This window comes from Podarcis erhardii (assembly GCF_964252035.2).
Source record: "Podarcis erhardii genome assembly, chromosome: 6".
Taxonomy (NCBI): Eukaryota; Metazoa; Chordata; class Lepidosauria; order Squamata; family Lacertidae; genus Podarcis; species Podarcis erhardii.
Window position 1 is genome coordinate 72,643,324 of NC_138510.1, and position 60,948 is coordinate 72,704,271.

Consider the following 60,948-nt stretch of genomic DNA (forward strand, 5'->3'; position numbering starts at 1 on the left):
AATGATTAAATTGGAATACAAAAAGGGGAGGTATGAGGAGGTCTAAGACACAAGATAATGAAATGAAGTTATTTTGAATCTTGTTTACTTTTTTCTCTTTTTTTCTTTTTTCTTTTTTCTGTTTTTGTTTGTTTATGCTTTAAATGTTTTTGTATCTTGAAAATTTGAATAAATATTGCTTTTAAAAAAAAAGAAAGTCAGTTGTGTGGCCACTCCTTAAGAAGCTCTCTTTGGAGAAGATTGTAATAACTGTCACCCAGTCACTAATATACCCTTTGGGGTCAAGGTGCTTAAGAGAGAGGGTAATTAAATTCAGGATAAAGCGAATTAGCTAGATCCAGTCCTGTCTGGGTTCAGACTGGATTGGCTCTGTAGAATGGGCGTTGGGGACACAGTGATATAGGGGTTCCATTCCTACCTGTAGAGTTAGGGTCAGGGTCAGGGAGAAGCATTGGGTTGGAGGTATCTGCTTATCTCCCTGGCGGTTGTGCTGTGGCATCCTGCAAGGCTCCTTCCAGTACAGTGGTACCTTGGGTTACATATGCTTCAGGTTACATACACTTCAGGTTACAGACTCCGCTAATCCAGAAATAGTGCTTCAGGTTAAGAACTTTGCTTCAGGATGAGAACAGAAATTGTGTTCCAGCAGTGCGGCAGCGGCAGGAGGCCCCATTAGCTAAAGTGGTGCTTCAGGTTAAGAACAGTTTCAGGTTAAGTACGGACCTCGGGAATGAATTAAATACTTAACCCAAGGTACCACTGTACCTCATGCTCCTTAATATCTACGTGAATCTGCAGGGTGAGGTCATCATCACAGTGTTTGGAATGAAGTTTGCTGAAGACACTCAGCTCTAGTCCTTCATACCATCAGAGTCAGGTGAAGCTGTGCACATGCATGGATTCAGTAATGGGCCAAGGGGTACGGGCCAAGGAGGCTAAATTCTAACAAGCACAGTGGGTAAGTGGCTCCATATCTGGGACTTATCATCCAGCATTGTCACAGGAGCCCCAGGTGGCCTCATTATTTATACTACCTTCAACTCATTTTCCTTCTATGGCTGTGCCTGGACAAGATAATGTTGCAGTAATCTTTGCTCCAGTAGCCTCTTAACTGGATACTGCAATGCATTGCATGTGGGCCTACCATTGAAGATGGAAATTTAGTAGAGAATATGGCCGTCAGAGAATTGTCCACAAAACACTACCAGAGATTAAATTATCCCTGTTGCATTGACCTTACAAGAGCAACAGCTTCTCATGCAACAAAATCACCAAAGCTATCCTCCTGAAATTTGGCAGGATTCATGCTCTCAGAAGAGATGAGCTTGCCTGCAAATTTCATCTGATGCCAACCAAAAATTATTATGTTTTGAGATCATTTTTTGCAGGTGTGGGTGGGTCATATTTTAGAGGTGTCCACCACAAAATCCCCTGGACCTGTTTGCCTGAAATATGATGACTTTTATCCGCTCTGGAGGGGTACCGTGCCTGTAAATTTGATGTACTTTGGTCAAAAGGAGGGAAAGGTGATAGCCATTTTTAAAAAAATTCCCAATAGTGAATGCAGGTGCAAGAAAACAAATTGCCTCAGACATTCAAGTTGAATTGGGCAGCCTTTGAATTCATCCAAGCAAAAAAAATACAAAGCACCAAAGTGGTCTTTGAACTAACTCTTGTAGTTGGTTCACACCCCTAGAATCTGCAAATCATTTGCCCGAAGTCAACTGCTATGTGGAAACATGCACAGCTCTTTGATGTGAATCCCTTACCCTTGATGAAACGTTCATAGATTTCTGTATAGCTATGTGACCCAGCCCTACCCACCGAAGTTGCTTGGCAAGTCCCCTCTCTTCCTGTGTCAATCACATCTCTTGATAGTTTCTTGCCACAGCAACAAACCGATGCAAGACCACATAGGTGCACAACAACACCTGCACACAAGTGCCAACATTACAAGCTGGGAAAGAACACTTGGGGAACGGATGAGCTTGTTCTGAACTGTTGCCAACAAAACTCATAAACAGTCATACCAAGCCAATCCTGAGTGAAGCTAAGGAAAGTTCACCCTTCACTAACAGTGGCACAACCCTGGCATATAAGAATGTTGGCAAGGCTCAGCTCCCAACTCAAAAGACAGGAGGTACCTGGAACAGAGGAGGCAACCAACCACCCCTTGGTGCTGAGATGCTGAAACTGAGTGCAATGGAAATTAGAGTCTTGTAGCAGTTTCATATGTATCTTTTCTCCCCACTCCACCCCCACTTTCTTCCCATACCTTCTGGCTTTATCTCTTCTGTCGGGGCTAGGTTGGGAGAAAGAAGCAGCCAATGGTTGAAAGATGCTTTTCTGTACAGGGAGGTAACCTGATTGCCATCCTTCATTGGCCAGCTACTTCCTTTTCCCAGCCACAACTGAGCAGTCAAAGGGGAAAATGGAAAGCTATTGTCTGTGGCCCCTCCAGTTGTTTCAACCCAAAGCAACTGAGGGGATTTGCACCACAGGCCTTGGAAGCAGAGAGACACAGAACATTGCCACACCTTCCTGAATCACAGTGACAACTATTCAGACCATGGCAAGCACCTGCACATCACCCTCTGCTTATGCAGATCTTGGAGGACATGCATGCAGAAAGCTTAAGTCATAAAGCGTGTTCTCCCTAAAATGAGAGCACGTGTTGCGGTGGGGTCTCCTGAGCCACCCCTGTTGCCAGGTCAGGGTTGCTAAGTTGACCTCTGGCAATGATTGGTTGACTGGGTTGCTATGGGAATTTCATGTTGCAGTTTTGTGGGTGGGATCTAACATGTTTAAATTCTGGGCACGCAGCTTGCTGCTTTCTCTTTTGCTGCGTGCACTGGATCACCCGCCCACCCACCCTCAGTTTAATGGTTTTCGTGTTGACCTTGCTATGCCTGTCATGGAGTCGTCTGCCTTTGGGGCCGGGGCTTCGTAGGAATTTTGTCCAGTTGGCTGATTGGCCGGGCCTGCGTAGCAAATTGTCACAACTTGTAAGGTTGTGGTTAGGCATTGGTTACCAAATTGGCTGGAGGAGGGGTAAGGATAGGCTGGGCCTGCCCCTCCAATGCTGCTGCGGAAGGGAATTCCATTAAAGGAATCCAGGGGCTTGCCACAATTTTTTTTTTTAAAAAAAATAAATATTAAGAGTTTTGTTGATACAGTAGAGAAAAGACAGAATAAACAGATAATAGACAGAAAAAAGAACAAACATAAAATTTAACATCTTGTAATACCCATCTTTTCTTCATCTTTTGGACTTCCTCACATCTCCCGCTCTTGCCACGATTTTGTCCAAATCCCTGGAATGGGGCTAGGGCCGGCAAGCCCTGGGGAGCATGCGGGTGAGTGATGAGGGACTGTGACTCAGCTCCGTTGCTCCCCAATATTGTTTTCCCTTACTGGCTTCCGAGGGAGATCAGAAGTCAGTTCTGTCCCCAGGTGGGGGGGGGGGGGACAGATAGTCTTAACCAGTGCCTAAACAACCACTCACAGTTATGTATTTTAATAAAGTTGTGGCCAAAATTATGCCAAAAACCTTAAACAAAAATTATGTGTGAGTTGTGAGTTATTTGGGGGTTGGCTTGGGGACCTCAACACGCAATGATTAGAGGAAAGCAGAGGTCATTCCCTTCCCACATTTCTGCAAATATTCCTGTATTGGGGTGGGGCATAGACCAGTAGATACTGCTAGATATCCAGGTGATTTGCAGGTCAGCAAGGTTTTCCAGTTCCCAGTTTCTTAACCACGGTGGCAACAAAATGATTCTTGGCAGCCCCCTGTCCTCGAAAAAAAAGCATACTTCTGAAATGAGGCAAGTTGGGTGACCCTGCTGCTGAAAAACTCACATTGCAGCTCTGCCCCACTGAGCAAGCTGCTTCTGGATGTTCTCATTGTTTTTACTAGTTTTACTGTTGGGTTTTATGAATTTATATTTGTACTTGGTTGAAAACCACTTTGAGGGGCAACTCTGCCTGAAATGTGGTCTGAAAGCTTTTAAAATAACCAAATAATATGACAAATAGTTGGCTGCGAATGAAATTCTGCTATGCCACAGATGTCCCTGTTTCTCCACCCCATTCCATCACATCGGTCTCATTTGTAAGGTGCTCTATCATTTAATCCTGAATATGAAGCGATTTTGGGGGGAGGCGTTGCCTGGCAGGTTCAGGGACCCAGGAGACAGGGCAACCAAGCTGGTTGTAATTTATAGATTCTAGACTCCTAACCCTTGTCATTAGTTGCTACTCTTAAAAAAAAAAAAAAAACAGATCAGAATTCTATTTCTTTACATTTCTAGAAGTAATGTACAAAAAATGCCTTAAATGTGAAAATACTGGTGGGGATGAATCTACCATCATTTTTCTTCCAATGTCTTTCTACATCAGTAAATACTCCAATTATTTTTTAACTAGATCTACATCTCTTCATATTTTATGTTGTTCCCAGTTATCAATGTCAGTAAGCCTTTCTTAAAGTGACACTACTAATGCGATTGGCAGTGTTCCAGGTCCTTGCAAGATTTTGTATCTTAAAGGGGTGAAAGAATATAAAAAAGTTATCTCATGTTTCAATTGTCTCCTCTACTTTTCCAGCTATAGAAATGCTTTGTAAAGAGGGTTTTACTATATGCTTCCTCTATATTCCTCCACAGTGGGAGTGAAGGAGGGTAGTATCATTAAACCAGCCAATGATCCAGGTTATTCTACTAGCAGAACAATATAGTTTGATGCAACTGTAAGGTTGCCATTCTTTGCCAGCTCCTGCACAGTATTTCATTTTATTCTGCCATTCTTTTTATTCTCAAACATGCTCATCCCCGTCTTTCACCATTTATCCAGTTTTCAGATATGATCTGGAATAATTTAGAATAAGTTAAATTCTTCCCTTAGTGATCCTTCTTAAAGCAGATAGCCTACTCAAAAAAGATAGGCGCAGGTCCTGCTTTGATACCTTCCTTGAACGTCTAGATTTATGGTTCAAAGGTATGTTGGCATAAGTCCTTAAAAAAAGAAAACCTACCTCTGTAGAAAGAATCTGATATTTTATTGAAATAGCTTCCCATGAATTCTTAAAGACTTTGACCCTGATCCAGCAGAAACGAAGCATCATGACGAAGGCAGAAAATCAGCTACCAAGTTTCCTAGGACTAAGGTCCTCTGAAGTCAATGGGACTTGCCATTTTTGAGTAGACTTGTACAGTGGAACCTCGACTTACGTACGGCTCTACTTATGTACGATTCCAGTTACGACCTTCAGTAGGTGCTTCGACTTATTAACTTTCTTCTAGATATGAACCAGAGGCCTTGCCAGCAGCCCAGAGCTCGCCCGGCTGGCTGCGGAGCAGTGCTGAGGCCTCTGCTGCTGGAGAGAGGGCCCCCAGCCCACCCCTGAAGCTGTGGAAGAGGTGCCACCTGCAAGAGGCACGCCAGGGCACACACTGCAGCCCCAAACCCTGCAGAGGAACTAACCTGAGGAAGTCCAGAGAAGAACCTGGCCTGGCAAGGAAAAAAAGTGACCCTGGCCGAAGTGAATCAGCTCTTTACTGACCCTTGCCCCACCCCCAGCTTGTAGCCAGGTAAGCTCACCCACCCTCAGTGCACATAAGAAAAAAAAATTTTATTTTTTTTTCACCTACAATACTGTCTTATTTTATAGTACAGTACATTGATTATTGCCTTCATTTTATGGATCTATGGTCTCGTTAGACAGTAAAATCCGTGTTAAATTACTGTTTTAGGGGGTGTTTTTCATTGTCTAGAACGGATCAATTCACTTTTCCATTACTTTCTATGGGAAAGTGTGCCTCCACTTATGTACGTTTCTAGTTATGACCGGACCTCTAGAACGGATTATGGTTGTAAATAGAGGTTGTAATCCCATGTATGCTGACTCAAGAATGACTCCCATTATTCTCACTAGAACCCACTTCAAAGTGGACGCACATCCACTGGCGATCACTCGTGGTTGAGTAAGATTGTCTTCCATGAACGCAGTCTAAGCGATGTGTTGAGGCCAGTTCTGGATCCACATATCCTTCCACAGGGGGGACATAGGTTTCCGGGTGGGAGTTGATCACGGTGAGGATTTGCCAACCATGCCTTCCTCTTAGCATGTTTCTTCCTTTCGTCCAGAATTTGTGCTTCTTCAAAATCCCTTACACCTTTGGTAGAGGCTACTCTCCAATTGGAGCACTTGCTGGCCAGTGTTTCCCAATTACTGGTTCTTATATTGCATTTTTTTAAAGATTTGCCTTGAGAGTGTCTTTAAGCCTCTTTTGTTGTCCACCAGTATTTCACTTTCCATTCTTAAGCTGGGAATAGAGTATGTGCTTTGGAAGGTGATGATCAGGCATCCAAACAACATGACCAGTCCAGCGAAGTTGATGTTGAAGAATCATTGCTTTGACAGTGGTGATCTTTGCTTCTTCCAGTACACTGAAGTTAGTTTGCCTGTCTTGCCAAGTGATATGTAAAAAATTGTGAAGACACCATTGATGGAATCTTGAACACACATAGGATGGGGCAGAACATCCCATTTAAAGTGTTAACCTAACTTAAGTCTCATTGATGGTGATTTGATGGACTCAAAACTGACTTGAGGTTCACATTTTCTGCATCCTCTTTCTTATTCAGTCCTATGGTTCTCCTTATGTGCTGATAACGATCCAAACTCTTACTTCACTTTCACAAATTCTGCAGTGTAAGATAATGGATTTGACAAAGATAAAACCACTGCCATCTGCATGAAAGCTTAATTTTTATTACCATTCCTTGCTTGTTATTCCTCAGATGTCTTATGGTTCTCCCTTATAAGGTGCCACAAATGGCTTCAACCAAAGGGCATGGAAAAGAGAGTGGGCATCTTCCAATGATACCAAGTTTTTATCTGCTGAGACTTTTGTTTTGAGTTATGATAATGAGGTGGAGGAGGATCACGTTAAGGGAAATCGCCACCGGAAAGAGAGAGTTCATAGCCAGAATGGGTCATATTCGGGTTAAAAGGCAAATTTGCAAGATGAATTACACACACCCAACAAAAAAAAATATGTCAGAAATACATCGAATCATTAAAATGGCTCAGTTAACCTTAATGTTGGTTAACATTAAGAGATCTGGGTAATATGAGATTTACTGCTGCAAAGTGGAGAATGCAAACAAAAAGAGAGTAAAGGCAAGCATGGAGCAGGCCGTATATCTAGTGTGGAATAATAAAGAATTAGCTAGGAATTGGATCTACTGTATGAAAAGAATATCTGTAACTGCAATATATGTGCAACTGTATATGGCAGAGCTGGAATTTTCGCCGACATCCTGCCGTTACAGTAAAATGCAATATAAAAAGCTGATAGGACATTACATGTAATACTATCCATAGGAAGCCCTGTTAGCCGAAAACTAGAACCTTATGCTCTATTAAACGTAGATCATCTCCCAAATGCTGCGAACAAATGTTATATCTCATATGAAATGGAGCAAGCATAAAATGCTCAGAGAAACAACAAAGAGAGATGATTGTAACCAATCTGTGACTAAACTTGTAGCTGGGAAGCATTTCTCCTGATTACACCATGTCTGCATAAATTATAATTCTTTTTAAGAATGTCAGGAGAGAAGCCTGTTCTCAAAACCTATCTTAGGTATACCATATGGCTGAGACAAACCTACCTGTCCCATTCTTTTCCAGAAGATCAAAAAGCATCTCTCAATTTCAGCAGGGTTTTGGGGGTCCTTGCAAACGCATTCATACTGCTGGCATGCCATTCTTCTGAATGGTGTTTCCCTTCTCCTGCTTTGCCCTTCCAGTCCCTGGCCTCATTTGCCCATGTCCCTGTTCAGTTGAATTTGCCATGGCAGCAGTGGGAGAACCTATGATCTTTCAGATGCTATTGGGCTACAACTCCCGGCATTCCAAGGCCATTTGCCATGAAATCTGAAAAGAAATGAGTGATGTCCAACCCAATCATACTGGGATTAGACCCATTTCAATCAATGCATTTAAATCCATTGATTTCAACCAATCGACTCGCAGTTTGACTAACACTGGAGATCACCAGTGCAGCCTGTTACATGGCAAAATACGTTGTAGATCAGCATTCTGCATAGATTAATGCACCTAAGTTTAAATACCATCCAACTGTGATTTATTTACGATCTCTATAATTTCAGGATTTTTTTAAAAAAATAAAAATAAACCAAAAGCAACACCTTTCCATATGGCCAATTAGGAGCACCATAAAAATGCAGCAAATATATGATGCTGTATTGAACATCTGTGTTGGTTATCCCATGGGAATTTTAATAAAGGACCAAATAGCATATTGATGTTAATTTTACGATACCGGGACTTTAAATAAAAAATCCCAAAATAAATAGCATCCATTAAACTGATCATACTGTTGTAACTCAAATTGTGTTTATTATGCTAATGGAACATGAAATTAAGAAAAAGACCTTTATGCCAGTGGAATTAATTAATGAGCTTTATGAAGGCATTGGGATGTAATTTATTTCTAGATAAGTAAGTCTAATTTGCAGTTCCATGGGTCTCTGCAATGCTGATTGTAATAGTTATTCCTGCAGATGTGCTGCTCACAGCATGCCTTTCCATTAGAACTGAACACCTCATTATATAAACTGTACCTAATTAAACATAATACAGTGGTGACTTGTTAAACTGGCCTTTTTAAGTCAGCAGCTGCTTAAGCCAATAACACTGTACACAAGATTTATATCATCCACCATATAATACTGATATTAAAATATACTGCCCAAGGGATTGATAAGTAATTTACTGCTATGCAACAGGTATCCTTCAGATTCACTGATAACAGATTAAGAGCCTGCAATTCTATAAAAATCAACATGAACTCGAGTCCCCTTGCTGCTCTTAATAATTATCAGTGCCTTTTTTAAGAGCCACATTGTATTTATTAACAGGCAGTTACAAGTTATTATAATATTGAAAGAATCTGTGACAATCTATTGATTGTATCACACTTTTTAACTTTAGTCAACAGTTTCCAGAAGATTTTGATTTAGAGCAGAACCAACCATTGGTGGAGGAAGAGGAGTGCAGGGGGAGCACACTGCCCCCGGTAGCACGATCCCAGTGGGGTGCCATCGCGGCTGCCCCCCCCTTGCTGGGCGCCGTGTCCCCGGGATGCACGCCAGCCCCGCCCCCGCCTGCTCTCCGCCCCCCCAGTGCCAGAGCATGAAGCTCTGCCACTGGAACCAACCATGGAGCTTTCTAGCTCAGATGTAACAGGCTGGATCCAGACTAAGTTTATTGCACTTCTGGCTTGTCTACACTTTGGGTTGTCCTACCACATTTCCCCTGGGAAAACCTCCTCTTTACCGCTGAATCAGAACAAAGTAACATCAGTCGGTTATTCCATGGATTGACATTTGCTCCAATTCAGCAGTAAAGAGTGGATTTTCCTGCACAAAGTAGTGGGGCAAATGGAAAACCACTTGGACCCATGCCTAGAAAACATGGGACAAGCGAAAACTGCTCAGACCTGAGCTTTCTAGGCACAGAAGAAGCAGAAGTATGGATAAGACCTTAGATTTCCATTGAAATCAATGAGACCCGTGTCATTGCTCATGATTCTATTGATTATAACAGAAGAGCTTTCGGGAACTTTTAGATATTGCTGGGTTACAATGCCCATCATCCCTGATTCTGATCTTTTCTGGCTGGCTGGGATTGTTGGAAGTTGGAGTCCAACAACATCTGAAGATGTTCTCCATCGCTACAATAGGACCAACGTTCAGCTAACTTAGTCTGCAACCAACCCAGTATTACTAAGTTTGTGCAGGAAGTCCACTTGATATGAGCAGGCCTAGACCAGACATTTTTAACACTATCTCTGCCATCACAACTACCGCCACCATCAAATTTTCCACCCCTAGCCTCAATGTCTCAAGGTCTCCTCCAAAATATTTGTCAGTTCACTGTTTCTAGGGCCCTATGTTGGTAAAACCTCAAGCAGGGATGCCACTGTTGGCACAGTAAGTTAGAATTCTCTCCAATATTTCACATATGGCAATGGAACACTCCTGCTAAATCAGTGGGTGGGGCAATGGCAGTGCTGTCAGGACCAACACAACCCAGACAGAAATATATCACAGGCAGAAACAGGGATTAAATTTGCATGAAAACAATTGGCTCGGGATGATAAATCTCATATACTACATGGCAAGTCAAGTGTTCATAATATAGCACAGGTGGTGCTGCGGTCTAAAACACTGAGCCTCTTGGGCTTGCTGATCAGAAGGTTGGTGGTCCAAATCCTCATGCCGGTGGTGAGTTTCCGTTGCTCTATTCCAGCTCCTGCCAACCTAGCAGTTCGAAAGCACACCAATGCAAGTAGATAAATAGGTACTGCTGTGGCAGGAAGGTAAACAGTGTTTCTGTAGGCTCTTGCCCTCATCACAGTGTCCTGTTGAGCCAGAAGCAGTTTAGTCATGCTGACTAAATGACCCAGAAAGCTGTCTGTGAACAAACACTGGCTCCCTCAGCCTGAAAAGCGAGATGAGCACCATACCCTATAGTTGCCTTTCACTGGACTTAACCGTCCAGGGATCCTTTACTTTTACCTTTTACCTTACATAATACACACCCATGCCCTCTAGTTCATGTCTACCATTTAGAAGATGTTTATCCCATTTCACATATGAGGAATACAGAGGAACAGCAACAAGTAAACAGCCCACAATCAGCCACGGACTCAATGGTGAAGAATTCTTATGCAAAATTAACAGGAAAGCAATGCATGCTTCTGAGCATTTTTAGAGTATTCTTCCCTTTCACCAACTTACCGCAAGTCTTCCCTTCACATTTAAATTAAGGAACAGGGAGCTTATCACTAAATAACTGCACTGTCTCCCTTCAATATTCACTTTGAATTAAGAAGCAGCGTTTATAGAGAGATGTGGCATTTTTCCACACAGATAGGGAAATATTCATCTATCTTTCAGAATAAAGTAAAGGCAGCCCCCCACCACCTTTGTTGCCAGCAGTTACAACCAAGGCTCCTCCTGATGACTAGTTTGTTGCACATTCATCCTGACTGGCTTGCACAAAGCTTATGCAGAGGTTAGACTATGTCCCATCTTTATGGAGCAATCGTTCTGATTTGCTTCTAGGGAGGTTGTATGGGCATTCATCATTTTGCTTGCATGGTGCTTACACATCTTCCCGTTCATCATTCTTTCCTCACACCCATTTCAGTTTCCCCTGTCACTTTCCTACCTGCAAATAGGCAAAAACACATACATATGTGTGTCAATTACAAGAAATTCACACTAAGATGAAGAAATTGAGGGTAACAGATACTTTTTAGGCATGGTGACACCCAAATGCTTTTCAGCTTAGACAACTGCAGCTAAACCTTTCCACTGAGAAATCTGTGCAACTTAAGAGAACCTTTGTACTTCCAAAAAAAGGAACGTTAGATACAAAGTGCATCTACAGGGGAATGTCTCATGCTTCTGTTTTGGATCCGTATTATTTTATTTGAATAGCTTACTGCATTTCCCATGAGAGCACAATGAATTATTTGTACGGGGGGGGGGGTTAAATCAACAGTTGTTTGCTTCCTTTTTTAAAAAAAAAGTCTGCTTTTTTAAGGCTTTGACAATTTAACCATCAGCCCTTCTCTAATGGCTCTCACTCAGATAATGACCCCTGTCAGTTTCATAATTTCTTGTCTTCCTAATCTCAGTAGTGAGGCATCTTTGAGGCTTCTTGGCAGAGACAGTTTGACATTAATTCTTTTGTTTTAAGTTCTGGAAGCTTTGTGTCACTCAAAACTGTGAGTCTACAGCAGGAGAACAGCCAAGACATTTAGGTACACCATTTGCAGCACACACACAACTTACTTTTCCAGAGTAGGAGTTTTCAGATGTGATCTGGGGAGCCCACAGTTTACCAGGGGTCTCCCAATCAGTTCATCAGTAATGAGCAACATTTTCTTGGCTCCTATTTCCATCCAGGCTCCAGTCCATGGGGAAGGTAGGTGAGTAGTGGAAGTGGAAGTCAGAGCCAGCCATTTTTCTAAGCCAGAGTTATAGGCCTCCGGACACTGCAGAACTACAACCCCATTAGCCCTAGTGGCCGGTTACACTGAATGCGCTGATGGGAATACAAGTCCAGAGGTACATGGAAGGCCAGAGGTTCCCAATCCCTGGTCTAAGCTAAAAGATAGATAAAGGGATGCGCTCTCTCTCGCTCTCTCTCTCTCTCTCTCTCTCTGTGTGTGTGTACCACTGAAAATTTAGAGAATAGTAGGAAAATTCATTTAAATGCAGAGGATGTACTGCGGCACTGCTGAACCAGGTGAGTCTTTTTGGAAGAAGGAAAACAGGAGCCTTTGTGCAAAAGCAGAATTTAAACAAAAGATGCATCTTTTCAAATGGTGAATCGTGCTCTGAAGAGCTAGGGCAGAAGAACCCTCACTCTGAAACGCTCATTTACAACTGCTCAGAAGGAGCAGCTGCCGTTGGAAATAGGCCCTGCAGTTTTTCATTAATTAATCAATTAACTTTTCCCCCCGTGGGTGGGGAAAGCAGCTCAGGGGAAAGGAGTCCATTTTGATTGCAAAAGTGCCCCACATGAGGAAGTTTAAGCACCGCTTTCATCCAGCATTGCTGCTCTGGCAACATTTGTAGCCCTCCGAAGCATATATTTCAGAAGAAGAAAAGACTGGAGAGATTAACTCCTGGATTATTATTATTATTATTATTATTTACATTTATATGCCACCTTTATCTTCCAAGTTCCTCAAGGTGGTGTACATAGTTCTCCCGATTTCATCCTCACAAAAACCCTGTGAGGTAGGTTAGGCTAAAAGATTGTGACTTACTCCAAGGTCACCCAGTGAGCTTCATGACTGAGTGGAGATTTGAACCTTGCTCCCCCATGTCCAAGTCCAGCACTCTAACCATTATATCGCACTGGCTCATTTGGGCCTATAAAAGGGAGAAGACTAATGTTCTCCAGCCTGGTGCCCTCCTAGTTGGCCATGCTGGTGGGGTTGATGGGAGTGGTAGTCCAAAACATTTGAAGGCGCAAGGCAGGGGACTCATGCAGTGATGTAGTCATTTGTACTAGAGATCCATGAAGCACCTGGTCTTATTACAGAAAACATGAAGCCCTGGAGATGAATGTGGCCAGGCAGCTCTATCTGGCCCTCAGAACTCTCCCCAGGCCACACCCTTCACAACTAATACTAATTATACTAATACTACTAATGAGTTTTTTATTTATATGCAGCCCATCTGGCTGGGTTGCCCCAACCACTCTGGCCAGCTTCCAACACATATAAAAACACCATAAAACGTCAAACATTAACAAGAACCATCTGATTCAATAAAAAAAAAAAGTCACAATAGCTTTGAAATAAACAACTTACATCAACTAAAGGAATATTCAATAATCTACTAGAATCTAATAATTCCAACACATACGGTATATTAACAATAACAATCTGATTCAATACAAAAAAGTCACAATGCAGTAGCTTTAAAATAAACAACTTATATCAAGGAAAGGAATATTCAATAATCCACTAGAATCTAATAAGAAACAGTAAAATTAAATATCAGCAAATAATAATTAAACAGTTTACACTTATCAATTACAGGTGTTATGTACTGAGTTGAATAGGATCCAAACTGCAGCAGTCTGATTGGTCCTAGAACAATAGGATCCAAACTGCAGCAGTCTGATTGGTCCTAGAACAATAGGATCCAAACTGCAGCAGTCTGATTGGTCCTAGAACAATGCAGCAGTATGATTGGTTGGCAGGAACCACCCAATCATGCTCCAGATAGAAGTGAATCCACAACCTGATTGGCTTACAGTAGAATTCCGGAATTAGCCAGTCATGTGCAGCCCCTTGTGTAAATAATGTATATAAAGCAGATACTTTGAGGGGACATTCATTCATTCCTCCTCACCACTATGAGCTGAATAAAGAGCATGAAATCACTTTGCGACTCTGAGTATATTTCAACAATAAAAAATTACTAAGCTATAATCATTTAAAAAAGCAAGTCGCAATGCATAAAATACCACAAAACATACAAAGCCATGCAAAAGATTTTTGAAATTGAGAAACAAGGACCCACAACTTATAAAATTGTATTTCTTAAAATATTCTTGAGCTCTTCTCTTCTCAGCTGCTTCTGCTGTTATCAAAGTCATGGCCTGAGGAAAGCTCCTAGGGATGGAAGGTGAGGAAAGGCGGTGGAAAGCCATTGCCTGGTGACCACCAGAAAGTCTCTCTTCCCCTCTACATCCATTCCTCTGCCCACTTTTCCCTCTGGCTCCAGCCACCATGAAGTGTAGGTGGGTTCCCACAAGGCAAGACACAGCATTAACAGCAAGAACCTTAATTGAACTACAAAACTGGGAAACAGGCGCAAGGCAACTGCTTATATATATTCCTGTGAGCCTGGACCACTCCCACTCCCAACGTGATTGGCTGCAAATCACGACTGAGAGTTCAAGGGCCAATGGCAGAGGCCCAAATCCTGAACTGTTCTGTGATTGGACAGCATGTATCAGAATCCTTAGTCCAGACTCAAGCTCAGGCAAACACCGACCACATAACACACCACTCCCGGGTGGCCGCTGGAAGATTGTCCAGAGGGGAATGTGGTGCTCAGATTGTAAAAGCTTTCACACCTAGTCTTAAGAATTTAGCCAGCGTTTCGTTAATCTTCGTTAATCTTTCGTTCTGCAAACACCAAGGTAAACAAAGAACACATTTCGCATTTATTGGGTTTGAGGGACAATACATCCTAGACCTAGTCACAGAATTGGTATCCTCATCTATACAGTATTTATATTGTGGAACAGAATGCAAATCCGCCTTTAGTAAAGTAATGCTGGGAAGCTGACAGCATCCATCTGTAGCGAGTGAGCAGCTACACTGAAACTAAGTGACTCTGCAAAGAGGCAGAAGTTTGCAAGAGTCGTGGGTGGAGAGCTATACAGATTACTATTTTTAATTAAAATACTCAGGATGCAGATTAATTTTCTGGGGCTCAATATTTATTGTTTTGCTGGCTTCAGAATGGGAACTATTGTGCGCTCTGATAAATGGATTGAGACGTTTTCCTGGTTTGCCTCCACAGATTCAGTAGTTACTTCTAAATCCTCGGTTGAAACACCACTCTGTAACTTATTACAGTCCTTAACTCCCCCGTGAATCATCACTGAAAATCCTTCAGCCTCCTAGAGCAACAGGAAATGTGGAGAATATATATTTTCCTCCTCCTTTCTCTAGTGGTAAAAAAGGCGTGGAATGCTGTCACAAAAGGCTGTCATAGATCAAAGCACTGACCCTGTATCTCAATGCTAATTGAACTCGCTGTACAAAACTTAGCTCTAACGAGGGACTCGCATTAAATTATTGCACCTCTATTACAGGGACACAAACTTTTGAAAAAACTGAGCAGGGGGCAGGAGGAGGAGGGTATCAAAAATTTAAAAGAGTGCAAACAGTTCATAATTGCTGCTGATACACTCTGAAGGATAAGAATCCTTCCCAGACTTGTCGCTATTTTGCACAAAGCACGCACCAGAAATTTAGGTTTGCACACCTAAAGTGGTTTAAAGTGCTCTGTGGTGCTAGGGCAACAAATCCACTTTTAAAGAACTTTTTTACAGTTTGGAAAGTGATGGGAAATGCAAGAAAAGTGTGGGTTGAACAAATGATTAATGGGGAGGCAGCCTGCAAAGAAATCAGAACGAATGCTCACTAAAGCCCAGATATAATGCAACTTCCACATAAACTCAATAAGCAGGTCATTTGGAGGAAGCCTAATTTAGAAAACTAAACAAAATCCAGATATTTTATACACACACACACCATTCCCCAGTTCTGAGACTATACTAGTTCGTCCTCTGATATGAAATTCTATATCCAAGCTTAAACATCAGAAGACTCAACATTGCTTGTATCTGTGATTACCAAGCAAACTGGGAAGGTTTTGGGAAGGTTTTAACAAACTGTAATTCCCAGGAGTCTTTGGAGGAAAACATGACTATTAAAGTGGTATAAGGGTGCTTTACCTATAAGTGTTTGTGTAGCCTTACAGTCCTTTGTGGCTGGTTTTAATATGACAGGACCCCAGATGAGCATCTGAGAAACCCTAGGGTTCTTCAGAGAGCAGCCTGAAAAGCACTGTTCCACAGGGAAAGTAGCTACAAAATAATGGGTAAGGCAGCAATTCATTCCAATTTACACTCGATCAAAAGAACTTTCTCCCTTCTCCACCTTCCTCACATGCCCTCTAAATCTGTCCCAGGGGTTCCCCCAACCCTCCAGAGCACATTTTGGGTGGGCAGGAGAGGACAAAAGGGTGAGGGAGCCCAAATTTGTGGTCCTCCTTCTCTGTTGCCTTGGAGAACAGAATATATTCAGCAGCAGCATCCGTGCCTTTTGTCTTCTCGCTCAGGTCTCCCAATGCCAAATGGCAGCAAGGCTCCCATAAAGATGCAGCACAGGCAACAGCCATTCGGATAATCCTATGTTTGTTTAAAAACGGAGCCCTAATTTATTGGGCTACAACGACTTGAGGTTGCAAGTGGGACAACTTAGTTAACTTTCATAAGTAAAAGCTTTTGATACCCTACGTTTGATGGAGATAATTGGAATTTCACTGTAGCCTAATTAACATTAATGGAATCTATTCATAGCCCCGATGCTGCTTCCATTAAAGTCAAAGACAAAACCACCAGCGAGTTCAATGGCAACCGGATTGGGCCCCTTGTGTGCGTATCAAATGAAGCAGGCATCCCTATCTTAATATTTTCTCAATACAGCCTTTTGATGGCTCTGCAGAGATAAGACAACCTGATAAATGTAATAGATGAAAGCCTATTATCTAAACCATCTCTATTATAAGACATAAAAAACCTCCTCAGCATACATATATATTACTACAGACTACTGCAAAAGTTGACCTGGTTTCTAAAGGACAAGTTGTTAAGTATGATGCCGCGGCAATTTTCGACGACACACGTTTTACAACATTTCTCATGCCACCGCAGATTAGATACGTCTGCAAAATAAAATATAAATATAGTACCAGGGTTTTATCTCATCCTTCCTTGGCTGCTATCTGTAAAGTAAGTTATTCAATATTGTTTTCTAAATAAACATGAATCACCGTGGCTGACTTGGTCGATTTCTTTTTCCCCAAAAAGACAAAACCTTAATTGAATATTTTCTCCCTTTCCTCCTGGAACATTTTGAACTGTTACACACAACGTGCTGGTTATCAGCATGTTCTAACCTGGCTAAATATATGCACTGCAATCAAAGTGGACATTACTTTGGCCCATATTTGACATTGGAATCTGGATGGTTAGCTTGTAACGGGCCTGAGTGCTGTAGGATTTTACAACTGAATGCTTCCTTTGAGAAATACCCAGTGTGAAAATAGCTGTTTCACGATTTATGGCACCGAGAGGGAGCATGTCAGTCAGACTTTGCCAACCTGGTGCCCTCCAGATGGTTCAGACTACAATTCTCATATGCCTCAGCCAGCATATAGGAGCTGTCAGAAGTTCCACCTTCTCAAGACAATTGAGGGGGCCCAATGTGACGTCCTGAAATCATATGTGTGGTGTCATGAGAAGCCAGGGGGTGGAGCTAAATGCCCTCTGAAGAAGGAGGGGGCCTGGCCCCCTCAAAAAAATATGGGGGGGGCAGGCGAAACTGTTTCAGCCCCTAAGAGTTGGCACGCCAGGGAGATGTAGTCCAAAACATCTTGAGAGCACCAGGATGGTGAAGGCTGATCCAGGCCAAGTCTGATTTCACCATCTTCTAGTTTCATGCATATTCGGATAGACCCTGGTTTCAATTTGCTTTGGGAATAATTCAAGAGTTGGTTAACCAGCAGGATTCTAACAGTGCTTCACCAGCCTTGAATTCTTATAGAAGCTCCATGGCTTGGGGAGTTTTGAGATCATACAGAGATCATGTAACGCCATTCCAATCCAGAAAGGATTGCATGGCGTATCCATAACTGAAGGGCCATGCAGACACAGATTAATCTGTGAATGCATTAATGAGAAAGGCAGTTACAAATCGCTGCGAGTGTTCATTTAGACAGAATAATCTTTCTCCCCTTTGCAGCAGGCAGACGGCTGGAACAATACAGGCCCACCTGTGGAACACGTTGATCCTCTTGATGCTGAGAGAAAAACAAAAACGTTTGCAGAAAATTTATTTGGTGAAAAGTTCCTAGGAGGTCAGATGCAGGGCTGCCACTGCTCTTATCATGACACCAATCAAACCAGAGCTTTCCAAACTTTTCATGTTGGTGACACTTTTTAGAAATGCATCATTTCGCGACACAATAATTCAGTTTTACTGGCAAACTGGAGGTTAAACTAACCCCTTTCCAGCCCTGGAAGGTTGCGCGGGGAGATTCGCGTGACACAGCTACACACAGCAAGCGACGCACTAACGTGTCACGACACAACAGTTTGGAAAGCTCTGAATTAATCTCTGCCCCTTTCTCCTTCCAGCATCGTATAGTGATAATCCTCCTCTCTGCCTCTTTCCTTCCCACATGGAAGTTATTGGGTAACCTTGGGCCAGACTCAGGCCAACTTACTTCATAGGGTTGTTGTGAGGATAGAAGAGGGAGTTGGTGCCCTAGCCCTTCTTCCTATGTATCAGTGTCTTGCATGCCCTTAAAATTGCAGAATTAGGTTGAGCAGAGAAGCCAGGAAATCAGACTTCTAACTCAGGGATATTGTATCAGAACCTAAAGGTTTATTTCCCACGGGATGCATCCAGTAAGCTAGATAGTTGTTGTGTGTGACAGGGAGCAATGGAGTCCAGTGCACAGAGCCGTAGCTTCAGTGGGGGAAAGGCTAGCCCAGTTCTTTTGCCCTGATTGAATCTTCCAGATGGGCCCCATTCATTGATGCTCCCAGCTTGTGTGTGCATGTACAAAAACGCTCATGGCACCTCAACCCAGGTGAAATAAAGCCTAGTTTCTGCCGCATGTTGCATCCCGACATTCTAACCATGTCCATGGGAATGCCATGACTACAAAAGTCCCCGTGCAACTGGACAAAGATAAGGAAAGTGATAGGGAAAGGCACTGGAATGTGTGGCATGATACTTGTTGAATGCAATGCTCTATAACTGCCTTGCAAGCCCTGCAAAACAATCAGGGTGAATGTTCAATAAAGAGGTTGTCTGGAAGTAAACAAAGGTAATGAAACAAACACACCTGCACTGGGCAGGCCATCCCCGACTGCCAACAAGGGTCAGTCACAATATAACAATATCCAGAGGAAGGGGAGCAAAAGAGCAAATCCACACTATGCTTCATCACAGGCTGCTGAGTTCAAAAGAGAAAAGTGAAAGTCTTGAGGCAACTCAAGAATGTATGTAGAAAGGGGTTCTCCTGATCAGGTCCTTACAGACCCTCCAAGTCAGCGGTTCTCAACCTGTGGGTCCCCAGATGTTGTTGGACTACAACTCCCATCACCCCTGAGCTCTGGCCTTGCCAAATAGTGTCCCTATTTTCCAAGGGCAGTCCCAGATTTAAAGAAGCCATCCTGGTTTCTGATTTGATCCTGGAATGTCTAACATTAAAAACAAGAGAATCTGCCTGCCCAAAGAGTGTTATTAACAATGGTTCCGTATTGCTGTCTGTTAGTGGCTATGGGATTTTGATGTCTTGTTTTTGTTTCTGCCTTTGTTTCATTTTGTATGTTGCTTCTAATGTTGCCACCTGCTTTGGGATTTTTAATGAAGAGAGGGCTAAAAGTGCTCTAATAAACAAAGGAAATAAAAATATCATTATTGCCAATAGGGGATCTACTGCACATTATTTTTTTAACTGATACTTAAAAAAAAAACCATCAGAAAGAACTTCTAGTGCTCTGTCAACATTTTGTTTTCCCCACTGGGTGTTGGTTTTGCTTTTTCTCAAAACCTAGATTTTCTTTTTAGATGAATTTGATATTTCCCCATCATGAGGGTTGTTTATATTGTGCATTATTTTAGATGTAATTGTATTACATTTAAGCATTCCTAAATGGGCTCACATTAATCTAGTTACCCAAATTACATATGAAAATTTATTTTAATGTGACAGCATGGCTAATTTATTCCTTTGGTACTTCATTCCTCTGTCTCCAGGGCAATGCAACTGCATCACTCCTCTGTCTGCTAGCATCTGAGAACTCAAGTACATGGCATTATTATTATTAATCATTTAGATAGCATTTTAGCATGTAAAATGCTCTACAATCTGTCTCTTTTGTCCTCAAAACAATCTTTTGTTCCGTTCATTCATTTTATGTATTTATTTATTTATATGAACATTTATATCCCACCTGTCTAGTGTTACGCACTACCAAGAGTAGAGAACAGATAGGGAGTTGTGTCTGAAAAGGGGAGAGACTTATCCAGATATGGATCTGAAGTCAGTATCTGAACTGGGACTGAGTACTCGGTTGTTGTTTTGTTGCTGTTGTTATTTATTTTGATGAATCAATGGAAATCCTGAATTACATCAGCATCTGTTGTGTGAGTGTAGATCTGCAAATGTGGGGACAGTGAACTGAATCACATGTACACCCAGGCACACCTCACTGCTTTGATGCTGTAGGAAAAAGAGCTGTGTTTGTGTCTTCCCTCGTCCCTTTGCACAATCCTTTTCTATCAGCCACTTCCTGGGATGACCAAACCACAAACTTGCCATTATATCTGCACAAGAAACTAGGCTTGCATTTGTCCTCAAACTAGGTTTACAAACCATGTCATGAACTTGGTTTGTAGTCTGGAAAGTAAGCACAAGCCAAAGTTTTATTGCTATGGCAAGTGGCTAATGCAAATAAAGTAGGATTGCCATATTTCAAAAAGTAAAAACCAGGACACCATGAATTTTTTTTAATGAAACCCCCAGAATTGTTGAGGAAAATCCCGAAGTTGTTGAGCTTGTTTTTCAATTGACTTGTCTGAGATCCAGGACAAAGCGTCACCTTTTGGAAATTCCCCCCAAACATCAATTCCGGACGGCCCTAAAATAAAGTTTCTATGAATGGACGAATGTAAGCCAAAGTTTGCTGGTTTTGATGGAACAGGAAACTATGGTTTGATCACTCCAGGATGTAATTGAAGCACACAAGGCAAAGAATTACTGCTAAAGCATGGGACACCTGACCTGAAATATCCTATAGCACACACAATAATTCAAAGCAGGGTCGGGAAGAGGAATTTCAAACACATTTAGTGGGAAGCCTCATTTCAGCCATCAGTCTTCCCTCACTTTGAGCAATTGTGTTTTAGGATGAAGATGTATGACTGCAACCACACAGAGCAAGGAAAAGACAGAAGCAGGAATATAGGAAGTTGCCTTCTACTGAATCAGACATTTGCTCCATCTAGCTCAGTATGGTCTATGGTGTTTCAAACAGGGACATTTCCAGCCCTACCTGCAGATGTCAGACATCAAACCTGGGGCCTTCTGAAGTCCAAGGCTTGTGGTTTACCAGTGTGCCAAGACCCTTCCCCGATGAAAACTAGGGAAGATGGTGAAATAACTTTGTCTCATAAGATGTTTGCAGGCCTCCAAGGACATCTTGAAGACTTTTACTACCATCAGATGAGCCATGTTTGAAATAGTTCCACAGGACATAGATATATGCCCTTGTATGGTTCTTTTCATCAGTAACTGCCTGGTGGTTCCACGTTTGAGTTTAAAGATAAATGGATTCATCTCCGCTACCCGGTGCAGTAAGAAAAGCAGAATTGTACAACTTGTGCAACTTGTATCTTACATGTTTGATAAGGAAAGTAGTTTAACATTTTACAGAGTTGGGAAACTTTGATAAAGAGAGAAAAGGGAAAAGGACAGAATAGGAAAGTAAGGGAGACAGGAATAAGGAGGGAAAGGGAAAAGAAAGGGAAAACTAACAAACAATAGAAAGAAAAGGGGGGAAATTAGAAATAAAATGAGATCCTGAGGATTTAAGACCCTCACATTTCCCCTTCAACTGGAAACTACTTTGAAAATACTAAGGTAAATTATAGAATCTGTATGTAGGGAAAACACAAAGATTTGAAAAACAATACTAAATAAATATTAATATACATAGCAAAATGACAACAAAGAAATTACAGGTGACAACTGGAGCAACCTTTGCAGCTTCTGGAACACAATCAAGAAGAGCATCGGCAACAGAGATTGACCCAAACAGACCTCAAAGAATTAATTTTGGGAATGAGAAGAGATATAAATGATAACATAAAAGCGTTAAATGAAAAATTAGATTTAATGGGGAACAAGATAGAACAAAATTCTAAAGTAATTATGGACCTCTCAGCACAGTTTAAAAATTTATCAGACAAAAGTAAGGAATTAGACACAGATATGCAGGGGTTGAAAAACAAAACCACCGAACAAAAAGAATTATTGAAAAAAATAAGAGTGACTGCAAAGAGAAGAGGGAAAAGTCAAGTAAAAATTAAAGAAGAACTTATGGAACTTAAAAAGGTAAAAGAGGTAACATTAGATGTAGTTGCTACACAGGAGATGCAGCAGAGAGAATTGAATCTTCACTTTCAAGGGATACAAGAATGACCGGATGAGAATATAGAGTTGATAATAAAAGAACTGGTGAAATGGCTGAAAATTCAAGAAGAAGACATCACTGCCTGCCTGGACAAAGCATTTAGGGTCAAATCAAAGTATGTAAGTGACCAGGGGACTGCCTTGTGTTTTTGAACTCAAGAATTCTAAAAGATAAACTCATGCAAACAAATAGTCAAAGTAAATTGAGAATAGATGACAGGAATGTTAAAATATTGAGATTCCAGAAAAATTGCTGAAAAAGAGATCAAAATACAAATATTTAGCAGATGTGCTTAAAAAACAATTCTATTCCATTCAGATGGGAATTCCCTGAGGGGATATTCTTTACTTTCAAACAATGTAAAAAAAGATTCACAATGGAGGTAGAGGTAGAGAAATTCTGGAGGAAATATTGGAAAATGTTAGGAGGGGGAAATTTGCAGGACAAAAGGGAAACAAGATAAAGAGGAACAAGAGGGAGGAACCAAACGATAAGGGGAAAGTGAGGAGATAATCTGTTGAGTGTACAGTGTCTTAGTGTATGACAGTTGAATGAAATACAGTGGTACCTTGGTTCTTAAATGCCTTGGTACTCAAACAACTTGGAACCCAAACACTGCAAACCTGGAAGTAAGTGTTCCGGTTTGCAAACTTTTTTCGGAAGCTGAAAGTGCTCTGTTTTGAGTGTTAAACTTCCAATTTGAGTGCCACACTTCCATTTTGAGTGTTACGCTGAGGTCTGTCTGTTTTTGCTATTTATTTTGTGTTTTTGTGGATCTTTTTGTTTTTGTGAATGTGAATGTGTGGAACCCAGTTGAGCTGTTGATTGATTGATTGATTGATTGATTGATTGTGTGGCTGCAGTACATTGTTTATTGCTTTCATTTTATGGATCAATGGTCTCGTTAGATAGTAAAATTCATGTTAAATTGATGCTTTAGGGGTTGTTTTTTAAAGTGTGGAATGGATTAATCCATTTTGCATTCCTTTCTATGGGAAAGCACATCTTGGTTTTGGAACGCTTTGGTTTTAGAATGGACTTCCAGAATGGATTAAGTTTGAGAACCAAGGTACCACTGTAAAGGATTTGATAAACTATGGATCTTAAAATCATTTCATGGAACGTAAATGGATTAAATAATAAGACCAAAAGAAATGGAGTAGACCACCTGCTTTAAAAGGGGGGGTATAATATGTCTGAAAGAAACACATGTAGGCAGGAAACATAAAATAATTTTGATCAACAAAAAATTAGGTGATGAATTTATTTCTTTGGATGTTAGAAAGAAAAGAGAGGCATAGTTATATGTGCCAACCCAAGATTAGATCCGAAGCTGTTATTTAAAGATGAAGAAGGTAGAATGATGGCAATAAAAATAGCATATCAAAGAGAAAAAATGGTCATCGTAGGAATATATGCACCAAATGAGAGGAAAGCTGAATTTTACCAAAAGTTGGAGGAGAGAATGTTAGATTAGAGTGACGAAAAGATTATATTATTAGGAGATTTCAATGGAGTAACATCACTTGATATGTATATAACAGTACGAGAAAAAGAAAGTAAAGAAGGGAGATTACCACTAACCTCCTTCCAGCTAGTGGAAAATTTTAACCTTCAAGATGTTTGGAGAGTTAAACATCCAAGTGAGAAAGAATTTACACACTACGCAGAAGCAAAAATATTAAGCAGGAAGAATATATTGTGATTTGGGTCTCAAAGAATTTATTACTGAAGATAAAGAAAGCAGAAATTCAATCAAGAACAATATCTGATCATAACCCAATCACATTGGAAATGAGAGAAAGAAGGAAAACAACAAAAAGATGGAGAATTAATGAAAACATATTGAATGACGAATAAATTTTGGGAAAGGAATGGGAGAAATTAAGAGAATATTTCAAAAATAATCTAAATCAAGGAACCGATATTAATGTCGTATGGGACGCCAGCAAAGCAGTGATGTGAGGCTTCTTCATTCAGCAAAACGCAATTCAGAGGGTGGGGTGGAACAAATAAGGAAAGAGATAAGCAAAAATGAAAAAGAACTAGCAAAAAATCCGAAGAATGAGATACCAAAACAAAATATTAAAATGCTACAGACTCAACTCTCCATAATCTTAAATTATGAAATAGAATAGAAGATAAAGATTTTTTTTTTTAAAAAAAAATGAATTTGCCAATAAACTGAGCAGAATGCTTGCCTGGCAATTAAAGAAAACACAATAGGAAAAGATGGTAGAAAAATTGCTAGATGGAGGAAAAGCAATAGATGCACCTAAGGAAATAAGTGAAAAATTTATAATTTTTATAGGAATTTATATCAGGCAGAAGAAGAGATGGAAGGAGATGGAAAAATATATAATGCAAAATAGACCCCAGGTTCTTTTTGACCTCCCTTTGACCCCCTAGGTCTTCATTCACCCCCTTCACAGTCCCATTGACCCCAGGGTGTCAATGCCGACCACTTTCAGAAATCTGAGGAGCTTTACAAGTCCCCAATAATTATTTGTTTCTGGGGGTTTTTTAATCAATTATTTTAATACCTCTTGTAAACCACTGGGAGGTCTTAATACAATCAAGCAGTATATAAATTTTGTTAAAATAATAATTTTTAAGAAAGATTAACCCAAATCGAGAAACACATTTATTTTATTAATATAGTTATAATAATAACAGGAGCAGTCTAAATGCAATAGTACATGTATAATTCCTTTATTAGACAATGCTTTTTATATCCTGCCTTTCTTGCAAGGAACTCAAGGCAACACAAACACTTGGTTCTTCCCCCCACCCCATCCCATTCTGCCCTCACATCAACCCTGCAGGGTTAGGCTAAGAGACAGAGACAAGTCCAAAGATAACCAGTGAATTCCATGGCTCAGAAGGGCTATGAGAGGGAGCTTAGTCCTGCAAGGTCCCTCAGAATAGATGGTCTTTGAGCAACTTATGAATACGTTTGGCTCACTTGAGCCAAAATGGGCTACAACAACAAGAAACACTCATCCTTTCCAACATCTCTGAGATACACTTCTCCCTTATTTTGTTTGCGCTACCAGATGCTTTCTGTTTCGTGTGTGAATAGAGCTCCAAGCCTGGGTCTCTCCAGTCCTAGTCAAACCAGTTTGCACCACCCTGGTCAAAAAACGACAATAATAATAATATAATAATAATAATTTATTATTTATACCCCGCCCATCTGGCTGGGCTTCCCCAGCCACTCTGGGCGGCTTCCAACAAAATATTAAAATACAGTAATGCATCAAACATTAAAAGCTTTCCTAAACAGGGCTGCCTTCAGATGTCTTCTAAAAGTCTGGTAGTTGTTTTTATCTTTGACATCTGGTGGGAGGGTGTTTCACAGGGCGGGTGCCACTACCGAGAAGGCCCTCTGCCTGGTTCCCTGTAACTTGGCTTTTCGCAGTGAGGGAACTGCCAGAAGGCCCTCGGCGCTGGACCTCAGGTAGAACGATGGGGGTGAAGACGCTCCTTCAGGTGAAGCCCCCATATCACTCACTCACTCACACACCCTAGCAGGGCTGCAGTCCTGCCACACCCAGCACCCAGGGCATAAGGTGGGGGCACACTTATGGTTATGCAAGCTTCCTATTGGGCCCAATACGGTCATGAAATGGCAGCACAGCTGCCTCAGGATCCAAGAGATCCCAGGCCAGCTCTACCCCTCCTGCTCCCCGCCCTTGGAATGCCCCATGGAATCATAGAATGGTAGAATTGGAAGGGACCCCAAGGGTCATCAAGTCCAACCCCCTACAATGCAGGAATCTCAGCTAAAGCATCCATGACCGATGGCCATCCAGCCTCTGCTTAAAAACCCCCAAGGAAGGAGAGTTCACCACCTCCAGAGGGAGGCTGTCCTACTGTTGAACAGCTCTTGTTTATGTTAATGTTTATGTTTATTCGGAATCTCCTTTCTTGTGACTTGAAGCCATTGGTTCGAGTTGTGCCCTCCAGAGCAGGAGAAAATGAGCTTGTTTCCTCTTCCATGTGACAGCCCTTGAGATATTTGAAGATGCCTGCTGTAACTCTTCTCAGTCTTCTCTTTTCCAGGCTAAACATACGCAGCTCCTTCAACCATTCCTCATAACATCTGGTTTCCAACCAACCGCACCTTTCCTCTGATATACACATTTTTGTGAGCAATTGTGCCTGATACAACACACCATTGTATGTTATTTCTCTTTGTGCATTTTCTGGGCACCTTCCCAAACCGATGCATTTTGTACACAATTTTTTGGTCGGAGAACAGCACCGCAAAACTTGGAGGAATGTTGTGACTGTGAGCAAGGTTTTAAAGCATCCTGTTTGACTGAATCGCTATGCAGATCAATCACATACAAACCAGAAGGCACCATTATAACAGTTGAATAATATGACAGGTTAACAAATAGTTGGGTTGCCCCCACCGCCATCAATGCACATTAAATTCTGGCCCAGGCATACGTATACACAAAGCAGGTTATAGAATATTTAGGTCAAGTGGAAGAGTCCAGATCTTTGGAGATCTATACAATTCAAGATTTTACCTAGCCCTAAGCAATGCTATTAATCTTTCTGTTCCAGAAAAGACCCACAATTGTGACGTACCAGCATTTGCGTTTTTGAATTTTCTGCTGCATGGGTGAGAATGGCAAAGGCACCTTTTGCTATGGATCTCCACGGAAATTAAAGATGTAGCAGTGCCTTTGCACTACAGACATATCTTGGTGGTTTGTATTTGTTGGGCTGCCATAATGTCCCTCAAGTAATGGGGGGGGGCAGGATAGTAGTATAGTCCAGTTTAAGGATAAAGAACCATAAAGTTTAGGGAAGCTTTTAATGTTTGATGTATTACGGTATTTTAATATTTTGTTGGAAGCCATCCAGAGTGGCTGGGGAAGCCCAGCCAGTTGGGCAGGCTATAAATAATAATTGATTGATTGATTGATTGATTGATTATTATTAACAAGGGAGGAGGGGTGCAACATAGCCCTTTCATTTTTCATGACACATAAAGGACCACTCTAGATGGACCAACTATCTAATTAGTTATAAGGTCAAAGAACCTCAACCAACAATTCAATTGTGCCACAGTATTCCAGGTTTTTTTCTGGGGGGGAGCCACTGAAGTGTTGCACAATTCCTTCTGCCATTGGGTGACGCTGTCTTTAAACAATCCTAATCATCGAAGGTTTCATCACTGAGCTGTTGAGGTATGGCCAAACATCTAATTAAAGCCATATGTTTTTGCTTCACAGTCAGTACAACTCCTTGCTCGCATCCCCAGCATTGTTAGCAGTGAAATACGGAGCGAGCCCCTCTCTCCATATTGGAGGCAGGCTTTGTGATCTGCATCAGACGCCTTCATTATTCCATAGGTGGCCATTCTCTTTTCAATAAACAGTTGTACTTCTCCTTACACAGTGTGAAGATTATTGCTTCTTCCAGTTCGTCCTCATTGGCAGTGTAATATATGGAGGCCACACTACGGATACCGAGTAACAGCTGAGTTTTCTTTTCACTCTCTAAGTTCACACAGGGCTCAGCCTGCCATTCATCTCGTGAAAGAGCCCACTATTTAGGAACATGCTCAGTCTTACTTCTTTCAACAAACGTATCTCCCTTTCAGCCACTAGGTAGCAATGGGCATGAAACATTAAGAGGGGAAGGTGGCTTGAACTTGATGAAAACGGTATGGATTTGAACGTTTTCTGCACGGGACAATTAAAATTTGGTTTCTGTGGCCAGGGCAGCTGTCTACCAGCTCCATCTGGTACACCAGCTGAGACCCTGCCTGCCTGAGCATTTCTCACCAGGGTGGTACATGCTCTGGTTATCTCCTACTTGGACTACTGCAATGTGCTCTATGTGGGGCTACCTTTGAAAGTGACTCGGAAACTACAACTAATCCAGAATGTGGCTGCCTGACTGGTGACTGGGAGTAGCAGCCAGGACCATATAACACCGGTCCTACATTGGCTCCCAGAACGTTTCCAAGCACAATTCAAAGTGTTGGTGCTGACCTTTAAAGGCCTAAACAGCCTCAGCCCAGTATACCTGAAGAAGCATCTCCACCCCCATCGTTCAGCCTGGACACTGAGATCCAGCTCCTAGGGCCTTTTGGTCCTTCCCTCATTGCAAGAATTGAGGTTACTGGGAACCAGGCAGAGGGTCTTCTCAGTAGTGGCGCCTGCCCTGTGGAACACCCTCCCATCAGATGTCAAGGAAATAAGCAACTATCTGACTTTTAGAAGACATCTGAAGGCAGCCCTGTATAGGGAATTTTTTAGTGTTTGATGTTTTACCATGCCTAATGTTTTCTTCTGTTGGAAGCTGACCAGAGTGGCTTTGGCAAGCCAGTCAGATGGGCAGCACTTTGGAATGCACAAGCAGAATTTGCAACAAAATGTTGCAGCGTACCTTCACTTCCCAACTGTAGTGCTCCGGCTCAGGGTTCCAGCCAGACAGCTGACCATGCTCTCTGCCAGGATACTCTATACCACATTGTTTTTCTCAGCTGGCCCTGAACATTCCATAGCTACTGAGCATGCTCCGTCTCTACTGGGCTATGGGAAGGGGTGATCGCTTAGGAGCCTATTTCTCAGGGCTTTATTCAGAACACTGTTGAGGTTACAGATCTTCTTTACAGGGCTATGGTAAGGGTTACCAAGATAATCATGTATGTGAAGTCCTTTGAGCACTCAGTGCTACAAATGCTGTGTTTATTCTCCATGGAGAACACAAATTTGCCTGCTGAATTATAGAAATGGAGCCCACTGCATAAACCAATTTAAGAGCCAGTAGGCATGTTTAGAACTTGCTATCCCACAAGGAATAAACATTCCTTGGAGAAGTCATATGTTTAGTTCAGGGGTGGGGAACAGATTACAGTCCAGGGGCCACATTCCATTCTGGTTAAACTTATAGAGGCCACGTGTCGGTGGAAGGCACAGCCAGAGGCAAATGTGGACAGAGAAATGAATGTAAATATTACCTTCTTACAGCAGTGAAGTTTTACACAGAGAGAAACACGGAATGCAGACCACTTACGTTCAATTGCACTTTAATGCGCCTGCGTTGAGTGCCATGTGCAAAGCTTTTTTTCAGCATGAACTCTCCGGAACTCAGTTGCGGTACCTCTCAGGTGGGCACCATTGCCATTCTAAGAGAATGAGGGAGGTGTTCATGGTGAGTCCTGGAACCAATTTTTGTAGTAGTAGTAGTAGTAGTAGTAGTAGTAGTAGTAGTAGTAGTAGTAGTAGAAGAAGAAGAAGAAGAAGAAGAAGAAGAAGAAGAAGAAGAAGAAGTTATTATTTATACCCTGCCCATCTGGCTGGGTTTTCCCAGCCACTCTGGGCAGCTTCCAACAAAGTATTAAAATACCGTGGTCTGTTAAACATTAAAAGCTTCCCTAAACAGGGCTGCCTTCAGATGCCTTCAGACTTCTAAAAGTCTGGTAATTGTTCTACTCTTTGACTGGTGGAGGGCATTCCACAGGGCGGGTGCCACTACCAAGAAGACCCTCTGCCTGGTTCCCTGTAACTTGGTTTCGCGCAGTGAGGGAACCGCCAGAAGGCCCTTGGCGCTGGACCTCAGTGTCTGGGCAGAACGATGGGGGTGGAGACACTCCTTCAGGTATACTGGGCTGAAGCCATTTAGGGCTTTAAAGGTCAGCACCAACTGGCTATGTGGCACAAGGCTAAATAGCACTGGCTATGGGGCACAAGGAGAAGGGGACGACAGAGGACGAGATGGTTGGACAGTGTTCTCGAAGCTACCAACATGAGTTTGACCAAACTGCGGGAGGCAGTGGAAAACAGGAGTGCCTGGCGTGCTCTGGTCCATGGGATCACAAAGAGTAGGACACGACTAAATGACTAAACAACAACAACAACACTTCCAGCTAGCAGCGGGAAAACAATGCCTAAAGGTGATTACAGTATGGGAAGCAAGCAACCCCAGGGGCATCTGAATAGGGTACAGTAGCCAACACCCCAACATTTTTGCAAAACAGAGGTGGATTCAGACAAGGATGACAGCCTTCAAGCACTGAAGCGTACTGAGAAATCTTGCTTGTGATTTTCACTATTTGCACCATAGTGGAAATATATGGGCTCATCTCATCCTGTAATTTCTCTTTAACAATATATATATATTGTGTACACACACACACATACACACACACACACACACACACACACTTTAAAAAGAGCCCTGATCTATGTTTTCAGCCCACATGGAAATTAAACCTAGTTTCCTAGACCCTGAAAAGCTAATTATGCATTCAATTAGAGTTTCTTAATAAAGATTAAAACTCTGAAGTCTATTACGAGCCCATATTTAATTCAACTGCCATTTTATCCATGCCATGAAAGTGTGAGTGGTAACAATGAATATAAATTATAATACATGCCACCAAGTGAATGCTATTTGTCCAAGTACGTTACTATAAAGAATTAAATTTTGCTATCGGTTCCATAATCTAGTTAAAATTGGTATTCTTTATTTGGTCTTTCAATGTAGTCCAATTTCCCTACTTTGAAAAACAAATTCTAGGGACGAAAGAAAAGAGATTAATTTATCATTAAGACTCTGCCTAATTGAAGTCAATTCTGAACAAACTTGAATTCAATTTCTGCTCATTAAATTGAATGTGCTCTGCGTTTTCTCTCTGCATTGCTTTGAGCAAGCAGCTGAGAACAAGGGGCTAACATCAAAATTATTAAATTGAGGAGATTTTATTTGGTCTTCACATGCCAGGGCCGCTTTGATGAGGAGCTGTTTTGGCAGTGAAAAGGAAACGAGAGCAGCTGGAGGGAAAATCAAATGAAACTAAGCCTTGGAAAATTGAAGAAAACGCAAGCTTAATAATATTTAATAATTAAATTTCCACAAACAATAGCGGCAAATGAAGTAATCTGCAAAGTCTGTGAACTCATTTGCATAATTGATGCCGGTCCCCTGTAAATGAATAATGAAGATAATAAAAGATGTTGCTAAAAATGGGCACAATAACAGCAAAATTTCATCAAGCCGTGCTCTCTGATTAATCTGCTCTTGCAAATCAGCCGTGAAAGGGGAACGCGTGATTAACCGCGCTGAGGACTGCGGCAGGCGGCAAGCTGCCCTTTCTCTGTGTGTCTCTGGGTACCATGGCTCAACCCTCTCCCCTGCTCTGCCTGCCTGCGTGATGCAGTTGCCAGTGAAGGAACAGGCACAGCCTGAGCACACACACACACACAAACACCACCGCCACAAAGCCAGCTCCCATTCCAGGAGCCATTGCCTTATACTCATTAACTGTGTTGCTGCTGTCTTCCAGATTGGCCCTCCCAGGCAAAGAAAATGGCGTTTCCCCCCTTATCGCAGGAAGCTGCCTTATAATCTAGTCTGTACGTTGATCCCTCTAACTCAGTGCTGTCAACCCTGACTGAAAGCTGTTCTCCGGGATTTGAGGTGGGAGGGTGTCTTTCCTAGACCAACCCAGAGATTGAGCCTGAAACCTTTGGCATGCCAAACAGCAGTGACGTGCAGTCAGTGGACTAGGGAGACCAGGTCAGTCTGCTAAAATATCCCGGTATTAAAGTATCAAAGCTTGGGGCCTCCTTCCCAATGCCTGAGAAGCTTCTGCCTGGCACAGGGAGGGAGGTGCGCGGGGTCCAAGAGCCCTTCTCACCTTTCCAAAGCAGGAGGGCTATAGCATCCTTTCAGAGGCCTGGCACCTCCTTCCCAAAGCCTGAGACATTTCTGCCCAGCTTAGGGGAGGGGGAGGCACGATGCCCATGTGCACGAAATCACATGCATGTCCATCGCCCTCACAAGCTGGATTCTCTAGCCCTAACTGTTCCCCTAAGAAAAATTTCACCACACACCACTGCCAAGCAGGAGACACACTACTGAGCTAAAGGTGGTGCTGTAGAATAAACCACAGAGCCTCTTGGGCTTGCCGATCAGAAGGTCAGCGATTCAGATCCCCACAACAGGGTGAGCTCCCGTTGCTCAGTCCCAGCTCCTGCCAACCTAGCAGTTCAAAAGCACACCAGTGCAAGTAGATAAATAGGTACCACTGCAACGGGAAGGTAAACAGCATTTCCATGCACTCTGGTTTCCATCACTCTGGGGCAGAAGTGATTTAGTCGTGCTGGCCACATGACCCGGAAAGCTGTCTGTGGACAAACACCGGTCCCCTCAGCCTGAAAGCGAGATGAGCGCCATAGCCCATAGTAGCCTTTCACAGGGGTCCTTTACCTTACCACTGAGCTACTATTGCTGCTGGCTGTCAGCAGGGGGAAGGGCCAGAATGAAGAGGGTGTGGATGGGACCAGATGGAGTGGGGGAAGAGTAGAGCATCTGCTTTGCAGGCAGAAGGTCCCAGGTTCAATGCATCTCCAGGCAGGGATGGGAGAGAACCCTGGCTAAAACCTTAAAGAGATGCTATAGTCAATAGGGAGTCAGATGGACCAATGGGCGAACTCAGCTTCCTGTGTTCTTAGAACAAGCCACAGTGGCCATGTTCTCCCGCCTCTGAAGAGCAGCGATGCCTGACTCACAAGTGGAAAAGTCCTTGCCGCACTCATGTCGAGCTTGCAGGCTTCCCACCGATGAAGGCTATAACTCCACACACTGAATGTATGCGTGCAAAGGCTGCTTTGTTCTGTGCATGTATGAGCTCCCCCTGGTACATCTGTATGCACAAAGTTGGGGAATATGACAGCAGTAAACAGCCATGGTGGTGGGTGGGATTAGTCCATGCAACCACACAGCCCCCTCCCCACGTATTCGTTCAACATGTAGTGGGATTCAGATGGACTTCCCTAAGTGTGAGCAAAGTTTTGAGGAAGTGATGATGTCAAAGTCATAATCTAGGTCTCGTTCTCGAACTGGACCAAACGACCAGCCGGTTCTCTAAGGCTGGAATCCTGACAGATTGGTTGTGAACTTTGGGAGCAAGGATGAAAGCATGTTGCATTAAAACTAGTGGAGGGGAACAAGGTGCATTAAAACTGCAAGGGCACGTGAATAAGATTGGGTTGCAGGACTAACCTGTGCAAGATCAGGTCATGCTAATGTAGCTTCTGAGATGATCTTCAGACGCTTCCTTGCTATTAGCATCAGGGAGAGGTGGATAACAATTCATGACTCAAGAAAATATTCGTCATTTGACAACTTTGGGGGCAGTTTAGGCTATCAGACTGTTTAGTTGTTTAATGATGTTGTAAGCTGACAGCTGAATTGTAAAAATAAACGGCCAGCATATTGCATAATAACATTGTGTAGTTATTTCTAAATTAGAATGACATCATTCATTCTGCAGGAACCAGGGATATATATTAACATGTGTCCCATATAACTCCATTTTGTTCCAGAGCTTTATAACTCAGCAATACAAATTAGCTTCAGGCAGTAATGTGGCAAGTAAGGTCTCAGCCTGGGACTTAATTATTTTGATTAATTTGGGAGGAAAATAATAGTCCAATAATTTTTTAATGATATACAGAGAACTGAAAGGAAGTCACTGTCTATTCCTCTGCTTATATAACAGAGCTATATTAAACAAGGAAGCATTTAGCTCTGAACGCCCTATGAGGTTGACCCAAATATACTGTTGTATACAAAGAGGTTCTTACACAAGTCCCTTTTAATAGCGCGGGGCCAGGGGTGGGTGTGCAGCAGCCATGCTTGAAGGGTTGTAGCCATGGTAACCATTTCCATCATTTCATGTGGTGGTTCTCCAAATAAAGAACTGGACCTGCATATGAAGATGCTTTGCAGGTTCGCTTTGCAGGTTTTCCCACAGAAACTGAGAGAAGAGTATCATCATCACTGTGAAGTTCTGCCAAGATTATTCTCTTTAGAACTTACACTCAGGGAAGGGTTGCCATATGTCTGGACATAGCTGGAATAAAGCAATTGAAAGCAGTGTCTGGTCAAAAATTGCTGAAATGTCCAGGAAAATCCCTAGCAGAAGTTTAGAATTCGGCTCAACAAGTTCGCCCCAAAAACCCATAACTCAGTGTCTCACTCACAGGACACTTCCTTGGCTCCTATCTTAGCACTTTGCTATCATCAACAACAGATCGCAAGGGTTTGTTCCGGCTTTTCCAGTTGTAGCAGATATGTAAGCAGAACCGGCCCTGTCATTAGGCAAAGTGAGGCAACCACCTCAGGCGGCAGATGCTGAGCATGGAGGGCAGAAGCAGACCTCTACTGTTCTTCAGGTTCCCCAGCCATTCTGATTTGTTGCCACATGGCCTGTTACCTCCGATGTGCTGAAGGATGCTATCCTGCTGCCAATGTTGAAACAGGACTGAACTGCCAATCTGCTTGGCTTCTGCACATGAAATGGGAGTGCGGTGCCTTCTTGCTCTTTGTCTCTTACTGTAAATTTTGGGGAGCCAGCCTTGCACATAAGTGAGGATGTGTTTTACATCTCCCCTGCCCCTCTACTTCAGAGAAGTTGGGTGTCAGAAAAGCAGTTGATCTAAAATCCCGAGAGCTGCAACCCTATGCACAATTATCTAGAAGGAAGTCCTGTTGAATTCAGTGAGATCCACCTCTAAGTCAACATGCATAGGATCGGGTACTATTTTGTTCTCTGTTCCCATGTCCAGTCATAATTGCCTTGTGGACCCTCGAAATGATGGGAATCACTCAACTTTGCTTACCTGCAAAAGAGCTGGTCGTTCTTGCAAAGCTTATCACGTTCCCTTTCTTGGTCAGTTAGATGGTGTGCTGGTCCCAAGGGTTAACGGTGCGGCAAGGTCCGAGTCCAGTCCAAGGTCAAGGGTGCGATATGGAGGCTGTCCATCAAAGCTGAAGCTGGGTCCAAGGCAGGGAGTCGGGTGAGGTCAGGAGCTCCGGCAGAAAAGCAGGACAGGGTGCAGGCAGGAACAGGCTACCAACAATGTTGCTGCTGCAACTTGGGACTGGGGCTGGCTGGCTTTTATCTGCCCCGAGGCATAGGGCGGTCCGGGTCCCCAGATGACTTGCCTCTCCTGGATTGGAGGCAAGCACTCCTCCTGCAGGAACTTAGTTCCCTCCGCCTCTCTGCCCTGAGCCTCTGCAGCTCAGGAGAGGCTAGAGGGTTACTGGACCCAGAGGCAACCTCAGCTTCCCCTGACGGGGCTGAGAGTGGAGCACCTGCAGGCAATGGGTCCTCCATCACCTCAGGAGCCAGAGCAGACTCAGCTGGTGCCTGCACCTGAGGGTCCAGCACAGGTGAGGACCCTTCAGGCTCAGGCCCCAACCCCGGCTCAGCTGGTTCTGGAGGCAGGGACTCCTGTGCAGGCTGGGATTCCTCAGGTTCAGCCTCCGAGTCTGAATCCCAGGCCATCACAGATGGATTGGAAACCCTTGCAGAAGGAGAGTTCATTTTGTAGTGACATGAGGTTGGCCAACTTCTAGGTAATACAGAACACTCAAATATGATAGGCAGATAGATTAGCCAGGCCCAGCTGCCATAACCCATTTCTCAAGAGCTGGCTTGGCATTGATGGAAATGTTTCCCTGCAGCAAACACATTCAGTGATAGAGCCCATGCTTTGCATGGATAATGTTCTCCATTGGGCCCCAAACATCTCCAGCAAGAAAGATCTCAAGTGCTGGGAAGGAGCTAGCCTAAGACCCTGGTGAGCCATTACCTGTCAGAATAGGATAACCATCAGCGAGATGGACCAATAGTATCAGACAGCTTTATATGTTCAATTGTAACCTAAGCTTGCCTGAACATTTATCATTGTGTTAGAAAGAAGATGCAGCCGATTCTTCCATCGACTCTGCCAGCCTAAGCCTCCATCAAAATGTAATTAAATTACTTAAGCACTTTCAATTTTACCCAAAGGCCTTAAATTGTGAGCATATTAATAATATTATACATGCAGAAAGATTGCCAGAGCCATTCTTTCATAGAGTCACACTTTCTGTCCCCTTTGATTTCATGGCTCTTTATTTGTTCAAGAATAAGTGATATCCTTTAGAATGAGAGACATTTGATAGCCATGGTGACAGCCTTGAATAATACCTTTCTGAGAAGAGCAGTACTCAGAGTGAGCAATAAAGTTATCCTTAGCTGAGAAAGGGAGAACGCTTGAAAACTTCACTAACTTGAGAATCCAGAAAGACAACTGTGAATGGTATTTATTATGAAATGTGTGCAAGATTTTGTTTCATTTTTTGATTGAGCTATGCTCAATATTGATTCATTGTGGGAGTATAATTCTCTCGCTCACTTCAATTTTTCTGTTCCTTTTAGGGCCAAAACACATTCTGTGTGTTTGGGTTTTTCGTTTTTCTGTGTGTTTGGGTTTTTTGTTGTTGTTTATATCTTTGGAAAATAGCAGCCATGGCCTGAGCCACACACAGAGGATTAACCCATTCCCTCATACCACATATCCAACAAATCATCCCCATCCTGCTATTTTTCCCCCGTGCCAGCAGAAAAGGGGTTGTGGGAATCACTGTTCACCTGACCTCTATTCTGTTGTGTTGCGGGGGGAGCAGGTTGGCAGAGAGGCCAGCCCTATGCAAACATATCTTCAGAGCCAATTCAGTCCTACTGCCAGTGTCCTTTCACAGCCCCAAGTTTCCTGCCATCAAGTCTCAGAAAACCTTTCTGTGGGAATTTTTAGGTGTTGGGGGGAGGCATTATTAGGTATTAGGGGTAGGGATCGTAGCTCTGCAGCAGATCATCTGCCTTGCCATATGTCCTCTTTTTCCAGGACATGTCCTCTTTTTCATGGGTAGAGTCGTCATAGCAATCCTTAGTTAAATGTAGATGTTGGCAAATGTGTCCTCTTTTTTACTCTTCAAAATATCGCAACCCTATCATACAGGTTCAATCCTGAGTGTCTCCAGGTATTATTATTATTATTATTATTATTATTATTATTATTACTATTACTATTACTATTACTACTATTAAATTTATATGCTTCCCTTTATCAAAAGATCCCAGGGCGGTGTACAACATTCCAGAACGTCAGTGGTAAAAATATAATAAAAAGCATACAGTGGTACCTTGGGCTACAGACACTTCAGGTTACAGATGCTTCAGGTTACAGACTCTGCTAACCCAGAAATAGTACCTCGGGTTAAGAACTTTGCTTCAGGATGAGAACAGAAATTGTGCAGTGGCGATGCAGCAGCGGCGGGAGGCCCCATTAGCTAAAGTGGTGCTTCAGGTTAATAACAGTTTCAGGTTAAGAACGGACCTCCAGAACTAATTAAGTTCTTAACCTGAGGTACCACTGTACTGGCAGACAGCCTAATAATAAAATAGTCATCCTGATAACAGTCCCCCTCCCCCACACTTTGACAGGCCACAGATTATAGGCCTGAGTAAAGAGGAATGTTTTGGCCTGTAACCTAAAGACATGTAATGATGGTGCCAGGTGAGCTTCTTGGGGGAGAGCATTCCACAATTGGGGAGGACTAGGAAACGCTCCTGCCCAGAACCTTGCAGAGCTGCTGTCACTCAGAGTAAAAGGTAAAGGTAAAGGACCCCTGGATGGTCAAGTCCAGTCAAAGGCTGCTATGGGGTGCTTATCTTGTTTTTCAGGCCTAGGGAGCTGGCGTTTTTTTCCACAGACAGCTTTCTGGGTCATGTGGCCAGCATGACTTAACTGCTTCTGGAGCAACGGGACACCATGACAGAAACCAGAGCTCACGGAAAGGCCATTTATCTCCCCACAACAGCAGCACCTATTTATCTACTTGCACTGCTGTGCTTTCGAACTGCTAGGTTGAGCTCACCCCATCACAGGGATTCGAACCACCGACCTTCAGCAAGCCCAAGAGGCTCAGTGGTTTAGACCACAGCGCCACCCACTCAAAATACTGAGGTAGATGGTCTGACTCAGGATCAGGCATCTTCCTATGTTTCTGTTGCCTCCCTTCTACAGAAGCTGGCAGCAGGAATCACAAGGTGGTGACGACAGGCTGCAAACTACATAGAGAGCAGCCACCGGGGTACCTCCAGTGGCTCAAAAAGGCACATATCGGAGTTGGGAATTTGGATTTGAGGTGATCTGAGCAATGCAAACGGTTGTTAAGGCCTCTCAAAGTAAAAGCTGGTATTTTAGGAGCTGCTCAGCAAATGCAGCCAAAGCCTTTCACAAACAGATATGGGCAGTGTCCAAACTAGTGAAGTCGTATCCGTTCTTTCGCACCCTGCTGTCGTCTTATCACCCAGCTGCCAAGTTCCGTGCTGTAATCATAGGCAACTTATCACTTTAATTGCTAGGAAGCAGGCTTGCTTTTTTTGTGACCGTTCCAACCTCTTGGGTTCGCAGCGACTTCATATCAAGCAAGATAGCCTTGCTGTGGCGTCTGCTCCCAAAGATACTGGGATTGTATCATATACTTCATGATGCCACCGAAAACAACCCTGTAAAAACGTGGCTATGCAGCATATTTATTTGAAGTTTGTGCTCTGTTATGTAGAGCACGGGGCGGCAGCCCAAGATAAAAGGCTGTAGGGAAAGTCTCTGTTCTGGGCATTTTGGGGAAATTCCACAAGGGAGGAAAGCCCAGTTGCCTTTTGCCCTCTGGCCTGCACATCCCTGCAGCTAGAAGAGTTTCTGGATGCCCTAATATGTAACACCACAGTACAGACCTTCCAAGAGTCCCTGTTTTCCAGGGACGGTCCCATTTACAGAAGCCATCCCAGTTTCTGATTTGATCCTGGAATGTTCTGCTTTTCCTTAGGATGTCCCTGAAGGAGCGTCTCCACCCCCGGACGCTGCGGTCCAGCGCCGAGGGCCTTCTGGTGGTTCCCTCACTGCGAGAAGCAAAGCTACAGGGAACCAGGCAGAGGACCTTCTCGGTAGTGGCGCCCGCCCTGTGGAACGCCCTCCCATCAGATGTCAAAGAGATAAACAACTACCTGACATTCAGAAGACATCTTAAGGCAGCCCTGTTCAGGGAAGTTTTTAATGTATGACATATTAGTTTATTTTTGGTCTTTGTGGAAGCCGCCCAGAGTGGCTGGGGAAACCCAGCAAGATGGGCGGGGTACAAATAATAAATTATTATTATTATTATTATTATTATTATTATTATTATTATTATTATTATCAGAGAAATATTGGAGGGTATGGAGTTATGCAACCCCCAAGCCAAGGAGATAAGCAAATATACAGCCTTTGGAAGACCTGTATAGAGATGTTTTTTTTATTCCATAATAGGCAAGGGGGCCTGGGGGGGCATGGCCCCAGTTGCAAAATTCTTAGAGCGCATAATCAGGCGCACTCACACAGACACCGGCTTCCACAAGGATCCCCATCCTGCCCTGGCAAAGGTGGCAGAGCAGCTCAGGCCCACACTGAACAGGTATGGAGGGAGGGAGGCAGGCAAGCGGTGACCCCAGCACAGTCCGGACCAGTGGTACACTGGGGGGATTCACCCGCCAAGAGCCACATCGGCTGGTTAGGCTCCCTGCTGTGTGGGCAGACAGGCAGTACAGAACAGCATCACTTGGTTCCAGTGGGGGGCACTGTGGTGGCATCAGCTGCTTGTCCGCCCCGGGCACCAGCAACCCATGCTATGCTGCTGCATCCAAACTTCCTTTTGTGCCACCTTTCTGGGCAGAGTCCAGGCTCTCCAAGTTTGTGTCCAAAGTGCAATTTTATAGAAAAAGAGGTTCTGGAACTCAGTGGCAGAGCTTCATGCTCCGGCACCGGGGTGGAGAGAAGTGTACTGGAAGAAGCAAAGATCACCAGTGTCGAAGCAATGATTCTTCAACATCAACTTCGTTGGACTGATCATGTTGTGCGGATGCCTGATGATCGTCTTCCAAAGCAACTACTCTATTCCGAACTTAAAAATGGAAAGCGTAATGCTGGTGGTCAACAAAAGAGGTTTAAAGACTGTCTCAAGGCAAATCTTAAAAGATGTAGTATAAACACCACCAATTGGGAAACACTGGCCTGCGAGTGCTCCAGTTGGAGAACAGCCTTTACCAAAGATGCCATGGGCTTTGAAGACACTCGAACTCAGGACGCAAGGGAGAAACGTGCTAGGAGGAAGGCACGCTTGGCAAATCCACACTGTGATCAGCTCCTGCCCGGAAACCAATGTCCCCACTGTGGAAGGACGTGTGGATCCAGTATAGGCCTCCACAGTCACTTACGGACTCATTGTTAAAACCGTGTTTATGGAAGACAACCTTACTCAGCTACGAGTGATCGCCAAAGAAGAAGAAGAAAGGAGAAGGAGAGCGGGCAGGGACATGGCTGGCACGCATCCTAGGGGGGCGTGGCGTGCGTCCCGAGAGGGTGGCGTGATGGCCACAGCGCGGGGAGGCAGCTGCAATAGCACCCTACCGGAATTGTGGTGCCGGGGGAGGTGCACTCCCCCCGCCCCCTCTTCCTCCACCAGTGCCAGAACTCACCATGAACACCTCCCCCATTTTCTGAAATGGCGATGGTGCCCACCTGAAAGGTACCAGAACTGAGCTCCAGCAAAATCCAACTGGGAAAAAAAGCCCTGTATATCAGAGCAGTTTTGTTTGTTTGTTTGTCCTGGGAAACCCAAGGGAACATGGGTTTGTCTGGGGAAACCCATGTTTTACCACTGAATCACAATGGCAATCGGGTTTTCTGCAAATTGCTGTTAGCTCCAATTCAGCAGTAAAACACAGTTTTTTCCCGGGGAAAGTGCTAGGACAGAAAGAAAAGAAAAAACGCTCAAACACAGACCAGGAAAGCCCAGACTTGTGCCTGGAAAATCCAAAGCAAAGGTAAGGGGGGATGAGCCTTTACTCACTATAAAGTGCAAGGTTCTAGAATGCATTTCTCATTCAGCTTCATTGTGTCTCAGAGATACTTTCCATGTGGCTTCCTCAAAGGTAAAAATATTAACTGACATGCTCTCTACCTTGCATGAAAAGAATGTATAAAAAAATTGAAGGTCTTGACTATGAAATAACCTCATTGGTAAAGTAGTGTAGAAAGATTTTGTCAGCACAAAGGTTAATTTAACTCCAAATTGGCCGGCTCTTTTATTTGTCCACTGATGGTTTTCCTGTTTATTTTACTTCTGTCCCAAAGAGATAAACATACCGTTGGGAATATTATCCTGCTCCCTGATTATTTACATCGTATACATTTCTTTTTAAGTACAAAAGCAAACAATTTGTCCACTTTTATCATTTATCCATCTACAAAAGTTCAGCCGTTTAGAAAGAGAACCAACAAAAGCCAAATCCCAAATCTTAAGATATATAACCCAAATAGCATTTGCTGTTCTTCAAGGACATACACTTTATGACATCAGCTTTCACCGAACATTGAGAACTGGATTTGTCCCTTATGGAATGAGACAAATTTAGTAAACACTACCTCAGCATTGTTAATTAATCTTAAAACAATTACGATGGGAGAAGCAGATTTTTGCAGCCATGCGAGCTGTTTAAAATGCCCTAAGGCATCTCCATGCCCAGTGTAAAACATTAAAATCCCACTTCCCAGAAAATGTGTGGCTTCTCTTCAGCTATGCTAGTTAACCTTGTGAATTCGAGAGACTTGTGAAAGGTCATCTCTAGCCATGGCCGCTGTTGAACTTCAACAGATCTGATGCACCCAAGCCGTTTGACAATGCCCCTTCCGATCTTCAGGAGGAGGGGGGGTTGTGGGATCACGACCCCGCCCACACTCGCTCTCGCGAGGCCGGCGTCAGCCTCGCGGGAGACAGGGATTCCCCCAATTAGCATACCCTGTGGCGCCAGCCAATCGGCTGGCGGCAGGGGCGGGCCTTCGTAGGGCCACTTAAGGTCAGGGCAGCCCCTGGCTCGCCCCCTTTCTTCCCTGGAGACGACGCGGTTTCCCACCCACCCGCCCTTTAGGTTTTGCCACTGACCTTGCTATGGGCTTCGGCTGGTCGCCGCAAGGGGCCTGGTAGGAGTTTTTCCATTTGGCTAATTGGCTGGTTTTGTGAGCCACTTGGTTTTTTCGCCTACCTCGTAGCAAATCGTCACAACTCCCTCGGTTTTGGCGGTAGGCATTGGCCGGGGTATTATCATGCAGATGAGGTTGGGGGGGAGGAACGCCATCACCTCCCCCAATGCTTGAAGGGTAGTTCGTTAAAGGACTCCGAGGGGCGACGCCTCGTCCGAAACCTACGGAGGCTAGGGCCTAAAGCGCGCCCCCGAGCGGTAACCCCTCGGGGAGCGCCTAGGGATATGCATCTCGGGTGGCTCCCCCTGTTGGTGTTTAACCCTTCCCGGTCAGACCGGATAGTCGGTTAGGGCCAATGCCTAAAGCCAATACCCTTCTTTCCTGTAATCAATAAAGTTGTGGCCATTTTCGCCCATTAACCTAAAACTCTGTGTCCGTTGTCTTCATTTATTCCACCTGTGGGGGGGAGGGAATAGCCACACAACTGTGTTACCCCCCATCAGATGTCAGAACTCTGCCGCCTTTAGAACAGGGGCACCCAACACCAATACCTTCTAGATCTTGTTGGGTTCCAACTCTCATCTATCACAGCCAGTTTGGTCAGATATGATGGGAGAGCATGTTCTCTTTCATAGAGAGCACGTGTTGCGGTGGGGTCTGACAGGCCACCCCTCTGTTGCTGGGCGGGTTAGTATGGATGACCATCCGCAGTGATTGGGCGGTTGGCTTACTGGGCAAATTTTGGTGCTGCCATTTAGGGGGACGGACCAAAGGTTATAAAATCAAGTCACGCAGCACTGACTGGGCTCGGATCACCCGCCCACCCTCCCAATAATCTAGGGCTATTGCGTTGACCTTGCTATGCCTGTCATGGGGTCATCTGCTTTGGGGGCAGGGGCCTGGTAGGAATTTTGTCCATTTGGCTGATTGGCTGGTGCCATTTGGTTTTTGCCTACTGTGTAGCACAACTTGTAAGGTTGTGGTTAGGTATTGGTTTAAAAATTGGTTGGTGGAGGGGTAAGGATTGGCAGTGCCTGCCCCTCCAATGCTGCTGCGGAAAGGGAATTCTGTTAAAGGAATCCAGGGGCTTGCCATTCTTTCATCCGTACCCCTGAATGGGGCTTAGGGCCGCGCAAGCCCCGGGGAGCATGCGGGGGGGGGGGATGAGGGTCTGGTGCTCAGCTCCATGCTCTCCCCAATATTGTTTTCCCTTACTGGCTTTCGCTGGAATCCGGAAGTCAGTTCTGTTCCTGGGCGTGGGGACAGATAGTCATAACCAATGCCTAAGCAACCACTCACATTTATGTATTTTAATAACGTTGTGGCCAAAATTATGCCAAAAACCTTAAACAAAAATTATGTGTGAATTGTGAATTATTTAGGGGTGGCTTGGGGGACCTCGACAACATTGATTCATGCATGTGCAAAATGAATAACAAGTCACATAGAACAATTCGTGCAGAAGGATGCAATGAAGACATCTGCAAAAGGCTGAGGTGTGGATGCCCCTATGAAGCTGGTTTCTGAGGAGCGGAGGGTATTTCACATATTCGATAGATGTTCTGCATTTGCACCACCCTACTGCATATTAGGATGGACGTCTGGATTTGATGGGAAAGTGTTTTGCTCACTGCTATAGTTAAATCTTTGATGGCGACTTCCTTCAGCATACAGAAGCCATAATTATGGGTTGGCTCCAGACATAACATAAGGGTTCCTTCCATGCATAGATGGGATTCCAATCTAGTGAAGGCTTCTACTTTATGAACTAGAGACTCTCACAGGCAAAATGGGGTGAAGCTGATTTCCAGTACTCCCCTCTCTTTCCCCTGCAATATCCTTAACCATCTCCTCCCATGCTGTTACCCCAGTTCTCTGGTGCAGGTCTGAGGGGAAGCCACCCAAAATCACGACCTCCCCTTCTGCCTGCCAGGGCATCCAAATCATTAAATTATTTTCTTGTATTTAGAATATTGGAATATAATGGAACCCAAGGGGGTCTGAACATGGTTCCTAGTGAGCAGATCCAAACTTCTGCAAGGCGGTGGTCTCACTGGCCTTCAGACATACCCTAGGAATGGAGTTCCACTGGAGAAAAGTCTGGATCCAACTCTATGTAAACAACATCAACTTCACAAGCAAAGGAATGGAAGGTTTTAATTTTTTTTTATTTATTGGATTTATAGAATATCTGTGTCATATCTCCCCATATAATTCATCCTGGAACAGCCTTTAGCTAAATGCTTTGTGTATTAGTTTCCCTGTGGTATTAACTTTTGAAAAACAGGGCAGTTATTCAAGGGCACTTTATAAACACAGAACTATAGATTCTATACCAAATTAAAACTCATATAAAATCTGCGCTCTGTACTACAAATTAACATATTTAATTTCAATATTACCTGCAAACCTGATTTTTTTTTTCCTTTACCAGCATGGCTCTAATTAGTCATATAAAATCAAGTCAGAATACTGTAAGCAATTATTATACTAAAAACAGGAAAGGGAGCTGAATTAAAAATGGCGTAAGAAAATGCCGCATGGAAATTAACGCACCCATTAGCATCAAGAAATATGCACTGTAGTTTAACGTTATTAAAAATTAAAAAAAAAAAAAGCTGTTACTTAAGGTCGTAAAAGCGAACACTTGTCTTTTAAAATACTTATTAATGTGCTCCGAGATTGGCAAGTGCATCGTTTCTGAGGAACACCTTGGCATAGTTGACAGAGCAGGATTCTTCTTCCTTTGAACATTGGCTCTTGCTAGAGTTGAATATCCAAACTATTATGAATGTTCCTCACTTGACTCTTCCTTAAGATCACAAATGTCCACTCTAGCATTCTATAAAAGCTTTTCAATGCGTCTGTGATTACACTTCCCTGTTGCTAAGTAGCTCCTGTTCTCAGCACCATATAAGCTGACTATTAGAAAGTCATTTCTTCTGACCACCACACTGTCCTGACGGAGCTGCCTTCAGAATGCATGGGGAAATATTAGCTACAAACAATGAGGATTTTCTCTATATTTGTCTGCATATACCCTCCAACATTTCTCCAATGAAAATAGGGACATCATTATTATTATTATTATTATTATTATTATTATTATTATTACTACTACTACTACTACTTATACCCTGCCCATCTGACTGGGTTGCCCCAACCACTCTGGGCATTTATAACATTTATAAAAAAACACCATAAAACATTAAACATTAAAAAAAAAAACCTTCCCTATACAGCACCGCCTTCGGATGTCTTCTAAAGATTGTATAGTTATTTATCTCCTTGATTAAGGGCTCCATACCCTCCGATGAAAATAGGGACGTCCTGTCATATCTTCTAACATTTCTCTGATGGAAATAGGGATAAAATAGGACATTCCAGGATCAAACCAGAAACTGGGACGGCTTCTGTAAATCTGGGGCTGACCCTGGGAAATAGGAGCACTTGGGGGGGGTCTGTGTGTGAAAATGCATGCGATGTTACCTTTCAATTTTGCTTGGGTAATAATCTTTTTAAAAAAACAAAAACAAAAAACCGTGTGCTTTTAAAAAGGCAGTTCCAAGTTCACATACCCATAACCTTTTTACATCTTTCTCTTGTTCTTTTTCGTTGAAGATTCAAAATATACAACATAATGTTACAATACAGTTACAAATATAAGAAAATTAAGTTTGTTATTGAGACTATTAAAGGCCTCTGATCTTTGCTTCTTTGTTGTGGTCTTTTTTTCTTCATCTTTCCTTGCTTTTTTCTTTTAATAAATCCAGGTGCCACAAGGGGTATAATTTCTGGACGAAAAATTGCAGAATGACTATTTAAGAAAAAGGGAAGAGAAAGAGTGGTTAAATGCATCCTAAATTAATTGTGTTTGGTCTGCCTCCAGCTCAAAATTTGGGCGCCATGAGATTTTGCTTTTGACACAGAAATGTTGGTACCTGGGCTTATTGTTTTAGTATCCAGGCTCCCTTAACCAAGTTAAAATACTTACCTTTTGAGATAAAAGTATATATTATTGCCCTCTACTGGAAAGCAACAGACTTTGCCAAATAATTGTGACATGATTGCTCTCTCTTTTTCTTACATTTCTCTCTTTGTCTCTGTCTCTCTCTACCGCATGCCTTCCAATAATTAAACCAGTGGATGGAAGGAGAAGATTAGACGCAAAAGGACAGATCTGCCCACGCTTAGGATTGCTTTCACATATGATGCTGAAGAAAACACTTCTGCAAAATAGCATCGGAGCCATGAAACCTTTCTCCTGTTTTCTCTTTCAATTATCAACCATTGCATGCTTTCAAAAAGTTGCTTGCACATTCTAGAGTTTGACTAATATCTATCCTTAAAGAACTGTGTTGGCTCCCTATATGCATTCAATCCCAGTTCATGCTGCTGGTGTTATTTGAAGTTCTAAATGGCCTGGAACCCAAATGCCTCTTCCTCTATCAGCCTTTGCCTTAAGATTCCCAGAGATGGAGAGATGGTTCTTCTTCACATTCCACTTTTGGGGGAATCTCATCGGGTGGCAAAGCAGAATAGAGTCCATTTTGAAAGGCCCTGATATTGTCAGATGCAGATTAGGGGGACGCGACTGCTTTTGTCGCACTGGGCACAGAGCCTCAGGGGTGCGGCAGGGAGGGTCACAACTATGATGTAGAATGGAAGGTGGGAGGCAGGGGGCACTGACTTTTGGTGCCGGACTGGGTACCACTGATACTGGAAACCCCAGGGTCTGCCACAGATTTGTTTTTTCAGCATTTAACGAGGGACTGTTTTACTCTTCTCTTCTCCTCTGCTTAGCTGTTTCTAGCAACCTTTGTTTGCTAGTGTTCTTAAGATGATATTCATATTCTCCAACATTTCTCCAATGAAAACAGGGACATCCTATTCCATAGTATAAATTTTATTATTTTTACGCCGCCCATCTGACTGGGTTGCCCCAGCCATGCTGGGTGGTTTCCAACATATATAAAAACATAATAAAACATTAAACATTGGGGGGGGGGTCCTTCCCCATACAGGGCTGCTTTCAAATGTCTTCTAAAAGTTGTATAGTTACTTGTGTCCTTGGCTTGGGGGCGGGGGACTCCATACCCTCCAACATTTATTTGATGAAAATAGGGACATCCTAAGGAAAAGCGGGACATTCCGGGATCAAATCAGAAACCAGGATGTCTTCTGCAAATCCGGGACTGTCCCTGGAAAATAGGGACACTTGGAGGGTCTGCAATATTTAGTAGTAGTAATTTAAAATTGATTTTATGTTGTTCCCCACCCTGGTGAAAGGTGACTTAAAAATATTTTAAAGTAACAAAGCAAATATTGTACAAAGGCATTGCTCCTCTGAAAGCCACAGAAAGTGAAATGGTGTTTCTACAAGACACTTAATGTGGTGCTATATTTCCAATAATAATTCCTGCAGTACCTACATGTTTGATCAGTAGGGAAAGTAAGTGTCTTCTTTCTCTACCCCAGAGGCATAGAAAACTTCGTGAAATGTCACAAACTTCCACCTAGGTATGTAGCACTATAGAAGTGGGTCCAACATTTTAAAAGTTTTCCTAACAATGACAACACACTTGAATATGAATGGCACAAATGTATATGCTTGCTATTCATCTGAGTAGCAGATGTCCTTGGACTCTTCGCTTCCACCACTGCTGTCTGTACTGGTTTGTAAATGCAGCTAGACACCGTCAGGCAATCTGATTAAGCAAACTTCTTAGCCTCCTTCATCTGTACTTCATTGCAGGCACCTTTTCGAAAGCATAATGGCAAGAACAAAGCTCAACAAGACACCTGTCAGCTGATATGCATTATCAGAATCAGATACCGCTCTTGGGCGAACGGGTGGGTCCCATTATGCTGTTTAGTTCGATTGACTTATCCACATCTCATCTCAAGCAACTTGCAGCTTCAACCTGGCTTAACCTTGAAAGAGATAGGCTTTCCAACCGCGAGGTACGTCAGTGCGGGGCGTTGGAACTACAGGGTTAAATTGGAAGGTGCAAGATCAAGATGTAGTACGTGAAGAAAATAGGAAGTGTGGCCCACAAAGTGTTGAATTAAATGAACCCATTAAGCTAGGTTTTCTCTTAGAGCCTATACATAAAAGTGGTTGTTGTTGCTTTTTCCAAACCACAACTAGAAATAAACAGCTGGGGATTAACTGTGTGTCATATATTTTAAGGCATTATGAATGCAAAGTATCATTTCCTTGAGCAAGGAAGGACTCATGTAGTTCAAATATCATGGATACACTTTGTCTCCATTTTAGGTATGCTACCTGGCTGTTTTCTAAAACGTGTTCAGCTGTAATTCAGAAGTCCACAGTGACCTACAGAACCAGGGGTATCATATGCCCCACATTCAGTTCGAGGGTGAAAGTAGAGTCCTGTGGGCAAGAATACCCAGTGGTGGGCCCTACGGCCAAAGCTATTGGCTCCCGATAGACAGCCTGAAACGGGCAGGAAGTTTGCAAACCAAATATCCAATGCCTTTTGCTCTCCTGCACCAAGTTACAGCAGCTGAGCTCTGCAACATATGGAAGAACTTGCCTACTGCCCCGTGTCCTAGAGAACCTGCTTCTGATCCTCCTGCCTTCGTCTGGGCTGCCTGTCACTCCACAAACTGCAAACTGACCTGCTCCCTGTTCTGGATGCCAATGCCTACATATGTGCTAGGAGTTAGCAGCCCATGGCTGATGAATCACTGCTGGCAACTGGGCCTCTCGCGCCAATGGCCCAAGAGTCCTATGTCCCAGAGAAAGGCTTGTTCCTTCTCAGTGCTATTTTTCTACAAAAAGAAATGTCAGAGCTCACCATGAACTTCTCCCTTGTTCTCTTAGAACGGCAATGGTGCCCACCTGAGAGGTGTGCTGGAACCAAGTTCTGGTGAGCCCTGGCTGGGGGGGGCTGGTCCTTCTTGACATAGGGATGCATTTTCTAAGTATACCACTCATACCCTACTAATGGCACTTGGAATGACAGAGGTTTAAATATACTAGGCTTAACCCTTCCAGGAAACATAACGTAAGGCAACGTAAGTTATCTGCTTTTTACCTACCAGGTTTTAGGTCTGCTGGGATCCTCCTACATGGAGATAGCTGTAGACTTCCTTAGCACATCAAACTAAATTGGGGCATACTTGCCTGAGAAGATCACAGGAGAAGAAGCTAATGATGTTCCACTCTTAGCAATCTGGAGTTCACAGTGGCTTCTGCATCAAAGTGTCACAAAGGCTGTGGGGCAGAGGTGGTCCAAGCTGAACATAGGTCCATCTACTGTCTACAGTGACCAGCAGCAGGTGTTTTCTTGCCCTATCTAGAAATGCTATAGATGGAAGGTGGAACCTTCTAAGTAGAAAAAGACCTTGCAAGAGGCCCTAGACAACAGCAGAATGGTTCTATCAGTGACCTTCAAACTATCTACATTTCCGCAGGGACATTTCTGCCATATGAAGTTTTCTACATTGCACATTCTATTAATGCAGGGCAGGAACCAATCCTGTGAGCCCTTTCCATGACCTCTTGAGAAGTTGTGTGCTTTACCTAGAAATCACTCCCTTGAAACTATGCATTATAGTGGAAAGCTCAATAGTGCTGGACAACTTGTAATATTGAGGGGGCCTGAATGGAAACCTTAGGATTTGTCAGAAGTGCTAAGAATGTAGATTGAAAACAGCTGCTTTGAGATATGTCCTTGTCTAACACCTGCCCAGTCTAGAAAGCCAAGAACATCCAACAAGTTATATAGGAGAGAGTGCATGTTAGGTCACCTTTAGGTCACCTTGCTTCTTGACTCAGTTGATTAGTCTCACTTTCATAATGATGATTCTGTCTCATCAATTTATATCAGTGTTTCCCAAACTTGGGTCTCCAGCTGTTTTTGGACTACAGTTCCCATCATCCCTGACCACTGGTCCTGCTAGCTAGGGATGTTGGGAGTTGTAGTTCAAAAACAGCCGGAGGCCCAGGTTTTGGAAACAATGATATATATATCCTGCAGTTCTGATCAGCTGATGGGAATAGGGAACAAGGTTCAAAACCCAAGCTGCCTACAAGTCCAACAATGCTAAGTTAGAACATAGCATTCTTTTCAATATATATCACATTGTTTCTGCAACCGGAGTCTTGTGTTCACAAAGCAATGTGCCAGAGGAGATGTAAGCAGCTTGAATGCCCATCAGAAGGCATTAAAATGCATCCTGGTTGCCCAAAATCCACAGTACGGCCGGACTCTGGCTTCAGCACCTGAGGCTTTGCTTGGATAGCTGCCCCCAATCATCTGTCCTCCACCCCTGGTGTGAACCACAGGAATAGCTGCACATCTCTTACATAGAAGGATATCCACGTTGCTTCCATTCTTCCTGCTGGCTGGTTATTGCTGCACCTGTGACTTCTTAAATTAGCCACAGCTGGACTAGCTGAGACCTCTTGGCTGCCAGGCCTCAAGAGCTGAGCACAGCCGCAGCCACGGGGAAACAGCGAATGCTGTGCACAAGCCAAGGAGCATTACGGAGGCTCAAGAAGAGCAGAGGCAAAGCCTATGTACATGCACGACAGCAAAGATTCCTTTCTTTATAACTTTGGCTGAGCTGGAGCTCCCAAGTACGACAAATTAATCTGGGTTGCAATTGGAGCAAGCGTATTAAAATGCCAACTGAAGTCTCTCTTCTTGGTGGTTATGATTTAAAAAAAGAATCTGGAAAAATTATTCTTAAAAGCACTGCAAATCTGAGCATGACAATAAAAGGGGAGCATTCACAGGCAGCTGCATTCAAAGATATGGAGGCTCCCTGCCATGGATTTTCACGTGTGCATGATACTCAAGTCTCCCCGAGTCAAGCCATTTGAGTGGAACTTATTACAAAACAAATACGGCAGCAGGTAGAACTCAAGTTTTGTACCACCCCAGGCACAAATGCCACGACTCATGTCGGGGATGGGGATGGGGAGTGGGAGACACCCAGCATTATGACATCACACACGGTTTGTAGGAGACACAACAATGGATTGGTAGCCGCTCAGTGTCTCTCGTGACTTTTAGTTCCATCCTCAAAAGCTGCAGGAGGAAAGGCGGAGCAAAACTTGAAACTCGGAAGAAATGAGTTGCTGACAGTGCAATCACACATATGTCCACTCAGAAGTGAGTGCTGCTGTGTTTGTAGAGGCTTACTGTCTAATGGCTGGTAAAACAGGCATGGCCAACATAGTGCCTCCAGGCGTTCTTGGATAACAATTCCCATCGGCCCCAGCCAGCCTCACTAATGGTTTGGGGACAGCTGGTGCTGTGGTCCAGCAACACCTGGAGAGTGTTAATGTTGGTTCTCTTTGGGTTCTGAGCTGCAGCCTGAATTAGGTTTCCAGGGGTCTGGGGAGGGCAGCAAACCAGCAGCCTGAATTACTTTTTTGTCCAGAAGGTTATCGAAAGTCAAACAAATTATGTGTAAGTGGGGGGAGGTGAACAAAAGCGGGGAAAGGCGTAATAAAGTATGTAAAGCAAGAGAAGTAATGTGCAGCTGTTTAATGTGCATAATTTAGGCTGGTTGCAGAATTCAGTTTTCTTAGGCCAAGATGCTCATTATCCCCCCATTTTAGATCGCATAGGTCAGTTGGCTAGAGCGTGGTGCTGATAACGCCAAGGTTGCAGGTTCGTTCCCCATATAGGACAGCTGCATATTCCTGCATGGCAGGGGGTTGGACTAGATGACCCTCAAGGTCCCTTCCAGCTCTACAATTTTACCATTCTATTATTCTAAGCTCTCTCCATAGCTGCTGCCATCACCTGTTTTCTCAAACATGACTATACTTAGTTACCTGAGTACACTGGCTTCCAATTAGCCATCCTTTGCTCTTTTGCTTCCTGTAGCCAGCTGCTTCTGCTTCATTGCATTGTTCTCTGCTTCCCTCCTCCCCACAACTTCCATTATTCTATGGTTTTCATCAGACGCCTAATAACGTTCCTAATTTGGGAGTCACTGGATCGTGCTCTTTGTCACTCCTTGCCTTCTATGCTCCTACAAGTGAAAATATATTTAGAGCCTCACCCCCAAAATTGCTGGGAAGGGGGGGGGAGAGAGGACAAGACATAGAACCATATGCAGTCAGGTAGTCCATGAAAGGGTTACTTTCTCTGCTTTGAATGTCTTTTATTTTATAGGAACTCATGGAAGGGGGGGGGGATCCAGCTCACATTTCACACTCACCAGAATAGCGCTTGTGAGACATTCCAGCTGCCTTCAGCCCTAACCTCAGTTTAGAATGTTACATCCTAAATTACAAGGTATGGATGTGTGTGTGTGTCCTGACATACACACACACATACACAAAACCATTTAACAGGGTATGATGAAATAAGAACCAGCAATAAGTTGCCACTTGGCCTTAAATTACCCAGTGAATGGTGACTTCCAGAATTGTTACAAGGTAGTCTTCAAATGGGAACAGACCTGAAATCTCCAAAGTGATAGCTCTTAGGATCACGAAAGGTAAGCTCAGCATGATGGGGCAACATGGAGACAGTAGGTTCTATCTGTCAGGAGCTCAGCCTACACTCGAGTAGGACCCTGGCAGATACCCATGCCCGACCAGCATGTTCTCTTCCTCCTGGTCGATCGTTCGGGAGCTTCAAAAGCTTTCTTCAGCCCGAACATTACAGCGACCGATGCCAACAGACACTGGCACACTTAGGGATCTGCAGAGTTTGAGCAACTCGCGTGACAGACCTCAGCAAGTCAGCATTTTGGCTAATCTACTTTATTTACATATAAACATACACAGAGCACTGCAACATGGCTCCCTCTCTCTCTAACATCATCTAGCATCAGACAACAAAGAGAGAAAAAAAGGTCGTAAAAAAAGGTCAACAACTTTGGTCAGCCCTTTGGTCGGCCCTCATGGCCCTTCACTTCATCAAATCACGCCCTCTTTGAAAAAAGTTTGAACACCACTGCAAGCCTTAGGCACACCATATTCTGATGAAATAGTGAGCTTGGATAGCAAACAGGTGGCCCAAAAAGTGCACCCTGGGCCTATGAATGAGCCCCTAAATCTTGATGCGTTGGAGAGGTAAGCCAGGATGCAAAATGCCATGTGCGTCTGGGAGCCTTTCACTCCTGCTGTCCTACTAATGCACTCATGCAGCTCTCCATAACCCCTAAAAAGCCGCTTTTGGAAGCTGGGGGAGCCAGCAGGGCGGCATTACATGAGGCACAAGGTGATGCTGCTGGGAAAGCCAATCAGCAATATGCACCCCCAATGTGTATGCAGAAGGCATGGGTCTCTCCGGACTCCTGCCTCTCCTTGTCTCATGTTTTATGTACAACCACCAGTGCCAGATATTAGCTGCAGCTCAAGAGGGCATAGCTTGAAGGCCTTGGCCATGAGACCGAGGTCTGTGCGCATGTGGGCACAGGCGCATAGTGTGCAGGCCCCTAATGGCTGCTTAGCAAGGAGTAGAGCATGAGCGGTGATTACAGACCTCAGTAAATTTTTGCCCATGCTTTCTTTCCCCCCCAGTTTAAAAACTTTATAGCAACGCACATTTTTCGTAGGTTCCGCTTTCTCTCGTTAAAACTCAAATGAACTCCTCTTAAAATGAAGCATCAACATTATACAGGCCACAGGAAGAATTAATGTGACTGGAGATTGTGAAATCAGCTGAGCATCATCTCTTTTTCTCCTTTTTTTCCTCCTAGGGTGATACCTAGAGACAGAGACAGAGCTGACAACGCCAGAAGATGTCAATGCCATGCAGAGAGAAGATAAATTTAGAGTGAATGATTTCCCAGTTATGCAGGGACCAACAGAGAGTTTATAATAAAACAATTTAAACACAGTTTGGAATATGACAATGGCAATTTTTCTTGTGTAGAAAACAAACCATTACAGATCTGTGTTTGTGGCCCAGCAGGGTGTTTTGTAATATAGACCTTCTTCCGCAGAAGATATTTATGTCCAACTTCTCATGCAGCCTGTGATATTCTACATTATTATTTCATTTGTCTCTTTGTTATAACTTCATCTCAAATGCTGGAAGAGATGGATCATCCAAGAAGTTGTTGGGGATGTCAGTTGCTTCCTTAGCTTCTTGGAAAATCTGCTTTTCAGGTGCATTCATTGTTGGCTTTGTATTCCTGAGGAATAGAGAACCTCAGTCCAGGCCCCTCTAAATGGTACTCTTCCAAGGCTAAATTCCACCCCACCCCAGCTATGCATCTCAATGGTCTAGCTCTGCATCCTCCTCCCCACCTAGAAAAACCAAGAACTGAACCTTTCACATGCAAAATGTGTGCTCCAGCACTACTTTCCCACCATATGCAGAATTTCTCATTCAGATCTCCCCACTCCTGCATAATGCACCCCTGCTAGACCTCTGGCAATGCTGGGTGCTACGGGTACCACATATGCCAATTCCTCCAACGTGCTCAGCTCCAAATCCCACCCGTGCTTCTCTGAAAGCTGCTAGGGACACTATCTGCATGCACTCTCTGCCTTTTCACACTCTTTGGCTCCTTCATCCACCTCTGTTTCCTACTCACATTTTCTTTTCTCCCTCCAGGCAGCCTCCAGCTGGACAAATTCCCCGACTTCCCACAGCTGCCTAAGTCTCCTTCTCCCTTGGGTCCTTCATCAAGCAATCTGAGACTACGCTGATGTGACTGTCTTTGCTCCTTCATCTTCATACCACTTCTGGTTCTGGGAGACCAGGGGGAAGGAAACTGGTTGCAGCTGGAGGGGGAAACACCCTGACTTCTTCACCAGCCTGACTCATCTCTGCCTCTGGGCCTCCCTCCCCTCCAGCCTCCACTTCTGCCTCTGATTCTGGACTGCTCTCTGCCACAGACTCTTCCTGCTCACTAAACCCTGTTACCTCTTCAGCTTCCAACACCTCCTCCTCCCAGTCTGCTCCCTCTTCTCCCTCTGACCACTCATGGTCGTCCCACCACCAGTCCCCAGGCTCTGAGCCTTCTTCTCTTGGTAGATAGAATTACCCACAGGTAGATTCTGGGTTGCCTGGGAGCCTGACTTCAAAAACAGGGGCACTCCCCACACAATGTATGGTCCTTGTTACTGCACTGAGATCAATAGCAAAGCTGCAGCCTAAAGAGTTGCTGAAAATAAATAAGGAACCATAAACGATCGCCCACTGTTAGATTTAATTCCCCCAGTCTCCTTGATAAAACCTTGGAAGGGGATGATTCAATCTGCATAGCAGACGTTATAAAAGCGTGCAAGTTGTCTGAAATATTCTCCCCCCCCCCTTTTTTTTCCTTTTTATCTCTGAGTCATAATAAAACAGGCAATTTCCTTAAAAACCAGAATACAGCGTTGTTTATACATTATGGCGAGGTCTTTATTATCATTACTCTGCTTCTGCATATTAAGAGAAACCTTAAACTCCAGAAGTAAACATTGTGACAGTTGCCTTTTAAAAAATGTATTTCTTTTTTTAGGTGACCTATGCAAATCTACTTTTTAAACCTAAATGACAGCAATCAATTATTCAATTTGAAATCTATTGAGAAGAATCCTGTGGCCTCCCCGTGTACGTCTTCATTTACAGATCCGGTTTTGTTTTGTTTTTTAATTATCAGCTCAAATGAAAGAGGCTGCTTTTGAGTTATTCAGTTGCGAAATAATACATGTGGATCAAATACTGGACAAGATAAGCAGGTTGAGCGTTAGGACAATCTGCCTGACAGGAGCAGCTTTTGATACAATTTTAATCAGTCCTCTGGCCCCCGAAATGTCAGCGAGCTTCGTGCAAAATGAAATTATCCTTTTCCCTTTGCTTGTTTCCCGTTCCAGCTAATCCCCTCTCTCTTTATTAAACATATCTTTACCATCTGCACCGGCCAAAACGTTCGACACCTTAGTGGAGAACTGTGGCCGAGCCGGTTTTTATGGGCAACACGATCGGAGCTTTAGGCACATCCTTCGGATTATCCCAAGGACAAAAGAGGATGAATAATCCATTAACTGTAATAAGCAAGCGCATGTATCAATGTAACTGGAACAAGGTTTTGGTTTCAAATGCAGAAGCCGAATCGGAGAACCAGCACATCGTCAAATGTTTACAGTTCAGCATCTCTTCCCTCACCCCACCCTGTACCGCGCCAACGTCACAATACAAGATCATTTTCATGTCCACATGCTTCACTAAACAGTACATCTGGAAGCGATGTTTCAGCCACTGCTTATCAGCCTTTTCCAGTACAGAGATGTCATTCCCAAATCTGCTACAGCCAAAACAAATGGTCCTTTGGGAGAAAAACATAAGAAATGCCTTCCTGGATCAAATCAAAGATCCGTCTAGTCCAGCGTTCTAGTTCCAACAGTGGTCTTTCCCATGCTTTTGGGAAGCGCACCAATCGCGTCAAGGGTGCCAGCTTGAATAAAATATTGCCAGGAGGGGGGGGGGCAAGGTTACAAATGCACCATTTGAATGGCAATGCCCATTAACTTTGGGAGGGCCAGGCCCCCTCAAATATTTTACTGGTATGGCTGAAGGAATCCCAGCCCCTGGTAAGTGACTCCTATGAATCAGCTACAAAGGAGACAGCCATTGCCTATGGTTTGTCCCCAGCATGCAATACTCTTAAGATATACTGCCCCCGAGCATGAAGGTTCAATTTAGCTGTCATGGGTCATAGGCACCGATACCCTCCTCCAATAATATGGGTTGACCATTAGCTCCAGAGAGAACAGGGCACAGTACCATCATATCTATCTTCCTGGCCACAGACATATGACATTTGGGCCCAGAAAAGCTCTCAGGAAGAAGCAGACAGCATCCCCATGGTGGAATTTTCAAAGTCACGTGACACTGCTACACACACGAAAAGCACACCTGGGACTCAGCTTCATTAGTTTTTATATATATATTATTATATATTATATTATATTATATTATATTATATTATATTATATTATATTATATTATATTATATTATATTATATTATATTATATTATATTATATTATATTATATTATATATATTGCGTTATAACACTGTGACACCAGATGGTGCTATAGAGCTGAAATCGGAACTCTATGAAATTTTCCATTGTGAGATTTAAAATGTGTTTTTCCCCCAGCGCATTTTCAGAGTGTTTTTTATAGCTGTGTAGATGAAGCCCTGCACTTTCTTATGCATAGTAATTCACATGGCTGCACCACATGGTGAGTGAATTCTGCAACCACGCTGCTAGGGCTGATCAAAGAGGTCTTTTCCATCCAATTGGTATGTATCACACTAGGAGCTATGCAACCTCTTCCACTCACATGGTTGTTATATTCACATAAAAATTGTAGGCATGTAGGAAATCATCACAAGGAATTGGTTTCCAAGTGGCTCAAGGCGCATTTGGGGGGGCCTGTGCTAACTCTGAGGCAGCATGGTCCTGAACCACAAAATGTGAGGTATTACCTCAGTGAAAAGACCAGTAAAACCACCAGCTAGGAATAGTTACTTCCCAGTGCCCAAGAAGATGAATTTCTCAAAGTGAAACTACCGGTATGTGTGTTTTCAAAAGTCACTATGGGTGATATCCAACTCATTGATTTCAATGGCTCAACAGTCTGGAAGCACCCTCAAGTGGAATCTACACACATATTAAAAACACTGTGAAAATGCTTTTTTTACAAAACGTTTTGAAAAATACATTGCATTTCGCATAGCTCACTCTCGCCATCTAGTGTCACATATGTATATTGCACTTTACAACACATTTAAAATGTTTTATTTGCAGCTCTATAGCTGAGTCCTCAGTCTCTGCTCCTTGGCTCCTTGGCACATGTAAATTTCTGTGCTTCCTTCATACCTTCAGTTATTTGCTGTTATTGAGCTGCAAGGGGGAAAACACAACCCAATCTCTGGGAAGAGAGAGGCCTGCCAATCTGCTGCCTTAGGCGGCCACCTAGGGGCAAGGCTTGACCTGTCTATACCAGCGGAAGATCACGCCTTTATATCAGTTCAGCCAAGATAGAGTTGATTCCTTTCAATCCATAAACATGTGCATAATTTAAACTCAAATACCACCCAGATGGCCTAATGCAGACATGCAGGTTAACTGTGAAATTAAAATGTATTTGAACTACTGCCCAAACTTTTCTGACTGATTGCTTTGCATTGATGAAATGCACACAGTCCCTGGGTGTTACAATTTTCAGGGGCGTCACACTGTCCTCCTGCCACTAAACAGCGCCCAAATTTGTGAGTGTACACTGCCAATTAATTCTGAGTAGCCTGCCTGAGGACCGCCTGATAAAAACTGAACCCATGAATATTCTGAACAGTCACCAAACATCTGGCTCACGACACTTTGCACTAAATTAAAAAATGAAAATATCTGTCGAAGAATAATTTCTCCTCCATCGTGCTTGAGGCACCTAACATGTTTGCACACTGATCTGTGTTCAGATCAACAACAGGTGTGCTGCAGGGCATCAGGGACAGAGGATCAAGGGGAGTCCATTAACAACAGTCCATTTAAAAAAAGAAACACCATGAAGTCTACCTGTGACCCTCAAAAAACACATAAAATTGATTTTGCTTAGATAACCCGCTTTCAGCCAGATTAGCCAGACAAAGAGCATCTGGTTTAAGTAAAGACCACCATGTGCCCATCTGTAGTAATGTCACATAAGGATTAGCCTCATCTGACATTTTAAATGAATACATGCAAGAGGAGGGGGAGAGAGAGTCAAGTGGAAGAGTGCAAAATAGCTCCAAATGATGGAGAATTGTTGTCGGGAGAAGGCTTTGAGGCAAGCCCCAGAGTCATGGGCTAGAGTTGGCTCCAGGAATCAACCCCAAGGCATGATGTAGAAACACAGGAAGCTTCCTTATAGCATAAATAAGATCACTGGTCCATCTGGCACAGTGTTGTCTACACTAACTGATAGCAGATCTCTGTGGTTTCAGACTTAAGGTTCTTCTAAATTCTCCCTGGAGATGATGGTTACCTGCTGCAGGAAAAGCAGATGTCTCACCTCTGAGCTACAGCTCATCCCAAATATGTCATGAAGTTCCCATGCATGTCCAACCCTTATTTGCAGAATAATCTCCCAGGAACTCATTTAGAAAACCAAACTGGCATCAGAATTCTAGGCTACAGTCTTGCGGACAAAGATTATTAGCCGTCTAGGATGTAGTAGAATTTGGCAAGTTATGCAGGATTCTAAGCTGGGAAACAGATCATTTTCCAGGATAGCAGGTAGAAAGTGGAGAGACAGGTGAGCAAGGGGGACCTGGAGACATCAACCAGCTGCCTGCCTGCCTTCCCAAAAGGACTTAACCATCTGATGTGGAGCCCACTGGGATTTCCCATAACTTTTTGGATAGCCATCATTGCCAGACCAATTAAAAATGGGACAGAAGCAGTAAAACAGAGGTTGTTGTTGTTTAGTAGATAAGTCATGTCCGACTCTTCGTGACCCCCTGGACCAGAGCACGACAGGCTCTCCTGTCTTCCACTGCCTCCCGCAGTTTGGTCAAACTCATGCTGGTAGCTTCGAGAACACTGTCCAGCCATCTCGTCCTCTGTCGTCCCCTTCTCCATGTGCCCTCCATCTTTCCTAATATCAGGGTCTTTTCCAGGGAGTCTTCTCTTCTCATGAGGTGGCCAAAGTATTGGAGCCTCAGCTTCAGGATCTGTCCTTCCAGTGAGCACTCAGGGTTGATTTCCTTCAGGATGGATACATTTCATCTTTTTGCTGTCCATGGGACTCTCAAGAGTCTCCTCCAGCACCATAATTCAAAAGCATCAATTTTTCGGCGATCAGCCTTCTTTGTGGTCCAGCTCTCACTTCCATACATCTCTACTGGGAAAACCATAGCTTTAACTATACGGATCTTTGTCGACAAGGTGATGTCTCTGCTTTTTGAGATGTTGTCTAGGTTTATCATCGCTTTTCCCCCAAGAAGCAGGCATCTTTTAATTTTTTGACTGCTATCACCAAAACAGAGGTGGAGGACCTCAACGCAGGAGGCAAATACAGCCCTCTCTATCTGGTCCTATCTCCTCAGGCCACACCCATCACTGACCACACCCCTCACTAGCCCTGCTTGAAGTCTGAAACTGGAGGTCAAAGGGGTGGGTGTGAGTGGGTGCTATTGTAGATAAAGGATAAAATTTGCATTAGTAGCCCAGCCCACTTTTGCCTCTAGGCCTGCACATCATTGACATGTGGCCCTCAGAAAGTTGCTCAGAAGCGAACGTGGCTCTTAGGCAAAAATAAGTTCCCTACCCCTGCATTCAAACAAGACTACAGAAATTAGCCATTACGGGAATGGAACCTTATAAACATGGCATACACTCACATAACCGCCAACATTTCTCCAATGAAAATAGGGACGTCCCATTCCATAATGATAATTTTATTAGTTATACCCAGCACATCTTACTGGGTTGCCACAG

The 60,948-nt window shown here is 43.5% G+C and overlaps 1 long non-coding RNA gene across 1 annotated transcript; it reads left to right on the forward strand.

The window, feature by feature from the left end:
• Positions 1–51,520: 51,520 nt before the first annotated feature.
• On the forward strand, positions 51,521–54,362 carry LOC309343637. Its single transcript, XR_014157361.1, has 2 exons — positions 51,521–51,671; positions 54,223–54,362. It is a non-coding gene; the product is annotated as an uncharacterized lncRNA (long non-coding RNA).
• Positions 54,363–60,948: the final 6,586 nt, after the last annotated feature.